The following is a 70759-nucleotide window of genomic DNA, read 5'->3' as shown; positions in this document are numbered from 1 at the left end:
CCCCCATATATATAACATATGAAAAGTTTCATTCCTAAGTTAGGCACAGTGACATTAACAAAAGTAACTAATAAAATAGGATAATTGTTACTATATCCTATAATAAAAGTTGCGTGGATGTGGTCTCAGCTCCCATAGGCATATACTTTGTGGAAACTCTGGACAGTGGCTTGTGTCTCAGGTGAGATGGGGCAGGGTAACACAGACTTCTTCACATTCACCAGAAAAGCAGGCAAAACTCTTTTATGAATTGTCTGCTTCTAGAATTTTCCATTCATGTTTTTGAATTGTGGGTGACTGTGGGTAACAAGCGACAGAAAGTGAAACTGGGAAGAAGGGGAACCATTGTACTGTGGGAGTGATAAGTGGTTACACATTTTTGAGAATCTGTGGCTTTTGTTTTTGTGTACTATAGTTAGAACTGCTTATTTTAGAAGTACTTATGAGTTATATAACTAATGTTTTACTGAAACTACCATATGTATTTCTTAATATAAAAAGCTTCCCCCCCCCAAAAAAAAAAGTAACACCATCTTTTGTTGGGTGGAGCACTCGGGAGATCAGAGGCAGGTGGATCTCTGTGAGTTTGAGGTCAGCCTGGTTTACAGAGTGAGTTCCAGGACAGTCAGGGCTACACAGTGAGAAACCTCATCTTGGGGAAAAAAAAGGAGTAAAAAAAGAAAGAAATTAAAAGTTGTGAAGAGTAATAGAAAGAAATCATGGGATATGGGCAGGGGCTGGGAGAAGCCAGCCAGGTAACAGATCTAGTCTTGACTTTGTATCCAGAGTCCCAGGAACCTGTTTGCAGCCAAGATCATCACCTGCCTCTAAGAATGTGCTGGTGAGTTGTGGGGGGTGGGGGTGACTCGGTGGGTAAATGTGGTGACCTGAGTGTGAATTCCAGGCACCTATGTAAAAGCCAGGTGTGGCTGCACATGCCTGTGACTCCAGCACTGGGAGGCACAGAGGCAGATTACAAGCACTTGCTGGCCTAGCCTAAATGGTGAGCTTCAGGTTCAGTGATAGACCCTGTCTCAAAGCAACATGCGGAGAGCATAACTGATGTCCTCCTTTGGCCTCTGACTGAGCACACAGGGGCATAGGTGCCCATATCCACAGGCTCACTTGTCTGCACCATATGCACCCCACACACAACACACACACACACACACACACACACACACACACACACACACACACAGAGAGAGAGAGAGAGAGAGAGAGAGAGAGAGAGAGAGAGAGAGAGAATGAGAAAATATGTGTCTGGAGTACTCAGACATTTGGTCAAAAAATATCCTCAGTGTTTCAGTGAGCGTGTTTTGGGTGAGACTAGCATCCGTCTATCCAGCATTAAGTACAGCAGATGGCCCTTCTTCAAGTGAGTGAGTCTCAGCTTCCCCTAAACACAAATGAACTCATCCTGCCTGGCTGCCTTTAACCAATGTCTTGCATCTTGAGCTGCGGGACGTCACTGGGACTACACCACTGGTCTCCTGAGCCTCCACCTTTGGAAAAATGCAGATTTGAGGATTTGGAAGCCTCCATAATTTTGTAATCTGATCTCTCTCTCTGTCCATGTGTTTGTTTGTATTATGTATCCATGTGTGTGAAATGGACAGAGGTCAGTACAAATATCTTCCCCATCATCTATTGCTCTCCATCTTAATTTTGTTTTTTAAGACAGCGTCTTTCATTGAACCTGGAATTCTTCGGTTTGGCTGGACTAGATGGCCATTGAGCTCCAGGGATCTGCCTGTCTACCCAGTGCTGGAATTAGAGATGTCCACTGCTACACCCTAATTTTATCTGCTGCGAAGTATCCGAACTCAGGTCTTAATAATTGCACAGAAGGCATTTCAACAACCAAACCATCTTCCCAGATTCCTAATGATCCAATTCCTTCAATTAAAAAAATGTTTATTTGTATTTTATGTGTTTGAGTGTTTTGCCTGCATGAATGTGTACTACATTCATGCAGTGCCAAATGATGGCCAGAAGAGGTCACTAGATTCATTGGAACTGAAGTTATGGTTGGGTGTGGCTGCTTTTTGGATAATGGCAACTAAATCTGGGTCTCCTGAAAGAGCAGCAAAGGCTCTTAACCCCTGAGCCGTCTCTCCACCTCCCGGATTCTTTATTGTAAATTTCCTTCCTCCCTCTTTCCCTCTCTTCCTTCTTTTTGGTGTTTTGAAACATTGTTTCATTGTGTAGCCATTGGGCCTGGAAATTGCAGTGATCCCCTTCCCTGCCTCTTACCTGCTGAAGAATGACCGACATGTGCCACCACAACCAGCATCTATACAACACACACACACACACACACACACACACACACACACACACACACACACACACACACACACACACACACACACACACACACACACACACACACACACACACACACACACACTTTGAATGCCAAGATTCCTGGGAAAATAATGGAAACTTAACTGGATGAAATGTCTCCTCCTCAGATTTTTATTTTCAGTTCTGAGCACTGAACTCCAAACCTCACACATGCCAGACAAATTCTCTCTCATTGAGCCGCACCTCCAGTCATGAAGAGCCACATTGGTGAGGGAAAGCACATGGGTCGGGGGAGACCACATGCTAGACTCTGTCTTCTCAGACATCTGTGCAGTGGGTTTCAGAAGGTGCACAAGCAGACTCCACATAGCATCGGCTTCCTCAAAAAGGAGGGAATGAAGCTCCTGAGAAAGCAAGTGGCTAGGGAGGAGCAGAGCAAACCTCACCCCAGTCTCTGTGGGGCTCTGGATCATATTCCTGCAGTCCCTGGGAAATTAACTGTACACATCTCGGGGAGTGAATGACTACAGCTGGCTCCCAGCTTAATTCAGAAAATTTCTGAAAATAGACTTTTTGCATTAGCATCTGCCTCCTTTTAAAAATAATGTTTTGGGAGTTGGGGACAGCATAGTTGGTAGAGTTTGAAGGACTAGGAAGCTGCTGTAGGAGAAGTTACTATCACTTGTGCCTGTTTTTGTTGTTGTTTCTGTTTGCTTTTAAATTAGGCAGAAGCCATGTGTGATGGTACACCAGAAACAGAGGTAGGTGGTGTCTGTGAATTTGAGGCCAGCCTGGTCTACATAGTAAGTTCCAGGACACCCAGGGCAACACAGTGAGACTCTGTTTAAAAAACAAATTATACAGAGCTGGCTGAGCCTGGGAGCTTGAGCCTGTAATCCTCTAGAAGAGAAGCAGCTGCTCTTACTGCTGAGCAGTCTCTCCATGCCCTTAAATCAATTCTAATCCAAGAAGAAAAACTTTACACTCAATGCTTCTAAGACATACAGGATGGAAGCTGGAGAGCTGGCTCAGTGGTTAAGAGCATTGGCTGTTCTTTTTTTGTTTGTTTTGTTTTTGAGTCAGGGTTTCTCTGTGCGGCCCTAGCTGTCGTGGAACTAGCTCTTGTAGACCGGCTGGCCTCTAACTCACAGAGATTCACCTGCCTTTGCCTCCCAGGTGCTAGGATTAAAGACGTGCGCCCGCCTGATGCATTGGCTGTTCTTACAGAGCACCTGGGTTCAATTCCTAGTACTCCCATGGGGGCTCTTCCCAGAGCATCCAGTGCCCTCTTTTGGCTTCGTCGGGTGCCAGTCATTGCACATGGTGCATAGAAATACATGCTGGCAAAACACTCATACACACAAATAAATCTTTTAAAAAGATTCACAGAGGAGAAACCCTTTTAGCTTAACATTCGGAGGAATATGAACCCTGCAAGGAGTTGCACATTTCAGTCAGGATCTTCCACTGTGACCAAAGATTGGAATTCAAGAGTTTTTTATCAATTAAGGCGTATTTTTCCAAAGTACAATTAGAAACAGAGAAGTCCCCTTTATCACTTCAGTTTTTTATAAGCCCAGAAAAGTGCAGTTATCAGACTAATAAAATTATTTTTCATCAAAAGTATTAGTAGAAAAAGAAGCAAGCAGACTGGGTGTAGAGACCAAAATTCAAATCATATGCTGTTCTATTCCTGACTGTGTTTGTGAAGCAATTAGTCTTAGGTCATGGCTATGCCCCAGGCATGTAACTGTGGTAACTCATGTCTTGTCAAGTCCTCTGCAAATGATGCATACTGTGGGCTGGAAGATGGTGTCTGAGCTTACCTCATAGTCTAGAGGCCATAATACCTTGTTAAAGGACCTTTCTATGGGAGTTTTCTCTGAGCACTGAATACTTTCTGAATTATCTCAACAAGGAGGAAACTTCTTTGCCCAGAGTAATATTGTTGGTGAAAGATATCTCTAAACATCATTTTATTGGTTTTACTTGGCAAAGCTTTGCACCTGGCTGTGGAATTTACAGCTGCCACCCACCAGGTTCAATTTACAACCACTCACTCCTCGTTTATTTTCAATAATAACTTTTCTTCAAAGATTTTAATTCATATACATACTGTACCTATAAGGTCATTTAATAAGGGCTCAAAGAAGTTTGATTAACTAATTTTTCCTTTTAGTCTGTCACAACCAAGAAGGGAAAGATGTAAGCCTCTCCCTCTCCCTTTTTTAGGATCTCATGATGTCCAGACTGGCCACAAACTCACTGAGGCTGAGGCTGGCCTTGAACTTCTGATCCTCTTGCCTCTACCTCCCTAGTTCTGGCATTACAGTTGTGAACCACCACACTCAGTTCTGAGTCTCTTATTTTTAAAGAGCTAGAAAGTGATATCCAAGAGGATCAAGCTCTGAGTTTAGGGAGCCCCAGAGACAGGGACCTGCAATTTCTGGTCTTTATTTTTGTTTATATGGCTCATGGCAAAATTAATTTGCTTTGAACTTCTTCTCCTGCTGGTGTTGGCACCTCCTCTGATTTAAAGACCTTGCAGGTCACTAGATGGCTGTTTTTTTTTTTTTTTTTTTTTTTTTTGACAGGGCCTCACTGTGTAGCCCTGGCTGGCTCAGAGCTCTTTGTTACCCAGGCTGCCCCTGAACTGGAAAAGGTCCACCCACTTCTGCCTCCTGAGTGCTGGGATTAAAGGATTGTGCCACCACACCCAGCCTCCCTGTTTACTTTTGCCACCCTGCAGCAAGGAGACATTGCTTTAGAAAAGAAGGAAACTAACTGGGGGTAATGACAGGGCAGAGAAATAGAAATGAAAGAAGGGACACTATCTTGAGAAGCATGATCCTGACCAGGCGTTTCTGGGATAGGAAAAGGGAAGTCAAGTGGTGGTCCCTGGGCTGAGGTGAGTGCAATGGCAAGCGACTGAGGGATGGGGCAAACACTTTATGTTCTAATAGTATCTATTCATTTGAACTGAGGTGGCCCTGAGAAGCTAAAACTAAGACTGGACATACATCTATAGTGGAAAATGACCAAACAGATAACAAGAGAGCAGCGCTTTTGGCTGACCAATCACCATGAGGTTTAGCAAAAAGCAGAGCCTTGTGCTGTGTAAGGAACTGTGGAGAGTCTCTACTTGCAGACTCCTGACGGGGAAACCAGGCACATTACAGAATCCCCCAACGTCTAGTTCTCTAATTGGAAATTCACTTTCCCCCAGATTCTGTCAACATGTACAGCATTAAAAAAAAAAAAGTCAATTTAAAAGCAGACAGGCTTGCTATGACTAATGTCAGAACTCCCAGAGCAGGCTTTTTCCAAAAATACATTGTAATTGATAGCACTATAAGCTCAGTATAAAGGGCTGTGACACAACTTCTGGCCCCAGGCTGAACCAGATGTTTCCTGTTGGTTCAGGAGCAGCAGCAACATCTGCAGGTCTCCATACTCCTCCACTGCTCTTGCGACGGTGCTTTAAATATCTTAAACTTCTCTGGATGTTTCCAATGGGTCTATTCAAACCATCTACCTTCATAATTTGTATTGTTCCTTCTAGTTTCCAAGAAGTTGTTGAAAGGTTCAGGCATTATGCTGGCCTGCCTCTGTTACCTGGCAGAATCCACTCAGGCAGTACCCTGGTCAGCCCAGGGTTCCATGGGAACTAAGTCTGCATGCAGGTGCAGAGACCCCTTTAAAAGACAGACCCCTGCCCACTTATGTGCTCTCTCTCTCTCTCTCTCTCTCTCTCTCTCTCTCTCTCTCTCTCTGCCTCTCTATGGCTACCGGCCATGTCGGTCAGCCATTAACCCTGTTCCTCTTCTCTTTTAGTCTCCCTACTCTGCTGGGCCTACAATAAACTGGTTAATATGATATCTCTTAGTCTCATGTCTCATCTTGCATCCCTTTTTTTTCATTTCTAATTTAAGCAAAAGAATAACAGTTGTTACAGGAAAAAATTTAGAATAGAGGTCAAGACGGCTACTGGTTTGCAGATATTGCATGTTACACATACACTCAATACCAGGGGAAGGAACTCAGGGCCTCCTTCACATCAAACACATGCTCTATTCCCTTTGGGGGAAATTTGAGACAGTCTCAACTAAATCTCCTAGGCAAGACTCTAACTTGTCATCCTCCTGCCTCAGGTTCCCAAGTAGTTGACCTTACAACTGTGTACCATAATAGACTGAAAAAATGTATTTCTGAATTGAAGTATCTTTACATCCTTTGGGAAAATGATCTTTTTTTTTTCATTTTTAGGTGTGTTTAGACAAGTCTTTCTGTATCCCAGAGTGGCCTAGAACTCTCTCTGGCCCAGGGTTGACCCAGCCTTGCAGTCCTTCTCCTGTGCCTCTGGGGTTACAGGCATGCACCATGATGCCTAGCTTACTCAAATTAGGCTTTGGGTTTGTTTAGAGACAGGGATTCCCTCTGTGGCCCTGGCTGGTCTGGAACTCATTATGCAGAACAGGCAGGCCTCCAATTTGGGGTTCTCCTGCCTCTGCCTCCTTAGTGCTGGGATTACAAGCATGTGCCGCCACATTCAGCTCCAAAACAAGTTCTGAAAAGCTAACAGCTTTTGGTCAAGTTGGTCTTGCAGGCTTAGTTACCTCTGTGTATTTTAGTCAACAGGTGTTATGGAGAAGGTTGGAGACACAGGAAGTAATGCTCATGCAGAGTGCTGTTAGTTTTACCCTGAGCACAACCATGGGAGACAAGTGATAGGTAAAAAGAAATGACATCACCATTTACGGAGTGTCTACTTTGTACCAGCCAGAGATCATGTCCTTTAGTCCTCTCCGTAATGTGGCACATTATCATCTTTTGGTAATATGCAAAAAAAATCAGAGAAGTTAAGCAGCGTATTGAAGGCAACACAACTAACAAACAGCCAGGAAAAACAGTAACTCAGACACTGACCTGTCTGGCAACATGTTAAATATAAGATCACAATCTATTTCTTCAGAGTTTTTTTTTTTCTTCCGGCAGTCACAGTTTATTAATGGCCCTACAATCCTTTGGCTGCTATTTCAAGTGGTTTCCTGCACCAAGTGTGACTTGGTTCCTTAAGAATTATAGCTATGGGTTGCTGGAGAGATGGCTCAGTGGTTAAGTGCACCCATGTGTGTGGCTCACAACTGCCTGTAACTCCAGCTCCAGGGGATCTGGGATCTGGGATCTGACGCCCTCTTTTGGCTTCCTTGGGCAGGTACTGATCAGGATGTTTCCTCCTTGTTGATTAGCTTTCATAATACGGGAAGGTGCTATGCAGGTTTCTGAGGAAGAAAAGTAATTAGCAGTCTTACCTAGTGGTGAACCCTGTGAACTACACTAACATACCAATGGGTGCAGTAGTGTCATGAATATAATGGAAGCAACTAACTACTTTCTTGTTGGGTTTAAGTTCTACTCTATAGGAGGTAACTGGGAGGTCTGGTAGTGTATATTTGGCTAAGATCCTGCTGCTGGGGAACTCATAGGCTTAGAAGTCAATCTGCTTCTAAGAGGATTTTGCTAAATGGACATAGTATCAAACTGCCTTGTAAATACTTATTAAACCAAATAGATCAGTGCATCTCTCAGCCCTCATCAGAGAAGCTTCTTTTTGCCATGCATATCAGATTATAGAGTCACAACTGGCCAAAGTGAAAAGAACTAATGTCTGTGGAGTGCTCAGACATAAATGGGACACTTATACCAGGTCATCTCCACCCAAGGCTCAGAGAACATTAAGAAGAGGAGGTGGAATGGTTTTAAGAGTCAGATGATGACTGTACTCTTCCGGACAAGACCATTGGATGTATGAATTCACAGCAGCCATGGCTGCTTGTTAAAGATCTGTAGAGGAGCAAGCAGTCAGCATTCGAGTATGAAAAGCAGAGAAGCCCCACTCGTAGCTGAACAGCCTTTGGCTCTTGATGGCTGCTAGGAGAATGAGTCAGCTTTCTTTCTCTCTTTTTAAAAAAGATTTATTTATTGTATATAGTGTTCTGTCTGCATGTTTGGCTGCACACCACAAGAGGGCATTGGATCTCATTATAGATAATTGTGAGCCACCAGGCAGTTGCTGGGAATTGAACTCAGGACCTTTGGAAGAGCAGTCAATGCTCTTAACTTCTAAACCATCTCTCCAGCCCCAAGTCAGTTTTCTTTAGGGTTGGTTGGAACTCTCAACCGCCTCAGCCTTTAGAATTTCAACAGAACCATACTGCAAACCTGTGAATTTGGCAGTGATTTTTGCACCCCTTCTTTAGTAGTTACAACTTTAAGATTAGGTTCTCTCAGTCACTTTACAGACAATTAACTTGTGTTTTGGATTCCTCTTCTTTTTTTTTTTTTTTTTTTTTTTTCCAGACAGGGTTTCTCTATATGGCCTTGGCAGTCCTGGAACTCGCTCTGTAGACCAGGCTGGCTTCCAACTCAGAGATTCACCTGTTCCTGCCTACGATTAAAGGCATGCCAACACCACCAACACCCACCGCCCGGCCTTTGCGTGGTTCACATTTGTAATCCTAGCACTGGGAGGTAGAGGCAGGCGGATTTCTTGTGAGTTCAGGCCAGCAAGAGCTACGTGTTGAAACGCTGTCTCAAAAACAACAACAAATATATATAAAAAATGAAGTCACTTAAAGTACTGGAACTAGCAAAGCTGGTCAACCGGAAAGCTTTTCCCACACCACCAGAGAGGGTGTTTGTCAACGATAATGATCAAGCGCTGGTGGAGACTCCCCGGAGGGTGTCGCCCTCACACCTCAGCTCCCCTGCCACCCCGCTCGCCCCAAGGTGCGACCCCGGAGCCCCGGGCCTGGTTTTGGGCCTGCGGGGAAGGGCGAATGCATGTCCGGCGGAGCTGGAGGCCCGGGAGACAGTGCACCGGACCGCCTAATAGGGTACAAACGCGAGCGTGGGGCCAGAAACAAAACATAGGCTTCGGGGCTCGGCCCCGCCCCCGGAAGTGACGCGAGGCTACGGCGTCTAGGAAGGGCCCCGGCAGTGCCGGGGGGGTTTGAGAGTGGCGGCGGCCGCAGAGTGACGGGAGAGCGGGGCTGTGGTGGAGAACGCAGGGCGCGCGTCTGGCGAGTGGCAGTCCAACTAGCCACATCGCCGCCCCAGCCGCGTGCGCGGAGGCGGAGGGCGGGGCTCGAGACCTGCGGCGGCAGGAGATGCGGGCGGCTGCAGGCGCGCGGCTGGCTCGGCTCGGCCGCCGCCGCCTTCTCGGGCCCCGGCGCGGGGGTCGCCGCGGCTGCCGCGCCGTCCTTGAGTTCCTAGCGTGAGGAGCGGTCCGAGTCGAGCACCGCGTTCAAGGCCGCGAAGGATTCCCGCGTCCGGCCTGGTGAGCGGGACATCCACGCCCCGTCGGGGTCTGGCACCACCGCCCCTCAGCCTGGTTTAGCGCGGGTCGGGCGGGGGCTGCGGGCGCGGCAGGAAGTGCGCCGGCGGCGGCGGCGGCGAGGGCGGGGCCCGGCGGTGGGGGGCGGGGCCTGGCGGCGGGTGGGCGGGGTCCTGTGGCGCGCTCTCCTAGGTAGCTGATCCACGGCGCCCAGGTGCTCGCAGGAGCGCCCCCTCCGCCTTCCCGCACGACGGTGGGTCGTGAGAAGTCCCTTAGGCGGAAGGTGGCAGCGGATTTTTGTTGCCTGGGTGGGGCGGAGGGGAACAGTTTTAACTTGTTGCATTGGCAGGAAGTTGGAAAGTGAAAGTGCTTTCATGGCTCGCCCACGGGCCGGAGGTTTGCGTCTCCCCGCACTTTGATCTCGGGATGTGCGGCCTCACGCCGTATTCTTCCCTTCCCCATGCTCGCTGTCTATCCGGCCACGGGTTTATCTTTTCTTTTCAGCAGTTCCCCCCACCCCCCTCGCTTACTGTACAGAGGTCGCAAGCTCTTCCTCCGAAAAGCATTGGAAACATCTTTTGGGCGAGGAATCTTAACAGGCATCTGCAGTAGTAAATAAGGGGAATTTGTTGGGTGAAGTCAGAAGACACAGTAGACTTTTTCTCAAGCCGTTGCAATTTGAAGGTTAGGTCATTTAAGTAAGATTCTCTCAGCAGAACGCTGCCTGTGTGTTGTTCTAGGGGGGCAGACCTTCTGCCTTCTCCCCGCGCACAGAACTTGAAGCTCTATTTCCGGCTGGCAGTGGTGTTTTTGTTAAAACAGTATGATTCAATCCCCCACCCCCACCCCCGTAGAAACTCTTTGTTCTTTGGTCCTTGGTTTTATTTAAAAATGGGAATTGCTTACGTGGAGTTCATTGTATTTTTTGGGAAATACTTATTTAAGTTTTGGGATACCATTATGTATTGGAGGCTGGGGATGTGGATCACTGAGTGGTGATCCTCTGTCACCAGCACAACAAAAGGAAAAGAAGTATACGTTTAATATCCTCTTTGTGTAGGATTCTGTGGCTATCGTCTTTGCGCTCCCCTTTCCTCCCTTCTTCTTGTGCTTGGTATCAAAACCAGGGTCTGCAGCAGGTGTTTATCAGCTGATCTGCACCCCAGACTCCCCCTGTTCTTTTTTCCTTGCACTCCTTGGCGAAGGTAGCAGCAGTTTTCATTGCCTAGGTGGTGCTAGCCATCTAACTCAGTTCTCAAGCATGCCAGCACTCCACCGCTGAGCTGCTCTCTAGCCCATACAGCCCTTTCTTTCAGTGTAGATTAGAGACTGGTCTTTAAGTGTTAAACCTTTTCCAGCATTTAACCTGTCAATGATCAGATTCCTTCATTTGGATTCCTTTAAGTCTGCCTTTGTTATAGTTCTAAAAAAGCCTTGGTGGTGGTAATGGTGGTGGTGGTGGTGGTGGTGGTGCACGCCTCTGTTGGCATAGATGTCTGAGTTCCAGGCCAGCGTGGTCTACAAATAGAGTTTCAGTACAGCCGGGACTGCTACACAGAGAAACCCTGTCTTGAAAAATTAAAACAAACAAACAAAACCTTTGAAGCTGTAACTGTTGTTAGACTATGTCTCTGTCTTTGTGCATGTATTGGGTATGTTTCTGTTCCTGTCTGTTGCTATGTAGCCTAGACTGGCTTCATACTCAGCCCTCAATACTTCATCCTCAGGTGAGCTAGGATTATAGGCATGTACCTCCCCTGTTTCCCCACTACTTGTTTTCTGGTGTTTTGTTTTGAGACAGTATCTCATGTAGTCCTAGCTGGCCTGGAACTCACAGAGGCCCGACTGCCTTTGCCTCAGAGTGCTGGGATTAAAGGTGTGTGCCACCAGGCCAAGCCCAGTTCTCTATTATAGTTGAAATTATTGAAGTTCATAATTAATATCACACTTGTAGGAGCTAAAGTGAAGAATTTCTACTGTGTATCTAGGAGTTCATTGAAAGAATAACCTGACAGTGAAATTGAATCTTAGGTTGAGGGTTGTAGCTCAGTAGTAGAACCCATGTTTACTGTATGAAACCTTGGCTTTGGTCCCCAGGACTACATGTTTTTGGTGTTGTGTTTTTGCTTTGAGGCAGGCATACAGGTCAGGGAGACCTTGATCTCTTGCTTCTCTGCTTCCCAAGTGCTGAAGTGTCCAAGTTTATTGTAACAGACCAGCTGTCCTGGAATGGGCTGGCTTTGAACTCATGGAGACCCACCTGCCTCTGCCTCCTGAGTGCTGGAATTAAAGGTGTATGCTACCAGGCAAGACTCCTGCAGACATTCTAGATGTGACGGTGACATCTGAAATGTGTTCTTCCCTTAGACTCCTACTTATTGGATTAGTTTTAACAGGTTGGACCAGGATATAATTGCCAAAATTGGAAAACTAATAATAAAAAGAATAAGAATAGACATAAGAATTGCCATCAGAGTAGACATCACCAGAAAAAAGGTCTGTTTGGAAAACTGAAAACAATGACAAGGGTCACCCCTCCCCTGCCGCACTTAATGGAAATGAAATCACTATTTTAACTCTGCTTAAGTGGGGAAGATGTCTACTGGGCTGGTTACTTAGCACGAAAGGGGCTCTTTGGGGATTGGTATCACAGTCTCTGGTGTTTAATGCTGGCAATGCTCTTGCTGGATGGAGAAGAGGCCTCTCTCAGAAGTAGAGGAGTGCATGGCCGATGGAGGAGCCTGGGATTCCTGTCTCACTTTCCCATCAACTCTGACTGTGGGAGGCAACCCTTCTTATTTTACTGTCTCTGCTTTTGGATCACAGTATCTGCATAGGCAGTGTCAAAACTGGTAACTAAAGATGAAGGGAGGGCATTTTCATGCTGCAGAGCAATTCTAGAAACCCAGACATGTTCCTGGCTGATGCTCACTAATCTGTCCTCTGAGTCATATGTTGTTAGACTTAGTCTTCTCATGCCTGCGTTTTGTAATGCTGGTTACGTTAGGTTTGTTTGTTTGTTTTAAACGTCTTCATTGAGAGTAACATCACCTGCCAAGAGCATGCGGTTGAGTGCTCTTTAATGCACAAGAATGGCATCACTACACTCTTAGTTGAGAACCTTTTCAGCCACCCTAAAAGAAGCTTGTGGCCATCAGTGTTCATTCTCCAGTTTTCTCCCCACAGCTCCTTCCACCCGACGCTCTCCATCTACCTCAGCCAGCTCAGCCTCATTGGTCTCCCTTCTGTCGGTAGAATGCTCTGGTTTGAACATTTCATATCCCTGGAGCCACCCACTGGCCCTTGTAGATGGTGCTTGTCACTTTTGTCATGTTTTCAAGGGTCTCCATGCTGTATCAGTACTCGGTTGGTTTCTCTCTCTCTCTCTCTCTCTCCCTCTCTCTCTCTCCTCTCTCTCTCTCCCTCTCTCTCTCTCTCTCTCTCCCTTCCTTCCTTCCTTCCTTCCTTCCTTCCTTCCTTCTTTCCTTTCTGAAAAATGTGTGTGTGTGTGTGTACAACTGTGAGGAATCAGTTCCTTTCTTCCATTGTGGGTTCTTGACAGCTAACTCAGGTTGTCGGGTGTGGTAGTTGGAATGTAATTGGCCCTCATAGGGAGTGGGACTATTAGGAGGTGTGACTTTGTTGAAGTGGGTATGGCTTTGTTGGAGGAGGTGTGTCACTGTGGGAGTGGGCTTTGGGGTTTTCTATGCTCAGGATACTGCCCAGTAAGTCAGTCAACTTCCTGCTGCCTGCAAGATTTAAGACTCTCAGCCACTAGCATCACGTTTGCCTGCACACCGTCATGCTCCCTGTGTTGATGACGATGAACTAAAACTCTGAAACTTAAGCCAGCCAGCCCCAATTAAATGTTTTCTTTGGTCATGGTGTCTCTTCACAGGGATAGAAACCCTAACTAAGACATCGCATATGCACAGCAAATGCTTTTACCCAGTGACTCCTCTACTCCTTCTGCCTTTAAACTTAATGTTATTTTTAATCTTTGTGTGAGTTCATGTTTTTTGTGTGTATGTGTGTAGCTTAAGGTACCAGGACAGCCTAAGGTGTAGCTCTCCCCTTCTGCCTTGTTTGAGATACGGTCTCATCATTCTGCCACCATGTACTTCAGCCAGCTGGCTCCCTGAGCTTGTAGGGATTCTCCTGCCCACTCACATTCCCTTGGAGCATTGGAGTTACAGATGTTGACTACTGCTTTATGTAGATTCTGGGGATTTGAGCTAGGCCTTCATGCTTGTACAGCAAGTGTTTTAATAACAGCCATCTTTCCACCCCTCTTGATTCCTTTTAGTGGCTGAATAATATTCCAGCATATGAATGTACTGTATTTTATTATTCCATTCATAAGTTGGGTGGACTTTTGAATTGATGCACTGTTAGGATTTTTGAATAATTCTGCTATGAACATTTCTGGTTTTTTGTTTGCTTGTTTTTTCTTTGAGATAGGGTTTCTCTGTGTAGCTTTGTAGACCAGGCTGGGCTTGAACTCACAGAGATCCGCCTGCCTCTGCCTCCCGAGTGCTAAGATCAAAGGCATGTGCCACCACTGCCCGGCCTTTGCTTTGTTGTTGTTGTTGTTTTGTTTTTGGTTTTTTGGTTTGTTTTGAGACAGAGTTTTGCAGTTCATTTCTGACTGGCATGGAACTTGATATGTTGACCAGGCTGGCACTGAACTCATAGAAATCTGCCCACCTCTGCCTCCTAGTGTTGGAATTAAAGGCATGTGGTACCGTACAGTTCTTCTGTGGACATATGTTTCCATTATCCAGGTGTGTGCCTGGTCACGTGGTAAACTTGGCTGTAGAGGCAATACATTTAACATTTCTACCAGCAATGTGTGAGTTTCAGTTTCTGTCGTTGTCAGCTTATTGTTGCACACTTGTGGTTTTGGCTTGTTTTTGAGTTCCAGTCTCTATTAATGATGGGGGGGATCTTTCTCGATGCTCGTTGGCCATTTCCAGCTTTTCTCTGGATAGACTCCTGGGCCTGGCTTTTCTTTTTATGCCATAAGTGTTGTTTACCTACTGGGGATGCAAGTTCCTTTATGACACATGATTTGTGAGCCAGTTTAGGGTTTAGAACATACAGGAGGGATTGTTTTCTGGCTTGCTGGTATTCACAGCACTGTTTACAATTTTGATGTAGTCCAATTTGCCTGTCTTGGTAGTGTTTCACTAGAATCAGCTTGTCTTCAGACCCTCTTCTGACCCACTGAGATTTCATTCCTAGAGAATGGAGAGTTTTTATGATTTTAGTTTTTGTGGGATTTGTTCAGTCACTTTGTCACATATGAATAAACTTAAATGTTGATCCGGTCAGAGATGCCATGTAAGGAATTCTTCCCATGAAGTTCTATGAGGAAAATGCCCCTGTAAGAGCACTACCTTGCTGCTTGCTATCTGGGAGAGTGGTTGTCAGCAGGGTGATTTGGCTGCAGAGGCAGTCTCAGTGGCAAGGGTACTAATATCTAGTGGGCAGAAGTCGGGGTGCTGGTGAAGCAACTGCAGTGTGCAAGATAATCCTACAGCACAGGATTGGCCAGCTCCAGTGGAAGGCTTGCTAGAACTGAGACCTGGCCTGAACAGGAAGACCCCAATAGTGAAGGCTTTTTCTTCTGTTCTTGTCCTGATCACTAATTAAATACAAGAAACTCTGCAGGCTGTGAACAGTAACAGAACTTGCAGATTGAATTGGGGAACATTTTGTTGAATTCTCAGTATTGCCAATTTGTATGGCAATACAAATACTACCCTGCCATGATGCTTACTATTTGGAGGAGAAAGACCAGTTGGACTAGGAACAAATTGTTCCCTCCACCTCAGCCTCCTAGCCATCCTGAGACACACATCTTGTCAGATAAGCACAGTGGGCTCATTTAGCTAGACACTGAAATGGTGGTCTTCTGAGAGAATGTGACAGTAGGACTTTAAAGGTAAAAGTTAACAACTGACCTCTGTTGACTTCCAGTCTTTAGCTTGTTGCTATCATTTATGGAACTAGATTTATTTTCCTTGGAGGCTGCTTGTTTTTTTTTTTTTTTCAGTTCTTTTTTTTTTAAGATTTATTTATTTACTTATTTATTTATCATGTATACAGTGCGTGCCAGAAGAGGGCACCGGATCTCATTACAGATGGTTGTGAGCCACCATGTGGTTGCTGGGAATTGAACTCAGAACCTCTGGAAGAACAGTCAATGCTCTTAACCCCTGAGCCATATCTCCAGCCCTGGCTGCTTGTCTTTAAGGTAACATTTTTTTTCCCCTATCATGCTGGAGCTGGAACCCAAGGCCTCCTGCTCGCACAGGTGCTTTGCTGTTGAGCCATACCCAGTCATGCTTAAGACTTCTGAAGCTGGGGACTGGAGAGATGGCTCAGCTGCTACGAGTATATACTGCTTGTGGGGACCTGAGTTTGGTTCCCAACACTCATGTTAAGCACTCAGCTCCAGGAGATCTAACACCCTCTTTTGGCCTCTATGGCACCACTGTCATGTCCACAAATGTACACACACACACACACACACACACACACACACACAAATATACACATAATTCAAAATACAATACTAAAATAAGATTTTCTTAAGGGAGCTGGCCATAGTGGTACATAGTTTAATCCTTGTGCTTGGCTGGCTGAGCCAGGAGAACTGTGAGTTCAAGGCCAGCTGAGGCCACACAGGAGACACTGTCAAAACAAAACCTAAGTCACATAGCTTATGTAAGAAGGTGGACTCTGGATTCAGATTGCTTAGACTAATTCTAGTGTTAGTATTTGCAGTGTCCTTGGACAATTAGCCCTGTATTAATCTCCCTTTTGACATGTGAAATGATGGTTGAGTGTTGTGCAGGACACTTAGAACACATGACACCAGTGCCTCTCATTAAATGACTGTCTCACTTATCTGTGTGCTCTTTCAGCCCATTGCTATGGACAGTGCCATCACTCTGTGGCAGTTCCTTCTTCAGCTCCTGCAGGAGCCTCAGAACGAGCACATGATCTGCTGGACATCTAACAATGGGGAGTTCAAGCTTCTGCAAGCTGAGGAGGTGGCTCGTCTCTGGGGGATTCGAAAGAACAAGCCTAATATGAATTACGATAAGCTCAGCAGAGCCCTGAGATACTACTACGTAAAGGTAAATAAATACCCTGCCCTGACCCTGCTGCTATACAGAGAACCTCAAGACAAGAATTAGTCCTTTGTTTCTGTTGAGATGTTGAGTACTAATGTGGTTTATTTAGTCCAGTTTATTTAGCAGTTTCAGTGGTTCTGGTTGTATTTCTACAAACTCCTTTAAAGTTTTTAAATGTTATATTCATTCGTACACATGTGCACATATGACAACCAGAGGACAACTTGTAAGAGTTAGTTCTGTCCTCCCATCAGATGGGTTCAGGGATCAAACTCAGGTAATCAGACTTGGTGGCAAGTACGTTTACCTGCTGAGTCACCTCGCTGGATGTACTTGTTTTCATTTTACGTGTATGGGTGTTTGGCCTGAGTGGATGTCTGTGTATGGTGTGCATGCAGTGCCCTCTTAGAACTGGAGTTACATACAGTTGCTAGCCATCTGACATGGGTGCTGGGAACTGAGCTCAGGTTCATGCTCTTAACCACTGAACCGTCTCTCTAGCCCCTGAGGTGATCTTGAAAAGAAAAAGTACAAAATTGGAATACAAAAAAAAGGAAATTGGAGATGCTTGAGAATAAATACTCCTATATACGTCATAATTTACTTTAAATATTATCTTTTAGGGCTAAGGATGTAATTTAGTTGTAGACTACTTGCTTGGCATGCATGAAGTTGAATCTTTAGCACCACAGAAACAGCTGTTGTGGCACAAGCCTGTAATCCTAACACTGAGGAGGTAAAGGCAGGAGGATCTGAAATTGATGACTTACCAAACGTGAAGCCAATCTGAGACCCAGGAGGCCCTGCTCCACGAAAAGAAGAAAACAGGAGCTAGGGAGATGGCTCAGTTAGCAAAGTGCTTGTAGAGCAAGCGTGATGACCAGAGCCTGCTGCCAGCACCCATGGGAAAGACCCAGATAGGGTGTGCCTGTGTCCCAGTGCTGGGAGGCAGAGATGGGAGTGTCCAGCAACTCTAGACAAATTGGCAAGCTCCAGGTTCATTGAGAGACCTCGTCTCAAAAAACACCACCAACACAAAAAACCAGAGCAATTGAGGCCGACGCCTGTTGTTGGCTTTTGGCTCTCATGCACATGGACATATATGCACACACAGGTTTACACATACCTCCACACATGGGAATACCCATGTATGTTCATGCACACACAAAAATTTCATCATATATACCCGTATATTGAATTTTTAGTTTTAATTTAGTCTTGGGAACACAAATTAGTGCTTTAAAAAAATAGCTATTGCCAGCCTGGTATGGTGGTGCATACCTTTAATGACAGCACTCAGGAGGGAGGGGCAGGCGGATCTCTGTGGATTCAAGGCCAGCCCGGTCTACAGATTGAGTTCCAGGACAGCCAGGGATGTTACATAGGGAAACCCTGTCTTGCAAAAAAACCCCAAAGAATAGCTATTGCCCCAGGTATGGTGGCTCACCTGTAACTCCTCAGCACTCAAGAGGCTGAGGCAAGAGGATTGCCATGGACTCTAGATTAACAAGAGTAGCTATTTAAAATAGAGTTGATTTCTTAGTTTAAATTACACTTAAAATTTTAAAATTTATTTTATGTTTGTGTGAGGGAGAAGGGGGGCACACTTGTGCCCTGGCATGTCTGTGGAGGTCAGGAACAAGTTGTTTGTTTTTTCTTTTCAATGATTTATTTATTTTATGTGTATGAGCTTGCTGCCTGTATGCATGTATGTTTACCACCTGTGTGCCTAGTATACGAGGAGGCCAGAAGAAAGTGTCAGATCTCCTGGAACTGGAGTTAGCAGTGGTTGTAAGCTACCATGTGGGTTCTGGAAATCAAATCTACATCCTCTGGAAGATCAGCCAGTACTTGCTTGCTTGCTCTATCTACTATCTATTTATCTTGAGGCAGGGTCTCTCTAGCCCAGGCTGCCCTGGATATCCCTGGGTAGACAGGCTAGCCTCAAACTAAGAGATCCACTTGCCTCTGCCTCCCGAGATTAATCCCAAGATAGCAGCTGGTGCTTTTAACTGCTGAGCTGACTCCAGTCTTCCCAGAGGATAACTTTTGAGGGTCTGTTCTCACTTTGTGTCGTACTTGCTGGAGCAGGGTCTCTTGTTTCTGCTGCTGAGCTACATATCCCAGGCTAGCTGGCCTGCAGGTTTCCTGGCAGTTCTCCTGTCTTTGTTCCCCGTCTCTGTAGGAATGCTGGGATTACATGGCCATAATACCACATCCAGATTTTTACATTCTGGGGGTCAAACTTGGATCTTCAGGCTTGCATAGATAAATACCCTTGCCTGCCAAACCATCTCCTCAACCCAGAATTATATCTTTTTTTTAAGAAATTATTTATTTATATTTTATGTGTGAGTGCTCTGCATATATACCTGCATGCCCAAAGAGGGCATCAGATCCCACTAGAGATGGTTGTGAGCCACCATGTGGGTATTGGGAATTGAACTCATGACCTCTGGAAGAGCAGACGGTGTTGCTCTTAACCACTGAGCCTTCTCTCCAGCCCAAAATTATATCTTTTAATGTCTTGTGACTTTTATATATTTTCTTGGGCACTGGAGAAAAATGCACATTTCCAAAGAATAGACTTAGACTAAGTGTCTGAACTGTTGCTTCCTCCACCTCTCAGTGGTTGATCTTCCCAGCCCTCCTGAGGTAAGAGTCAATTGATGTAGGAAGCTCAAGGTGCCATGTTCTGAGACTCCTTAGCTTCCTCAGAATGCTTATGGCTTGCACCGTGGACGTTTGGAGATTGTAGTTCAGTGAGTTCTGACTCACTGTAATATCAGACTATATGGAGTGATTTTATTCAAGAGAGTCAAACAGTCACAGCCTCAGCAACTATGTGCTGGCTTAGTCCAGTTGCTGAGGGGTGTTGAGCTGCTTTAATTTCTCTAAACAGGCACTGTGTTTGACCTGGATAGATGAGTGTAGATGCTTTCAAAGCTTTTATTTATTTATTTTTTTAAAGCTATGCCTAGTTCTCAAACAGAGCACTTCACTAGGTTCTCTTTTGCAGGAACTGTAAGATGTAAATTTATAAGAAAGTTTAAGACTGTTATATCTTCTTTGCCTACAGAACATCATTAAAAAAGTGAATGGTCAGAAGTTTGTGTACAAGTTTGTCTCTTATCCAGAGATTTTGAAAATGGATCCACTGACAGTAGGCAGGATAGAGGGAGACTGTGAAACTTTAAATTCCCTTGACGCCAGCAGTTCCAAAGATGCTGAGAGTGGGGCAAAGGAACGGGCACCTCAGCCTGCAGCCAGGACATCTAGTCGCAATGACTACATACATTCTGGTTTGTACTCTTCATTTACTCTCAACTCTTTGAACACCTCCAATAAGAAGCTTTTCAAGTCAATCAAGATAGAGAATCCAGCTGAAAAACTGGCAGAGAAAAAAACTCAGGAGCCAACACCATCTGTCATCAAATTTGTAACAACACCTGCCAAAAAGCCACCCATCGAACCTGTTGCTGTTACCTTTTCAACAAGCCCAAGTATTTCTCCCTCTTCTGAAGAAACTATCCAAGCTTTGGAGACACTGGTTTCTCCCACACTGCCTTCTCTGGAAGCCCCAGCCTCTGCATCCATTCTGGCTACCACCTTTAACCCCACTCCTCCAGTTCCATCCGTACCCCTTCCCCCAAAGGAGCCTCCTAGGACGCCTTCTCCACCACTGAGTTCTAACCCAGACATTGACACAGACATTGACTCAGTGGCGTCTCAGCCAATGGAACTTCCAGAGAACTTGTCATTGGAGCCTAAAAATGAGGATTCAGCTGTGCCAGAAAAGGACAAAACAAATAACTCTTCGAGATCCAAGAAGCCCAAAGGGTTAGAACTGACACCCGCCCTTGTGGTCACAGGCAGTGACCCCAGCCCCCTGGGGATCTTAAGTCCATCTCTCCCAACAGCGTCTCTCACACCAGCACTTTTTTCACAGGTAGCTTGCTCTTCCTCTTAAGTGTAACTACATTTATTCCCCTTTCCAGCTGTACCTAGAGTTTACAAAAATTCAATTTCTGCTAATTAAGGCTCTCTTAGAAAGGTTATATTTAAACCTGGGAAACTCCCAATTCCTTACCGTAACTAGGATCTGCAAAACAAAAGAGATTTAACATTGCATCTTTTTTTTTTTAAAGATTTTATTTATTATGTATATAACATTCTGCTTCCATGTATATCTGCACATCAGAAGAGGGCACCAGATCTCAAATTGGTTGGTTGTGAGCCACCATGTGGTTGCTGGGAATTGAACTCAGGACCTTTGGAAGAGCAGTCAGTGCTCTTAACCTCCGAGCCATCTCTCCAGCCCCCTTAACCTTGCATCTTTTAAAATTCATTATTCTTAGGCTGAGGATGCAGCTCAGATGATAGAATGCTTGCCTAGGAGTAAACAGAAGTGAGTGAGAGCCTTGAGAGAAGGATTGGTGTGGGCTTTGTAGTCAGCTTACTGAGTTACATTAGGCATTAACCTGCTCACCTTGGAGAGCTCTTGAATAAAATCACCCCATATAGTCTGATATTACAGGTACTCAGCTGTTGCTCTTTTGTACCCAAATTTAGGTTTGCTTTCTAGTTTGGAAAGACTCTATAAAAGATAGGTTCTAAAGTGATTACTGTGACCTTTATCTTTTCTAGATGATAAAGTGATTTCTGAGCTTTTCATCATGATAAAATTTCAGGCTTAGAGATGTTTGGGGAGGAGAAGAGCATAGTGTGTGGATTCTGTCTGTCTTTGGGACGATAGACCATAACCCTGGTGAGTCCTTGAGCAATCTATCTTCTTGTGTATTGCAGACACCCATCTTGCTGACTCCAAGCCCCTTGCTCTCCAGTATCCACTTTTGGAGCACTCTCAGCCCATTCGCTCCCCTGAGCCCAGCCAGACTGCAAGGTGCTAATACGCTTTTCCAGGTAAGTTACAGTGTGCCTCCTGTAATTGGGGAATGTTAACTGCAGAAATGGGCAGAGTTGATACTCAGTGTCATGGTCACACACACTGCAGAGTAATGGTTGCTTTTCCTTGTGATTCATTGTGTGATTGGGGACTGCCCAGTGTAGTAAGAAACTTTTCATACTGCATTTTACTAGTCCAGGAAAATACTGATGTTCAAGGCATAGTTTCTGTTGAATGAATGTGGCATTTTTTTGTGCTGTGTTAAGTTAAACCACTGTAAGTCAGACAGTCTGTGTACATATACTAATGCCACAATGAGGATATATTTAATGCATTTTGATCAGAATTACATACCTATACATACAACCTAGTCCCCTTGTTTATCCCCATTCTGTTCTCTTTGGAATCCTTCTTCCTCTTCACAACACTTCCTCCTAAATTTATGTCTTTTTGTTTTTGTTTGGTTAGGGTTACTTGCCTGTGTATAAGTGGGCATGGGCTTATTTACTGTATCTGGGGCTATGCCCCTGAAGAAAAGTGAATCCTCCTCAGTCAACAGTCCTAACTATCACAGCTCCTCAGCTAAGATGGGCCTCATATGCTCCTCCCTTACCCATGCTGGAATGTTGACTTGCTTGATTTTGCTTGATAGCGTGAGTAACCACAGCTGCTATGAGTTTATGAGTGCAGCACCATGTCATATTGAGAAGACAATATTTCACAGCACTGTTCTCCATCCTCTGGCTCCTAAATTCTTTCTGTCCCTCTTCCACAATGTTCCTTGAGTCTTGGGGTCTGTGTGTGTATGCAAGCTTGCATGTTCTATAGATACCCCATTAATGACTGAGCACACCACAGACACTTGTTCGCTGTACTTTGACCAGTGTGAGTCTCAATATTGAACATTCACTACAAAAGAAAGCCTCCCTGGGGCTGGAGAAGAGTGTGTACTGCTCTTGCAGAGGACCAGAGTTCAGTTCCTAGCACCCTTTTTGGGCACCTGCACTCACATGTACACACTACACACATAGACACATAATTAGTTTTTAAAAATACTTCTCTTATGAGGGTTGAGAGCTGCATTTATCACTTGGTATAAAGATAAATCTTTAGAAGGCTATTTGACAACATGTCCATTTAGCAAAGCAATAATAGTAGGTCCCCTTAAGGTCTATGAGCACCCCATTGTCATTTAACAAATTTCTTAACCCTTTGAGGTTAGATAAGGGTGTATACCAGGATATCATTAGGGTAAAGGTCGCTATTTCTTTGAGGTAGATTAGAGTTAGTATATACATTATTAGGACAATTTTTAAAAAAAAATTTATTAAAAACATGTTTTATACAATATAGTTTGATCATATTCTTTCTCTTCCCCCAGCTCCTCCTAGGTCCTTCTCACTTCCTTACCCACCCAACTTCATGCTCGCTCTTGCGCTCTCTCTCTCTCTCTCTCTCTCTCTCTCTCTCTCTCTCTTATAAATACATGGTTTGCTTGTCCCTTAAAACCAACAGAAAGCTGGGCGGTAGTGGCTTACACTTTTAATCCCAGCACTGGGGAGGCAGAGGCAGGTGGAACTCTTGAGTTCAAGGCCAGCTTGGTCAACAGAGTGAGTTCCAGGACAGCCAGAGCTGTTACACAGAGCAACCCTGTCTTGAGGGGGCTGGAGAGATGGCTCAGCAGTTAAGAGCACTGGCTGCTCTTCCAGAGGACCCAGGTTCAATTCCCAGTATCCACATGGCAACTCACAACTGTCTGTAACTCCAGTTCGAGGGGATCTGACACCCTCACACAGGCATATGTGCACATAAAATAAAATAAAAAAATTTCAAAACTAAAAACAAAAACAGCAACAAAAAACCAGAAACACTGTCTTGAAAAACAAGCTAACCCAAGAAGATGAAAGAAAGAAAGAAAATCAAATAGACAAACTAAAAACAAAGTCAATAAGAATAAAAAAGCACAACAACAAAAAAACAGGGAGTCTGTTTTGTATTGGCCAACTGCTCCTTGACCTGGACTGATATACTCAGGGATAGTTCATGGGGAAAACTGATTTTCTGTTTGCCAGCGGGGCTATCTATTGCAAATAGCTTCTTGGAGGACAAAGACATTTTTATTTGTATGTTTTTCCTATAATATTTTGGGCCTAGAGATGTCACAGTGAGTAAAGCACTTGTTGTGCAAGCCTGACAGCCTGTTTGATCCTGGAACCCACATAGAAGTGGAGAGAGAATGGCCTTCAAAAAGTTCTTTGACCTCACACGCACGGTAGCCATGGCCCCTGTGTGTGTGTGTACCACCCCTCCCTACCCCACATGTGATTAAATTTAAACAAAACACGGAAATACACTGTAGTCTTCTGTGATGTAGTCACTTCCTTTATCTTGAGGACGTGCCTTGTGTTCTGCCCTGGGGAGTAGGAGGGATGGAAAGTAGAAGTAGAGGTTCTAATAGGATGCTGCCCTGCTTTTGTCTCCTCAGTTTCCTTCTGTGCTCAACAGTCATGGACCATTCACTCTGTCTAGCCTGGATGGACCTTCCACTCCCGGCCCGTTTTCTCCAGACCTACAGAAGACATAACCCTTGCATTTGTGGACTAAGACCAAGGAACTAAGAAACAGAGACGTCCAACAGGATTGGTTTGAAATGAGGGATAGTTCTGCAGTGCTCTTTTAGACTGTTGTAATTTCCCCATTGCCTGTTGAAAGCCTTTTCAGGATTCTCAAAAGTTGGACTGTATAAAAATGCCTTAATTGGAGTTCAAACTCCACCTCACTTCTTTTTTAAAAAGGTTTTGTGTGTGTGTGTGTGTGTGTGTGTGTGTGTGTGTGTTGTTGCTGTTTTTGTTTGTTTGTTTTGTTTTGTTTGTTTTTTTAAGCTTTGTGCAAAAAACATTGGTCTGTTGGGGTTCAGCAGCTGTGTTTTGCAAGAAAGTCGCAGAACAAATTTACTAGTCCTGGATGTAAGGACTCTTTGGCCAGGGGAAAAAGTATGCTTAGTATCTGTTATTTAAAGAAATACTTGTTAGTTATGAATGATGGCCCACTTCTGTGATCCTAGCACTTGGTAAACTGAGACAGAAGGAGAACACCCAGAGTTGAGGGCCAGCCTGGGCTATGTATATAGTGAGACTGTCTCAAAGGGATAAAAATACGACTTAAAGGAAATTGTAGTATGTTTAGTAGTATGTATGCTCTATTGAAAGACTAAAAGGGAGCCACTTGTTAACAGTGGGAGGAAGAATCATTCCTGTTCTTAGAAGAATTAGGGTATTATGAGGCGGGAGGTTCTGACGTGATAGTCAGCACCACAGAAAGGCATCTTGTTTGCCCTCATCCTGGGTGGATCTCTGTGCTATACCTGTGATCTCATCTGAAGCTATCAATGGGCCCTGCCCTGAGCTTTGGTAACACAAGGCTTTGAAAACTCAGTTTTAATGTGGGTTTGGGGCATTCATTGAGAACACAGGAGCCCACTTTGAGCACAGATCTCTTGTCTGCTCTCTGAGTGGTGTGGTTCTGTATCCGTACAGCACATCTTGGAAAAAGATAATTTTTAGGAAAATGGAGTTGGGGCTTGAAAATTAAATATTGGAAGCAAGCAAAAGGTTCAGTTGAATACCCTAAGACACAGGTGGGGGCATTTTCCAGCCAGAAGACACCCAGAGTGACAGGCCCTGCTTTCTTCTTGCTAATTTTATCCACTCCTGCTCTGCATTTTTTTTTAAAAGTGCTTCTTTTTAAATCGAAGGTCAGAGGATGAAGCAGTGTTCAGGTGTAATCAAGAAGGTGGACGTCACAGTGAAACTTTCCAGTCAGTCATGAGATAAAGGTGTGCTTGTTTCTTTCCAAAAATGCTTTAGATTATGGGATCAGATTGCATTTGGCCACTCTCATACATAGAACTATGATTGTTAAATTAGTAATGAGAACTACTTCTTATTGCTATGGCCCTTCACCTGCATATTGTCACATTTATAAAATACCGTGTGGTAAGTCAGAGCCAGATGCACACAGGGACATTGGTCTCTCAGACTGAATTGAGAGCAGTATCACAGTGGAATCTTGAAAAATTTTAACTCTAAAGTCCAGATAATAAATTAGATTGCATGCCCCACCCCTCACCCATTAAACCCTAGAACTGACCGAGAAGTATGAAGTGGGGGCTTGCAGGCTCAGGATGACACTGATACAGTGTGGCATCTTTCAGAACATCACTGGCTGTCCGGTGCAGAGGTGCTTAGGTATGGACGTGTGTGTGGCTGAGTAGAGAAGGGCAACAGTGAGCTGTCTTTTCGAGGGGCAGTTGGAGACTTGTTACTGGTTCATTTGTGGTTCTAAATGTTCTGTTCCCACGATGTGCAATAGTAGGGTTCAAAGGTAGTGTTCAGAGTGATGGGAACAGGCGCTGCAATGGGCTTCCTTCCCAGAGTGGAGTATTTAGTTTGCTTGCATATTTGGAATTACCCTCAGCAGCACTTTGTAGTAATTTAGTGGGTTAACAATGTGTGTACTAAGTAAATATTGAGAATTGATCTAACTAGGTGTTTGAAATTCTGAAAACATAAGACTTCTATCTTCTTGAGTTAAAGGAGAAAAGCCATTGGTAGTTTTCACAGATGATATATTTGATAATTTACTGTTTTAGCATAGAGGTGCCATGGGTCCAAGGGCACCATTTAAACTCAGGCTGGGTGTGGTAGCACAGGTCTGTGATCCTAGCACTTGGGAAGTGAAAGCTGGAGGATCAAGAATCAGGGATAGCCTCAGCTACATAGTAAGTTTGAAACTAGCTTGGACTACATGAGACCCTGTCTCAAAAAAAACAAAAAACTCAGAGCAACTTTATAAGAAACCATGAGGCCTTGGGGGGGGAGGGTGTTGATGGACCTGCTTTCTTCTTGAAATGAATGAATTCGAGGAAGCATGTGCTTGCTCTGTGAGTGTGTGTGTGCGTGCGTGCGTGCATGCGAGAGAGAGAGAGAGAGAGAGACAGAGAGAGAGAGAGAGAGAGAGAGAGAGAGAGAGAGTGCGCGTGCGCGCGCGCGTTTCCTTTTTAAGGTCAGTTTATAACCTTGCTGTGTGTATGTAAGGCAGACATTTCTTGCTGTAGACTACCTCCTTCCTGAAAAAGCCTGAGCGTTGTATGGTCTGCCAGGGTGACTGGTGCTGGGCAACAGTAGCCTGAGGCTGGGGAGATGAGCAGGTTGTCAGGGTTTGAGACACCTGAGGCCTTTTAGCTTTTTTTCTGTTCTGGACCATCTCTACTCAGCTCAGTGACTGAAGGTTTTAGAAGGTCTTGGGGTCCTGGGAATGCCTGGGTTGGAGGGTCTGCTGGTTTCCTTGGTTTTCTGTGGCTCAGTGCAGTGCCACACACCCCTGTGTATACTTCCCTGGCCATGTTTTCACTTGAAGTGTACTTTTCTCTAACTCATGCTGATTTTTGAAAAAATACAAAATTAAAATGTCAGGTCTAACTTAAGTAATCTTTTAATGATTTCTCATAGTATTATTGTGATGCTATAGTCCTTGTGGCATAATCTGTGTGTTTGAATAAGGGTAGAAATTTCCACTAATTAGAAAAAGTATATATTATATAATTGAATGTTGGCCCTTAAAAGGCCAACATTAAGCTTCATCAAGTTAAAATATAAGTTTATTTTCCCTCATATTTTAACAGTTAAAATATAAGCATAAATTTTTTTCACTGTGTTTTTTGTTTTTAAGATAGGATCTTACTATGTCACTCAGGCTGGCTGTGAACCGCATCCCAAATGCTGACATTTTACAAGTGTACACCACCATGTCTGACTGTTTTCTCAAATTTTGGTGAAGAAAGTAAAGCCATGAACTTACGTAGAGTACTGGATTTTTCTTCTTAAACTGGAAAATTCCTTTCAGATTGGTATACTGTACTAGAGATCACAAAAGGCAGGAGTGGTTGGCAGGTATACCAGTGGTTTGGCATTCATGGCTAAATGCCAGCGATTGATATTGCCACTCTCGTTTTGTTCACCTTGGTCTTATGCCGTGTGAGGTCTAGTACTGTTTACTGTGGCCTTTGATTTTAACATTCTGAAAGGCAGCTTTATGTGGTAATGTCTTAAGCACCATTGAGGCCCTTAGTGGAATTATAGAAGAGCAGTTGGCAGTGTTCTGGAACACACACCTTGATTAGGAAAAGGTTTTCTGTTTGTTTTATTTTCTCTTTTGATTTTTGAGACTGGGTCTTAGTCTTTAGTCTAGGCTGGCCTCAAACTCTTGGCAATCCTCCTGCCTTGGCCATCCCAAGTACTGAGATTATAAATGTGAGTTACTCAAAAATTCATACATATGTATCCCTCTATTAAAGTAATATTCACACTCTACCATAACATACAAAATGGGGGTTTAGCATAAGAATAAATGCTGTATAGCAGCCAGTCCTAGCAGATGACTCTGAACCTAGAATCACTGTCCTTCATTGACACAACATGAAGTTGCTTGTTTGATTCTCAAGTACAGAATTTTTTTTTAATAACATGGGAAAATTCTAGCTTGAGATTTTCTGGAGCTTTGTCATAGGTTTTCAGATTTCCTATTAATTCTTTCTCATTAGGGATTCATTCCCAAATGCTTTCTGGATTCCCTGCGCATCCTGAGCTGTTCCTTTTCATCTCCATATTACGAACAGCCGACATTTTTACTTTAGAGTCTTCTTACAAACATCTTTGGCCTTATATTTTTACCAACAGCTTCACAATTATGTCAGGTTGCTTTATGCTAAAGTATATGCCAGCTTTAGTTTTCTTGCAGGATTATGAAGTGCTGTTTTTATTGTGTTTTTTCATTTGGGACATTTAAGCATCTGAAAGGCTAGTTTACTCAATGACTTGTTCTGTTTATCACTTATTTACTACATATGTGCCATTTGCCTGTGCCAAAAACCAGGAGTTGTCATGCCATGGTGCCGTTCTTTGGCTTGGAAAAGTGTGGAGACAAGTGCAGGCCTGAGCAGAAACCCAGGGCTCGGAATGAATTTCCAGACCAGCAAGATTCAGAGTGTTGATGCTGTCTGTGGCCTGCTGTCGGGAACAGGGTGGGGTCTCAAGTGGATTTGAGCAGCTGAGTGCTTGACACACAGTGCAGGGAAGGGACAGACACACAGTCCGTCTCCAGCAGACTCCCAGACGCTGGCTTCTGTGGCTTCTGTGGAAAGCGCTTTGTTGGGTTTCTTCTAGGCCTGCTGTTCTCAGTGCTGGCACTGCCCCATTATTCTCTGACATTATCAGAGCTACTTACTGAAGGTGAGATCTCCATCTTTGAGCGGGATTCTACAGGTGATGGCGCGTCTTGTGCCCCGTGGGACTTGTTACTATCAGAGTCATGTCTTCACCTATAAACAGCAGACAGGAGAGGTCAGTTGTCATCGTAGTGAAGTGTCCAGCAGGTGCTCCATCTGAAGCCGACAGTCCTTCAAGCTGCTCCGCTGTTACTGAGACATAATGTAACATGCGGCTAGCTTGCCAAAAGGCAGCCATTTGTTTCTTCAGTGCTGCTGTTTGTAGTTTAGCACTTGTTAAAGGTGGAAATGCAGAGTGGCTTGTGGGAGAGGAACTGTCTGCTGACATGATTGGACTCGATTCTGTGGTGCTGGGTACAGAACCAGGCCCTCACATGCTAAATAAGTGACTGATACTGAGCTACTCCTCCCCCACAACTAAATGACAGCTTTTACCAGGAAATTCCTGGGGCTTACAGTCTCTTGAAGGCTAAGTGTAATGCACACTGGGAAGTTTCATAAAGTTAACTTGTCTTTGAAATACTTAATTGGGGATTGAGCACATAGTGGTGGAGTACATCCCTATGCATGCACTGCCATGTTGACCCAGGGTATGCAATTCTTCTTCCCCTAAGATGGCTCTAGTCTATTTGTTCTAAACATAATATAGGAAACCCCCTCATTGCTGCAACTACAGGTATCACCTTTAAAGACAGTACCTTGTTCGGTTCAGTTTTAAATGCCTGGAATCATAGGCCTTACAGACCAGTTGTCAATCAATGTGTTAGGACCTGATGCTTAGACTACCCCCACAGTGGTGTTACCCTGCACTCTTATATTCATGCATTAAGTGTAAGGACATTTTCCTAAAGCTCTTTGCATTTCTGTTTGCTTTCGTGTAAAATTGCTCCTGGGTTGGTTGGGAAGTTTCTCAGAAGGTGTCTATAGGGTGTAAGTGGAGGGAGGACTCCTGGCTTGGTGGCATAATGTACCCTTTAAACCCTTTATTAGTAGCATTAGCAGAAACCTCAAGGGGGGAGGGTCAGGCTGAATGGTCTCAGCTTTGCCTTCTTCCCATCTTAAGGTCCACCAATTCTCATCCCTCCAGGGATTATGAGCTGTGCTCATACAGCCTAGAATCTTCTTGATAAGGTGAGAGGGAGATGGTGCCTGGCAGCTGGCCCATAGGTCCTGCCAATAGAGTCATTCACTCTGCCCCCTCTCAGGAGCGGGAATTCTGTGGACTGCCATTAAATCACTTGGCACTTTCTTGGGATCTATTATTAGCACTGTTTGCTTGTTTTGTTGTTTTTTTGTTGTTTGGTTTTTGAAACAATGTCTCACCTTGTAGCTCTGAGAAACTCACTATGTGGACCAGGCTGGCCTTGAACTCACATAGATCCTCCTGCCTCTGTCCCTAAGTGCTGGGATTAAAGGCATGTAGCACCATGCCCAGCTGTTTTTGATTTTAATAACTGGAAGCAGTTAATGGTTCTTTGCTTGATTTCAGCTTCAGGATATTGAGGGTCAAGGAAATACGGTTATTTCTCATTTCTAGTTTGGGGAACTTAGAGCATTTAGAGAAGGGAGAAATGGATCACCTGATGAGTCTTCCTTCCAGGCTCAGTAAGGCAGCCTCTTTCAGCTAGCATGTAAATGACTCACAAGCTTTTATATTGTTCTTTGTAGAAATTTATGATTTTAAAAGATGATTTGCATTGGTAGATTGCACTGTAAATTTGACACACAAAAGACAATTTTAGTTGTCGCTTTCCTCATTTATTTCTGTTACATAGGGGACACAGTCCCTTCTGAGACATTTCATTGTTTGCTTGAGTACAGTATTACCAGTGGCCTCTGTTTGACAGCATTTGCTGCTGCCATTGCTGGCATATGTGATAGAAAGCATGTTCCCTGTTGAATATTACGGGAATCAGCTAAAGTGAACACTTAGGGGAAAACTTACATAGGATCTTTGAGTTCCTGGAGTCCAGCTTACAATGTGGCCCTGAGGTTCTTCCCTTTGCTTCTAGCAGTTTCATTTATCTTTGTGGGTTGGAAAGACTAACTATAAAGCTCTATCTGGACTGTTAGCACATGCCCATAATCCTAATGCTTGGGAGATGCAGGTAGGAGGATTATAGATGAGTTCAGGGTCATCCTTGGCTACATAGGGAGTTAAAGGCCAGCCTGAGCCTCATGAGAACCTGCCTGAAAGTACATTTAAAAAGAAGAGGTGGAGGTTCAGTGCTGCTCAGAGCACTTGGTGCTTGTCCAGGGGGACAGAGTGTGGTTCTCAGCACCCATGCCAGGTGGCTCACAACTGCCTATAGCTCCAGTGTTAGAGGATCTGACTCCCCCTTGTGGCTTTTGTGGGCATCTGCACACATGCTGAACACACACACACACACACACACACACACACACACACACACACACACACACACACACGCACGCACCTTTTTTTTTTTTTAAGAAGCTTTAGCTCATTTTGATATTGATTAGTTTGGTTCTAAACATAAAATTTTGGGTTAAAATAAGTTTCTTAGAATTATGTCTTTTATTCACCAAATAATTAAATTGGCTTTTTTAAAAGTAGGTTTTGCATTAAACTGCTGGTTACAACAGTCTCTTCAGGTATCTGCCTCCTGAGTAGCTAGGACTACAGGAAGTGCTACCACATCTGGCCTAAGTCTGCACTCAAGAACAACCTAGTAATTTCCCATGATTCCTACCAGAACTTCTTTTTTAAAAGAGCCTCCTAAGCTGGAGCTTCAGCTCGGCTGCTAGAATGCCTGCCTAGCATACTAGCCCAAGGCTTGATCCCCATTCCATCAAAAACTGGGAGTGGAGGCTCAAGCCTTTAATCCTAGCACTAGGAATGCAGAAGGCAGGGTGATCAAGAAGTTCAGGGTCATCTTTGGCAAGTTCAGGACCAACCTGAGGCACAAGATCTGTGTGATTAATGAGAAATAACCATGGGTTATTTTAACTTATGTGTGCTAGGTGGTTGAGTCACAGTGAACCTGGCAGTTGGTGCACTCTAAGGTGTGAACGTGATTTAAAAGGTAAATGACATTAATAACAAACTCTTACTTTTCATTCAGTTAATCTAGAATTTAGTAAAAAGCATGTGTTCTGCCATGGAGTGGTTGCAATGTATATACACTGGTGTTTACACAGGATGGGTGGGGGACAGGTTTCCTGTGTATGTGAGTTTGGGATGGGTGGTAAAAAGGACTTCACAGGGTACTCGACTCCTTAGAGGAATGGTGCCTGTGTGGCCACCCCTCCTTGCTTATTTTATTGAAATCTGTATCTCATATTACTCAGTGTTACCACTTTGTATGAGTAGACCTTTAGATGGGTGCAAGCAACACCTGCCCAAAAGAAGAACTGTCGAGGCGACACTAATGACATGTCTTTAGTTTAGTTTAGTTTATAGTAAGGAGGGCTGCAAAGCATTACAATCACTTTTGTTCCTTTCTGAAAAAGTAGTTGAAATGGTAACTGCTAACAGTCCTTAAAATTAACATTGGTTGTTCTTACAGCTGGACAGAATGCATCATGTCATCTCATCCAGCTACACAGTAGCACTTAACTGTAGAGACAAAGGGGTGTTGTTTTAAGGCTGGTGAAGCCAGTGTGGAGTCTTGAATTCTGCCTTAGGGTGACAGAAGTGTCATAGAGTTTAGGGAGGGGGCAAAGGACGCATGCGCACTTTGAGGGCTTTCTAATGCACTGCTGTTCAAAAAAAAAAAAAAAAAGATGGGGGTCCACTGGGTGCTGTCTCCAGGCATTGCAAGGGACTGCCCTGAGTAACCAACCAGGGGTCCTTCCTTCTGTTGCTTCTAAGCTTTATGCAAAAACTTTGTTAACTTCTATAAAGATCATGTGTATTTTAAGAAAATGACACATTTTAAAAAAAACTTTCTGTAAGAACTGACAGAGGGGTTTGCTTATATGTGGGAAGCTGGCTTTGAGAAAGCGCTCTGGCATGTTCACGACATGTCCAGAGCTGTAGAGATTTGTTTATAGATACATGTGCAACTAGATGTGGACAACAATTGTATTTTTTTAAAATAAATATTTTTAACAAAATGACTTGAAATGATTATTTCCTCCTCCTCCTCCCTCACATCCGTCACAGAAGTTGCTGATATTCTCATCCACACTAATTGGGTAAGGAATTAATTCAGTGGGTGTTGTTGAAACCCAGGCTTCACTGCTTAATATGTCTCTGTGAAAACATCTAAAGCCCAGGTCAGAAGAGGAAGTGAAGATGGGACACGGTCAGATGATTGTTGGCATGGAAGAAATTAAGAGAGAACACATTTTTTTTTTATTGCATTTGCTTTTCAAGACAGGGTTTTCTGTGTAACAGCCCAAACTGTTGTGGAACTCACTTTGTAGACCAGGCTGTCCTTGAACCGGGAGATCCGCTTGCCTCTGCCTCCCCAGTGCACCACCATGCCTGGCTTGTCATGGGAAACCTTTAATAATTTTACTGCATTTATTTATTTTGTGTCTGGGTATGTATGTGCCTGGGTACAAGTGTGCTATGGTGTACACGTGGCAACCAGAGGACAGCTTTGGGGAATTAGTTTTTGTCTTCTGTCATGTGTGTCCTGGGGATCAGACTCAAGTCAAAGGCTTGGTAGTACCACCTTGTTCTTTGAGTGTACGTTTTTTATTTTATTTATTTATTTATTTTTCTCGAGACAGGGTTTCTCTATATTGGTTTGGAGGCTATCCTGGAACTCGATCTGTAGGCAGGCTGGCCTCGAACTCACAGTGATCCACCTGCCTCTGCCTCCAGAGTGCTGGGATTAAGGGCCTGCACCACCAACGCCCTGGCCCGAGTTTTACAATTGTAGCTTTTTAGAAATGTAGGGTTCTAATGAGATGCATTTACATTGGTCCTTTGGAATGAGTAGTCTGCTTATTTCCGTTCTAGCACTTTTTTTTTTTTTTTTTTTTTTTTTTTTTATTGAGACAGGGTCATTTAGCTTTGGCTGGTCTGGAACTCCCCATGTAGAACTTGTTAGCCTTGAGCTGTGGTCCTCTTGCCTAAGTGCCAGAGTGCTAGGGTTCCAGACATGTGCTACAATGCTTGGCCTCCCTGGTCCCCTTTCTTTGTGTGGCTTGTGAGAAGGAAACTGGAGAAAGTGGGCCTACAGGTGGCAAGATCACATCAGAGAGAGAGAGAGAGTGTGTGTGTATGTGTGTCCAGGTGAAAGTAATAAGAGCATAGCAGCTGGCTGGCCGGCAGGTCACAGGCCCTCGGGGGATGTCTCTTTAGGCGGGACTTGGCCACACAGGTAACGTACTGAAGGGCTCTCCTCTCCTGCGTACCTTTCTCAAATGTGCTACCTAGAGTGGTCTGTGGTCCCATGAACTCAGATGATCTGAGAAACTCCTTGCTTCTTGGAGATCCAGGATGCTCCAAGTCCTCAGCTGAAAGCCTGAGTAAGCCACCATTTCTGATCTGGCCTTTCCTACCGTTGATGCTAATTTGGAGACTCATGCTAACTGTAAGCAATATCTGTGTTTTTACGGGGGAACAAACACTTCACACTGGGGCTCTTTGGGACTGGCCTTATCAGGTAGGAAACTGTCTTTGTTAGGGTTTCTCTTGCTATGAAGAGACACCATGACCATGCCAACTCTTACAAAGGAAAACATTTAATTGGGGTGGCTTACAGTTCAGAGGTTTAGTTCATTATCATGGTGCTGGAGAAGGAGCAGTGTGTCCTACATCTTGACTTGCAGGCCACAGGAAATGGTCTGCCTCACTGGGCATGTCTTGGGCATATGTGAGACCTCAAAGCCCACCTCCACAGTGACACACTTCCTCCAACAAGACCACACCTACTCCAACAAGGCCACACCTCTGGGGACCATTTTCTTTCAAACCACCATAGATCATTGATTATTACTCCCAAGTGATTCACAGACCACGGTACACTTGCCACGGAAGGGATCATGACTTCATTGGGAGTGTCTCAGAAGTATAGTGGTATGTTACAGAGAAAGACCACCACAGGAGTGAAAATTTCAACAGCAGTGTAGTCTCTTGGCAGATGCTGGTCATGCTACTGAATTTTAAGTGTGTTGATCCCATGTGTCATTAATCAAAGCACCTCTCTTGTCTGGCCCAGTGGTGGGGTTCGGTCCTGTTAATGACCTCTCCTTGAGATGCTCTGCACATACCTTCCAGGAAACCACTGTGACCCTGAATTTGTTCCTACCTCTGGCTTCCCATTTTTACTCTGCTCACCAGTTCCTTTCCTAAACCTCTAATTTTGGAAGGACTCCCAGGGTTCAAACTCTCCCAGTCCCTACAATCACTAACTAGGTGATTTCATCTGGTCCCTTGGCTTTCAAAACTGTAAATTACTTATACAAAGTGTATACTTATATAAAGCATCATAAACTGATGTGTGAACTTTAAATTTTTTTAATCTATTTTGCTTTCATGTGCATTGTTGTTTAACTGCATATATGTCTGTATGAGGGTGACCAGATCCCCTGGAACTAGAGTTAAGAGTTGCGAGCTGCCATGTGGGTGCTGGGGATTGAACCTGGCTCCTCTGGAAGAGCAGCCAGTACCCTTAACCACTGAGCCATCTCCCCAACCCTGTGCAAACTGTTTTTTAAAAAGACATGGTCTCACTATGTAGCTCTGGGTGGTCTGACTCTCTGTGTAAACCAGGCTGGCTTCAAACTCAGATCTGCCTACCTCTGCCTCCTGAGTGTTGGTATTAAAGGTGTGCCCCAACACATCAGCCAATCTTATTTTTGGCAGCTATTTTTTTTAAAGATGTGTGTTTTCATTTTTTTATGTGTATGAGTGCTTTGCCTGCATATGTATGAGTGTAGCACATAGGTGCCTGGTGCCTGCAGAGAATGGTAGAAATGATCAGATCCCCTGGAACTGGAGTTAGAGATGAGGTACTAGGAACTGAACCTGAATCTTCTGGAAGAGTAAGCGTTCCTAATTGCTGTGTCATCTCTCTGGCCCTAAAACAGCTCTTGAGTATTCCTAGGCTTCCAGTGTTGAAACTGTTACCAGCAGTCTCTGCCTGGACTGAGTGTTTCTAGGTTCATGGCATCTGTCAGAGACTTTGAGAAGCATTAGTAAAGCAGTGAGTGTTTGTTAAGGAGCCAAGAGAGCACAGAGTAGACACACCGTGCCAGGAGATCCTCAACAGGTAAAGGTGCTTCCTGCACAAGCCTGACAACTTGAGTTCAGATCCCCAGAATACAAGGAAAAGAAAAACCAAAATATATAAACCTAGCTTCCTCTACCCCAGTGGTTCTCAACCTTCCTGTGGCTTTGACCCTTGAATACGTTTCCAGGTACTCACATGTGGGCATGTCTGCATGAGGGTGGACCTGCCCGGAGAGAGGAGTGGTTCCTGAGGTCATCAGAAATGTGTGTTTTCCAGTGGTCGTAGGCGACCCCAAAGGGGTTGTGACTCCCAGTTTGAGAACCCAGAGATGAGAGGCTAAGGCCAGAGAATCCACTAGAAGCTTTCTTTGGGCCAGTTAGCTTGGCTCATGCAGTGGCAAAGAGTCCTCCCTTCTCAGACAAAATGGAAAGGCAGGGGCCAGCACCTGAAGGTTGTCTTCTGACCTGTACAGGCATGGTATGGATGTGTTCCTTGCACAGGTCCTTTCCCACAGTGCATCTTATTTTAATCTTATGCACAGGCATGATGGTAAATAGGGATTTTTCCTAAAAGTTCATTTTTGGGCATAGTTTGCCTTATTGTAGATGCAACCCAAACCAGTGCAGGCTTACATTCCCAGGTATGTTTCAGGATGTGCTTAGCCACAGAAGGGAATTACTAAGGATTTCTAGGAGGCGCCAGGTCAGTGTGACCAGTTTCTTTATTTAGGGAGAAGTGTGTAGCTCCATGTTGGCAAGGTCTCACTGGTTAAGTGCCGTGTGTATAGCTCAAGCTAAGTGGAGTCTTGCCGATGCATGCATGCCTGCCTCAAAATGGCCTCATACCCGGGCACAGGTCAGATGCCTTGGGCTTACCTGGGACAGCCACCTTTCTCTCATGCACACTCAGTCCATCAGCAAATCCCACCAGTTTGACCTTCAGATTAATCCACTTTCACCACTCCCTCTGTACCCACATGGCCCAGGTCACTGTCACTTCTCTAGCCTTACAGTTGTGCCTAAGCTAATCTTGTCAGCTTAGCTGCACAGTCTTCAAACAACCAGAGCCACCATTTTTAAACATGGAAACCATGCTATGCCACATTCTGCCGATCACCTCATGCCCCCTAGAAAAACCTACATTCTTATCCTGGTATGTGTGATGTGGGCCCCAGCTAGCATGCCACCCTGTTTCTTGCTGCTGTCTGTCTGCCTTGCAGTTGGTCCACACCAGCCTGCCAGTTGCTTCTCAGATTCTATGAAACACATTCCAATTCAAAGCCCTTCCCCTTGCTGTGGCCCCTGCCTGGCAGGATTATCCCAGGTACCCAGCTGGCTTGCTCCGGTGTAGCACAGATGCTGTCCTCTCGGTAAGAAAGCCCAAGCATCTCTAGGCATTCCCATGCCTACCCCTTCCGCCTTTTCTTTACAGTACTACACTGTCCACCACATGTTACATATTTATTTACTGTTTCTATAGCTTTGGCCTTGTAGTTAGTCCTTGTGAGGCAGGGACTTCTCGTCCACTGCTGAAACTCCACCTCAGCTTCTGCTTAGAACATGGTGGGTGCTTAGTCTTTTTTTCTGAATGAGTAAATGCAATCTCTAAGAAACCTCTGTGGAAGGAGGTTATTGCTCAGTGGGAAGACTGTCTGTCTCCCACGTGCACTCTGAGTTTGATCCCCAGACTCACATAAACTGGCTATGGTGAGACATGCCTACAATCTTAGCACTTGGGATGTAGAAGTTGGAAAATCACAAGTTCAAGACAATTTGAACTACGTAAAGATCTAAGTCTCTCTCGGGCTGTGTAAGATCTGCTTTAAAAAGAAAGGCCCTTTCTAGTGGAGACAACCTCCCTATGAGAACATGCCTCTTGAAAAACATCTCCTTCATCCCTCTCCAGAAGAGGAGAGGAGGAAACACAAGAAAAAGTGCCTGGTGCAGAGCCCCAGTTCCTTGTCTATGGATGTGAAATGCCCAGGATGCTGTGAAATCACCAGGGTTTAGCCATGCACAAATGGTAGTCTGTGTTTTGGCTGCTCCACTGTCCTCTGTCAGTCTACGGGCAGGAAAGCAAGGTTGACAGAAGGATGCTCTTTACGAGCACGCAGCACTGAAAACACCTGATTCAACATGAATCAGAACCATCCCAATAAACACGTTATGAATATATATATATGTATATATATGAAAGAAAAAAGACACATACATATGAAGGAAAAAAAAGAAACTCCTTTGTGTTTCTGTGCCTTTCTTTAGGGAACAAGGTGTGCTGATGGGTTAGATTCCCATGACTGCAGAAGGAATCTGGGGACAGAGAGACTTCACAACACTCTGAAATGACAGGAGTTTTGAGAGCTAGAAGTGTGGCCCAGTAGTGAGTGCTTGTCTAGAATGCGTATGTGTACTTGTCGTGTACATATCACAGATATGAGGAGTGTCTGTGCCCGTGTGCCTGTGTGTGTGCACTATCTGAAACTATAAGAGAGACCTGTCTCTGGGGAGGATTAGATCATTTGAGCTGTATAAAAGGGTCAACTGTCCTTCATGATGGATAACACACTTACAAGTTTAAAATATTTTATTTTAGGAAAGTATTAGATTTGTTTTAATTTATTTCCTATATTAATACATCAATCATTACCAATGTAGATATAACCAGTGATTCTTTCTAAATCTGTATAAAAATGATTTTTTTTCTTGAAAAACTACAAGAAAAATACAACTGCTTTTTCTCTTTGCCCAGGTCAGTTACTACAGTTAGACTACACATTTCAATTTGGCTAGCATCAGGTGCTTTTGACAGTATTTATAAATAGAGTTAAAAGGATTTGCTTAGGCCATCAGTGTTTCAAAGTGGAGTTTGTTTGAGCTACAGTTTGTACCAAATGTGAATGGCTTCTAAACTGCTTATGAGGCTTTAAAAATAATAAATGTTAAAACTTGAGCATTCAGAAGGCAGTTCCCATGTTGGGCATGTAGCAAATACTCCATACACATATAATTCTCTCAGAATTCCTGTGAGGTAGGGTGCTTTTAGAAATGCCACCATACTGGTAAAGACAAGCGAGGCTGGAAATACCTGGGGCGGGGAGGGGTGAGGAAGGGACAGGGTTAGGGTCACTGCTAGAAGGTGAGGCTGGTACTTGATCCCAGTCTCTGCTCTGTTGGCATCTGGTGTGTGAATTACAGCCCTTGGGACTACGATTTCACTCAACTTTTACATGAACATATGTGTACTCACAGAGAATGCACAGATAAACCCATGACTATAATGGGCTATTTCATTCCTTCTAAAAATCACTGTAACAGCCATACCGGTGATTCCAGAAACCTTGCACTCAGCCTTGTCCGGGCGGGTGAGCCTGAATGCTTGCATTGTCTGCATTGCTAACCCTCTGTGTTCTGTATAGAACTGGGGACTCCTGACAGGACAGACACTGCTTTCTGCACACTGACACTGCTCGATGTATACTGCATGTCTTGAATTATTCAGTAGTCCTAGATTTCTATGAAAAAAAAAAAAAAAGACCTTGACACAGTATAAAATTTTCCTCTATAAAAGGTACAAAACTTCAATGAGCTATTTTTTTTTTAATTCTCAGTGCTGCTTCTTCTGCACCTTGCAGATGCAGTAAAGAAAAAATAGGATGTCTATTGTATTCTCCTTGTGCTGTCTGAACCAATTAACATTGCTTATTAGCAGTGAGGTGCTGGTAAAAACACCTGTTCTGGGGTAGGGGGCACAGCCGTGCTGTGTAGCTTTTGCCATTTCTCTGCCATGGCTGATCTCAGGCTACCAATGGGCTGTCACCGAGCAGCTGAGAGGGGCCCGGCAGCATTCTGTCACATAGAAATGCCACCGCCTTTGTGCCACAGACACAGAGACCTCAGGAGCATCAGTCATATAAAATTAAAAAGTGGTGTTTTGAGTATGACCTTTGTTTAGTTATAAATTAATTTAATTTGAAATCATGGCTGCACGACTAGCTCTCAAAGTGAAAATTTAATAGCTTCTCTAAAGCTGCTCCAAGTTAGCCCAGTGTGCCACTGACCTAGGGCCCCAAAACACAATTCAGCATTTCCTTTGCTGTCTTAGGACACAAGTGGACTCCCTGATTTCCTCAAGAGGAATGTAAGGGACTTTGGACCATGGGTAAGGGAAGAACACATAAATCCCTTTCAACATGCCAGAGGGTTTTGATTAATTTAAAATATATCTAAATAGAGCTACATCTATTGGTGATTAAGCTTTATGATTTCAGCATTTTTTCCAAACCTCAACTAAAAGTGATCTCAAACCCAGGGTTTAGCCCATGCATGGGGTGATGAATGGAGAGATGTGAGCACTCTTGTGTCCTCCCATCTGGTTACTACAGACTACACATCTGAACCAGAGAAGAAAATACTAAAGTGCCAGGCAGGTGCTTGATTTGTCCAGGGAACACTCAGGGACCAGGACTCAACTTCTTGGCTAAGTGTGAAAGGAAAAGATATAAGCAAGGTGGCAGGAGAAACCTCCTCTGCGACCATTGGCCTCCTGTCAGGTTGGTTACCCTGTGGCTCAGGAGGCTGAGGTCTTCACCTCTGGTAGCTCTCAGAGTTCTCCACACCCAGGGGTTTGTCTTGGATAAGAACTACGAAAGAAAACATAAACAGCATAGGTAGCAGATGTGGGCAGCCCCAGCTTGCACCTTCACTCTTAGAGAGTGAGCAAGCCTTTTGTTTCTCAGTTGTTCTGGGGCTCATTAGCACACACACACACACACACACACACACACACACACACACACACACACACACGGTGGGAAGTCAAATCAGGTTCTGGTGAAAGTGCTGATAGAGACAGTTAGCTGAGACTAGTGTCTAGGACTGGGGAAAACCCGCAGGGACCGTCAGTCATTTGGTAATCGACATAATGGCATGCATGCGTCTCCTCTTCCTCTTTTTCTTCTTCTTTTCCTTCCCCTTCCCCTTTTCCTCCTCCTCCTCCTTCTCCTCTTCCTCCTCCTCCTTTCCTCCCCCCTCTCTTCCTCCTCCTCCCTCTCCTCCTCCTCCTCCATCTTCAGCACACTCTTTATTGGGATATTTAGTGGGGTATGTGTGTGTTGGGGGTACGTGCGCCACAGTATTTGTGTGGAGGTCATAGGCCTGCTTACAGGAGTCAGTTCTTCTACCATGTGGGTCCCAGGAATAAACTCAAAAGTATCAGTCCTGGTGGCAGGCACCCTTACCTTGCTGAGCCATCTTGATTACATATGTTAAGTGAAGCTCTATACAGAAGGCTGGGCTAGATAGTCTCTACCCCTCAGAGGCTGTTCTGGGGGTGGGATGTCCTCTCTCCTGCTGGGTCTCTATAGTTAATTTTTTTGTTTGTTTTGTTTTGTAGTCCTATGTGACCTGGAACTTACAATGTAGACCAGGCTGGCCTTGAACCCACAGATCTATCTGTCTCTGCCTCCAGAGTGCTGGAATTAAAGGTGTGAGCCACCAAGCCCAGCTCTGTAGTTAGTATTTAGAGAGGACATGGCTAATTAGTGAGAGAGGGCAGTAGTTATTCAGGTGTGTGTGTGTGTGTGTGTGTGTGTGTGTGATTTTGTTTTCACAGAGAGAACACTGTCTCTGCTTGGACACCTTCTGCTGAGAGCACCCCAATGCATGGCTGTAGTCACTGGGCAAGGGATATGCAGAGTTACAAAAATAGCCTTGCTACTACCCTGGCCTGGGGTCTCCAGGAGGGAAACTATTCATAGGAGTGTCTCTGTCCCGAAGGACACTCTTTCCTGCCATTTGGCCAAAAAGATTTCTTTAGAAGAAGCAATTTGGACAAGAGTCAAAACCCCAAACTTCAGGAAAATGGCCAGTTAGGCCACCAGGCCAAGCTCCAGCCATCGAGGCAAGCTCTATCCTCTCATGCTCTCTACTTTTGGCCCTAGGATCCTGTAAAAGGAGTTGCAGGAAGACAGGTTCACAGCCTGTGCCCCTCTACTAATGGAGAAGCCATGAGTCAGCCTGTTCTACTCTCTGCTGCCTTCAGACTCCAGTGTGGACAATCAAGGAAAGCAGGAAGCGGGAAAGGAAAGTGGTAGAAAAACAAACACTTCCTTGCATTTCACCTGGAACAGAGCAGCTCTTCTGATTGTTGAAATCACATTCTTTCCCCTCCCCCGCTGTTTCCCGCCTCTGCGCAGAAACACATTTTCTCCTTACCTGATGAGAGTTCAGGGTGTATCCTGTGGAAAAACAGGAGCAAGATGTAGAAGATAAAAGCCAGGCAGCCAAAGATCACACCACAGACCAGGAAACTGTAACTTCCCTGGGCCTGGAAGATCTGCCAGAGAGGAACGTAAAGAGTGGCCATTAAATTCCCACGTGATGGTGCACCAGAAAAATGGCTGCCTTGGGCCCTTCTCAGTCAAGTTGGGGCCATCCTACGAGACACAGGAATGTAGGAGAGGTCTTCCCAAGGTTACAGCTCTGGTGAAGACGTAAGTCCTACTCTAAAGCCAGGGTTGGACCTGTCTATCCACCAAAAAGTCCTTCACTTCCATGGTCTAGAACTTTCTGAAAAACTCCATGAGATTATTGAAATTCCAAACACATGAGATGTTTCTATACCCATAGGCCTAAGTAAAACTTTGCAGGTGTGTGTGTGTTGTGTGTGACATTTGGACGTTTTTTAATAAAAATTTAGAGCATGCCAAAGTAGCAAATAGAACTTTGATAGACCACTAACTTAAGATGAAGGGACCAGCTTCCCTTTTGGCAGCCATAACGGCCGAACATGTGCTTCTATGACCTTGTCCTAGACACTAGAAAGTCAGATGCCTGCCTCGTGACAAGGAACCAATCAGAAGTTAGCTGGTGGCACTATGCTTTATGACCCTGGGTGTGCTTTACGGACAAGCGCACAGCAATGATGTAGAGAGCATAGCAACCACCCTGGGCGGGCCTATGGGCCATAACAACCAGTTGACCAATCAACACAGGGCAAGCCCTCCAAGCCTGGAGGCACACCAATCCTGAGCCTGTACCCCTAGACACTCCCCTTACGCTATCCTATAAGATCTCTCGGGAGCCCCTAGGAGCCGTCTTTTGCCAGCCATCCGCCATGGCGGATGGGTGAAAGACCCGAGCTAACATGGGGTTAGCTCCTTAAATTACAATAAAGCCTCGTGCAGTTTGCAGCAAGCTCTTGAATCCACCTGGTGATTGGGGTGACCGAGAACGTGGCCTTGGACCCCGGATACTTGATTTTTTGGGGGTCTAACAAAGAAACCACATTATGTCCAGTATGCTGGCTCATGACTTTAATCCCAGCACTTGGGAGGCAGAGACAGGCGGATCTCTGTTAGTTCGAGGCCAGCCTGATCAATATAGCAAGTTCCAGGACTACATAGAGAAACTGTCTAAAATAAAATCAAAAAAAAAAAAAAAGGGAAAAAGAAGAAACCATGCCAAATCAACCCCCCAGACATGGCATTTCAATGCGGAGGGCATCCAAAATGTAGCTCTACCCACTTGTCAGGTTGACAGGAAGAGAAAGGTGGCTCCAATGGCTTGAGGGGATTTTGAAGGGTGTACAACCTAGGCTCGGCAGCATCACTGGCTGTTACTAAAAGCCAACCGACCTAGGGCAAGCTACTTGGTTTATTTATGTCTCAGGCTCCTGTGCTGTAAAAAGCCTGGCATCTCTGTATGGTCGTCAAGGAAAGTAATGTTGATGTTAATTTTTGATTTCCTGGGAAATAAATATAACATGGGCGAGTTGAAGGAAAGCCAGGGAGTGGTCAGGGCAGGTGCTGGACATGAGCGGGGTCCTGCTTGGCATGGCCACAGACTGGGAGACATGGACCTGGGCAGGATGCATAGAGGACACTACCAGATGCAGGGCACACCATCTGTGCTCTGAAGGCCAACAGCATTCTCATGGGGTTCCCTGGCCCCAGGCCCAGACAGCCGTGTTTGCTTTGGATTCATGCATTTAGTCATTAAGGTCTCCACATCCAACATTCAGAGGCCTGGCTTTTGAGTCTGGCTGGCTTGGAAACGGAAACAACTAGGTCCAGCCTGGTGGGTTCCTGCAGGCCATGAGGGATTCAGGAAATGATAGCTTATACTCAAAAGTGGCTGGCTGAAGCTTCTCACCTGCTTGGAGGAGTGTTCTCCAACCACCACGACCCCAACCCCATCCCCAGAGGACTCTACCTACCAAACCAACCAGCATCTGCAGGACCATCTCGCCAATTCCTGCCCCAGTCACCAGCACTGTAGTTGCACAGCCTAGCCAAACGAGAAGGAAAGGTTAGGTGAGAGAAAGCTGAGGATGCAGCAATGAGCCATCAGAAGCCAGAACATTCTGGGATGCCTGGAAGATGTGAGAGACTGCTATGCATTCCTAAGCTGTCTAGGACTTTGAGCTGTGACTACTTTGAGAATGTTTCTCTCCTACTATTCATCTCTCTCTCTTTCTCTCTTGGTTTTTTGAGACAGGGTTTCCCTATGTAGTTTTGGAGCCTGTCCTGGAACTAGCTCTTGTAGATCAGGTTGGTCTCAAACTCACAGAGATCCGCCTGCTTCTGCCTCCCAAGTGATGGGATTAAAGGCATGCACCACCAACGCCTGGCTCATGTCTCTTTCTTGTTCTCAAACCTTCAGTTGTTCACAGTTGTGAAGCCTGGCATTCAGGACTCTTCTCAACCTGACCATCGCCTGCTTTTCCAGAGAGATCTGAGACCTTCAGAGCTTACCTTAGTGCCAGACCTAGAGTCTAAGGCTACTTATAACACCCCTTGTCATGTGCCCTTCAACAAGTTGTATGGCTTCTCTAGAGGGCTGGCCCAGGACAGACACTTGAAGCCAGGTCCTTTCACCTTCAGGACAAGTCTAAATGCGTTATGTGGTTTGCAAGGCCATTTCTCACACCGTTGGTTCCCAAGCCACCTTCAGCCAGGATAACCTGATGTCATGACCTGTGTTGCTGCCTGTCTCAGATGCAGTCCTTTACTGGCCCGCTGAAGACTTCTCTCCCTCTGCCAGTTCACAGATTGTGCCTGAGTTTAGATTTCCTTTGCGAACATCCTCCACAGTCCCGATGCCCAGAATGGCAGCTTCTTCTCTAGCCCTGACTGCCCCTGTTCCCAGCACAATTGACCCTACTAGCTGATGCCCTTCCCTCCCCAACAGACACTACCCCAGAAGGGTGCCTGGGTCCCTGACACATCAGAGCCTATCAGCAGCACTGTGGCCAATGTTGGCACATCTCCTGACGGCTCTACCGCCTTCCAGCCCTGTCTCCCTCAAGCCAATCCCTGTCCTGCGTGTGCTCACACGTCCTTCCTTCACATCTTGGTTTCCCTTCCCCACCCTTTTCTCCGTGAGGGCAGCTGACACCCCATCAGATTTCTAAACTGAACACTGCTCACCCCCGTCTCTGAATTCCAAGGGCTCCCAGCTGCTCTGTGCCTTCTTCTGAAACAGCATGAGACCCTTGTGCATATCAGCAATAGTGTCACAAACGTGCAGGTAGGGAGCCCTGTGAGCTGCCAGCAATGCCAACCAATCAAGAGCTTTACATTTCTTCCCATGCAGAGAGCATTCCTGTGGGATCAGCATTTGTCTTTGGGTTGTTTTTGTGGTGCTGGGGAGCAAACCCAGAGCCTTCCACATGCAAGGCAAGTGCCTTGCCATTGAGGTACAACCCTACCCAGCAGAGGCAGGCTGCTGGGCCGCTGCCTCTTCCTCCCTCCTCTTCCTCCTTTTTTTGAGATGGGGTCTCACTATGTAGCCCTGGCTGGCCTAGCACTTATGGAGATCTGCCTGCTTCTGCTTCCCGAGTGTTAGGCTTACAGGTGTGAGCCACCATATGACCGACAAGAAAACCGAGGCTCAGGGAGATGAAAAGAAATGAGGTCATTTGAGGTCACAGGCCTGCAAATATAGAGGCGGGACTGATGCTTGTGTCTGCAATGTCCTCAAAGCCTACACTCTCTCTTGTCCCTTTCTGGAACTGTGTTGGAGAGGACACAGCATAGGTATAGAAGCTGTGAGATGGGTCACATAGCAGGGACAGGCCTGAGTCAGTGGACCACAAAAGGGAGGGGCACTCCTTTCCATGGAGGTCAGAGATACTTCCTGGAAGGGCACAGGGTGGGAGTGGGGGTGTTGATGGAGGCAGGTCCACACCAAGAGTGGTTATGGCCAAAGCATGGTGGCTCAGAGTAATTGCTGTGTCATCAAGGAACTCTCAAGAGTTAGTGTGGCTAGACTGCAGGCCTGTCACACAGAAGACCCTCTGCAGCAGCACAGAGAGTGGCCTTGTGACACCTAGATGCCATCAGAACAGGCCACCTCTCCATTCTGTGACATCCCACTCAGAGGAGCCTGGTTGTAGTATAGAACTCCAGGGGATCCCGGTGCTGAGCCAGTGGGTGCGAGGTAGGCAAGACGGAAGGACAACGAGACAAGTCCAGACCTGCGGAGGCAGAGGAGGTGACGGCAGACCGCAGGCAGCACTGTTAAATATGCCAAGCAAGTAAATGAGGAAAAGGGCTGAATTTGAGCCTGGACCATGGGGAGTGACAGGAAGATGGAGCTGCGTGGTCACTCATCCGAACTTGTTATTGCTGTGCTGGAACATCGGCTCATCTCTTAAAACTGACATGAGGACATCGTTTCATCACTTAATTGACTCTCTTGAGTTTAGAGTCTGAGTACTTTGGTCCCCCAGGGAGTTGCCTCCCCTGCTGCTGGGATGAGCTGGGGAAATGGACTGTTTCTCCTGGGCATGTCCCCTGTTCTTTGTGAAGTCTTTAGTATCACACTGGCCTGTTCCCAGGATGGCTGCTGACACTGGCTCAGGCCGTTTCTGCTCTCAGTCCCATCAAGACTGGGGCTGCTTCTAAATCACAGTTCAAAAGAATTTTCCCTGATTTGAGATGTGTCTCAGCCATGTGTTGGACTCTACTTAGAGGATCCAGAAGCCAGAAACTCAAACACAGGTGATTCTTTGACTCATCCAATCACATTAAATTTTTTTTCTTCTAAGTTAAACACATACAGGATGCTATGACAGCCAACAAGTCAGGTGTAGATTCATAAACAGTACCATGCCATTATGACCAAGCAGAAGGAAACTGTGGCCTGCAAGGACACATACAGGATACACAGAAAGCCATGGACAGGACTCCCATGACCAAACATGCCTGCTCTCACATGGAAGGGGGTGTTTTGATTTTCCTGGTGAAAGAAAGTCCAGGCCTAGAATACCACAGCAAGCTGGGAGCAGGAGAGGAGGTGGCTACCAGTGGCAGAGAGCGTGCTTCTGTGTCCCTCTGCCACTTACCTTTGTACTGGAGGATGTCTTCAGTGTAGGCCAGCATACTGGGGAAGGTGCTGCTCAGGAACAGCCCCAGGCTTGCGGTCCCCACAAACAGGAAGATGACATTGTAGGAGAAAATAAGCAGCAACAGGAATGTCACCACCACTCCCACCTGTCACAGAAGAGGCAGATGCAATTAGAGAGGGCACAAGACTGGGCATCTTGGAGAAAGGGCAAGATCGCTCAGGCAGGAGCAGCCTTGCTGACCTCTGGAGAATGGTGTGGCCCATGCGCCACCCTGTGGTCTCACTGATACCTGCAACATTCCAGGGGATCCAGGGAATACCGCACAGTGAGGTGAGCCCAACTGCAATCCCTGCAACCATGCCCTTCCACCCCGAGCTAGAAGTGATCAAGGGGAATAAGCATCGCTGGATCCCAGGGTCTTCTCTGAAACCAGGTCATCAACTTTCCCCCTCCTGCTGCTGGAGGTGGGCTATCACCCCCCTCTTCTATGAAGTGTCAGTCTTTGACTCTGGCACCTGAGTTCCAGGGTCCAGAGTGAGGAAGTCATGAGTCAGCAGGATGGGTGGTGGATATTCAGTCCCCACCCTCTGGGAATCTAACACAAGCACCCAGGAGGATCAATAATTATGGCAGCCATCTTGGTGCCTCCTAGATTTCACTTAAATCTCATGGCTGGAACTAACAAATTGCTTGCTCAGACATCCTTGTGGCTCAGCCAAGTCTCTGTTCCAGAGGCAGAGTTTTGCTAAAATAACCCAGTTTCTATGTTCTTTAAAATTTTTTTTATATAAGTGTTGAGTGATTTCTATGCAAAGCCTATCTGGGAAGAAAGCTGAGCAGCACAAAGCCAGGAGTCTGAAGGCCCAGGTGCAGGTCCACGTTGAGTGCCTCCCAGATATGGAGCCCTGAACTCTATAGTCTTCATCTTTATACCAGGAGTTAGCAAGGGGATTCCAAGGCTGGTGGTGAAATGATACAAGGCTTGAAGTGTTGAGCTTCCAGCAAATGTTCTCTTACTCTAGTATTTCTGAGTGGTTTCCCCACCCCAAATGCCGGAGGACAAACCCAGGACTTGGTGCACACTTCACAAGTATTCCACCATTGACCTATACCCCCAGCTCTGTGCTCAAAAGAAACTTCATATGCTTTACCAAGTCCTAGCTTTGATGGGAAAATGTTCCTGGGTTTGGGCTTTGCATGTTAGAGCACTTAGCCTGGGTGCCCAAGGCCCTGGGTTTGATCCTCAGCACTACAAAATAAATGGTATCCTAGGAAGTGTTTGCATATCTGTTTCTAGGAAAATAAATACACAGACCTAAAAGTCATGCAAAAAAAAAAAACCCAAAAAACAACAACAAAAAAAAAACCACAGCTAGTCCTGAACCCACTCCTCCATTCGAAGATGAAGGACCTTTGGAGAATCACAGCAGACCTTGGGAGATCTTGCTCCCCCTTGGAAGGAGGAGGCTAGTGACCTCAGCACATAAATACACCCCATTAGCACTACCTCAAGTTCCCTCAAAAGTGACGTGTTCACCCTTCCTGCCAACAAGAAGTCAACAAGAAACAGTGGCTGAAAACGAGCATGTCCCTTCTCCATGGAGAAGCAACTCAGAGGAGGCTTTCTTTCATGTGGTAAAAATACAAAAGCCATGGCTATGATGGTGCACACCTGTAATCCAGGGTTTTAGGAGTCTGAGGCAGGAGGATTATGAGTTAGAAGCAGCCTGAGCTACACAGTAAGACCTTGTCTTAAACAAAACCAAACAAAACCTGAAATGGAGGAGCTGGAGGGACGACTCAACAGTTAAAGAGCACTGCTGCTCTTTCCAAGGACCTGGGTTTGATTCCCAGCACCTCTACAATGACTCACAGTCATCTATAACTCCAGTTCCAGGGAATCTGATGCCCTCTTATGGCCTTTGTGGGCGTCAGACATACACAACTCATACACAGCCCCCTGGAACCCTCATTAAGGTGGAAAGAGAAAAACAACTCTTCAGAGATGTCTTATGACCTCCACAAACATACCATGATCCAGGTACAACCCTGACATCACACACACACACACACACACACACACACACACACACATACACACACACACCACCACCACCACCACCACCACCACCACCACCACCACCACCACCACCACCGCTAAATCAAGTTAAAAGTGCAGAAGTCACAGATAAATCTATGGTTCCAAATATAGCAATTTCTTTAGCACAGATGACCCCACAGCTCTGTTTATTCTTTCTTTCTCTCTGCTCAGTTCCTGAGCATGGCCAGGATTCTATTGTGGGATCTCCGTCCACATCCCATTTGCCGCAGTCATAGATTCAAATGTCTCCATGCTAGGGGCACTTACGATCCTTACAACCATGATGTTGGTCCAGAAGTCTAGACACGCATATGAAACAGCTCCACGGACATAGCCATCCCCCGGACACTGGCAGTGTGACTCCGACTGAACATGGTTTCCTCTACCTGTCTTTCTCTGCCCTGCAACTAATTGAACAGCCTATTTTTTTCTCTGCTGTCTATGAGTTTTGTTTAGGAGTTAGTTGGCTCCAGGGGCTGGTATAGCTCAGCAGTATAGCACATCCTTAGCCCCCATCTCCAACCACCCAAGGCTCCTCATCACCTGTAACTCAGGAACAAAGCAGGCATTGATGCTGGAATCTGCTGGACATTTAAGGTGCTTAACAAGAGGTGCTGGAAACCATCCTGACCCCTGGTGACCCAACACTGGGAACTCATGAAGCTGTGAACACTTTGTCTAGTGTCAAGAGCCTTTTTGTGTGCTTATACTTAACTGTGAGGAGCTGTGTGTGTCAAGGTGGTGGAGCCCTTGGGGCTGAGCACATCAACTTGATGATTAGGAGAAAGGAGAGGACTGGTGGGCTGGGGGAAACTCCAGGGTGGCCAGCTGCTGCTGTGTACTGGTTAAAGACTAGCTCAGAGTCTTAGGCTCAGGATTTCATGACTTTATGCATAGGAAATGAACCAATAGGTAAAGGCTGGGTCTTTAGGGTATTTTTGTAGCTTGAACCTATAGGTGGTAGGACCCTGGTCCTATGGGAAATCCCTAGGTCACATGTTATTGAAGGGGACTGTGGCTCTCCTATTCCTTCCCTTCTGCCCCTTTCCCCAGCTCATGACATGAACAATATGCCAAGCCCTACTCCAGCCTGTGCTATCCAGCATCCCACAGACGAGGTCATAGACTAGAACACCCCAAAGCAAGAGCTAACTTTTCTCTTTATAGTTACTTTAGCATGCCACTGTAGTGATGGAAGGGCCCCAGCCGTACATGTGGTCACTCTAGCACCCTCCTTGAATCCTGTCCCCTTCCTCCCCACTCAGAAAAGTCCTGTTCACTCTGCCCCATGAAACATCGGGGAGCCTTTCTGCCTAGTCCTGCCCTCACCCAAACCCCTCCCTCTCTCAACTATTCTGCAAAAGCAAACATCTTCCTGACTACAGCCAGAAGCAGTGTTTACTGCTTATTTATTCATAGACAAGTTCTCTCTGTGTAGCCCAGGCTGACCTTGAACTCAGTCCTTCTGTCTCCACTCCCAAGTGCTGGGACTGTAGGGTGCACCACCACACCTACCTGGGAAGTCTTTCTTTCTAAGTTTTTTTTTTTTTTTTTTTTTTTTTTTAATGTCATGTGTAAGGTTGTTTTGCCTGCATATATGTCTATGCGCCAAATGTGTGGATGCCTGAGGAGAACAGAAGAGGGTGTCAGATCCCCTGGAACTGGGTTTACAGACAGCTGTGAGCCGCCATATGGGTACTAGAATCGAACCTGGGTCCTCTGGAAGAGCAGCTAGTACTTGTAACCACTGAGCCATCTTTCCCGCTTGGGAAGTGCTTTCTTACAGTGGATTTCCTAGAAAAGTAGTGAGTTGCCAACCCCTGGAGGTATTTAAACAGAGACTGGTGGGGATGTCACAGAAGCGATCTACACCTCAGTGGAAGACTGACCTAGATGTACCCTACAGGTTCTGTAGTCTGGAGTCCTTTGTCATAGATGGTGACATGGACATACATCAGGACATGAATCTTTCTTTATCTATTGCTTGGCCCAGACCCTGTTCCTTTGCCTGGCTACATGCTAGTCTGGCCATCTAAGACTCTCCTGGAGAGAGTTGCCAAAGGCAAATCCCAAGTTAGGCCAGAAGCATCGACTCCCGGCTCTACTCCCAAGAGGGCTCCAAATAGCAGGGTGAGATGTGCATGAGGACCAAGGCTGAAACCTATATCCCTCAGGCAGATGTCAGTGAGGGTCTTCCTTCCACTCCATAGTAATCACCCATTGTCTCTTCCATTGATGCTTTCAAGGTTACAAAATCAGAGGCCCAAACAGGGGAAGGGACTTTCCCAAGGCTAAACTGCAGGCCCCTCTTCCTTATCTCTATCCTGCTTGTCAGCATCCCTCCTCCTCTGTTTCCACTTCCTTACTATTCTGGCAGAATACAGTACTGAATAGTCTTGGGCAGTGGTAACACCAGGAATAAACAAATTCTGTGTTTTTAAGAAGAGAAAGGAGGCCACTTGGCCACTTACCACATTGATGAACACCATGGTGGCTGGCCTCATTCTTGAGGAGACAGGGATGGAGATGAGCCGGCCCAGGGTGATGAAGCCCCAGAAGAGGCTGGGGAGGTAACCAGCCATCTTGTGTCCAACAGACAATGGCTTCTCCACAGCATAGCTGTACACAAAGGCAGAATAAGCACCCTGTGGAGAATGGAGAGAGCAAGCCTCACTCAGCATGCCAATGCTTCAGCTGGGACAGGCTGAGGAGGGCAGCGAAGCCCGATTTGTCCTGTCCCTAGTGGCTCAGCCCAAGATGCTCTGGGAGCTAAGATCACATGGTACATTCACACCCAAGCTGAGGACAGAATAGGTACCATAGTGGCACCTGAGATGTCACTAGGTCCCCATGGGGCATCACCACAGGGCTTGGGCAGACAGACATGGCTAGAAGGAAAAGAGCTTAATCTCTTACTTTACAAATGAAGGAAAGTGGGGAGATGGGTCCACATTCGCCCTAGAGTGGTACATGTCAGATCAGGTCTGCTGTGGGCTGGGGCCTTCTCTTAGGAGTGTCTCTCCTACAGTAGTCAATCACTCAGTCATTCAAGACTTCCCTAACTTAGAAGACTTCTAGAAAGGGCACTAAATAGGGTAAAAGAGGTCACCCATTGAATGGACAGCTGGGCTGGAGTGTGGCTTGTTTATGAGATTAGCTTGGGAAGCCCCATTTGTAGAGCATGTCAAGAAGCCGAGTGCACCAGAGTTCATATAGGGTGGCCTCTCACATGGCAACAGGGCTGTGAGCTTTCAAAAATGTGGGTCACAGCTGGGTATGGTGCATTTGGGAGAAGGATAAAGAGTTCAAAGCCAGCCGAGGCTACATTTGATCTTGGTCAGAACAGAGCAAAGCAACTAAAACTGAAAAAAAAAAACTCAGGCCACACAGAACTGGAAATGAAACACACAAAACACCAGACAGGCAGACCCCTTTCTGGAATTCACACAATGAAGGCAATTGGTGAGAGCAGAACAAAGTCCTGATTTGGATGGGCTGTGGGCACTGTGGGAGACGGGCAGGACACCGGTTCATTGCACTGAAGGGGAAGTCCTGCCGACCTCCATGTGCCTCTCTCTTCTTGCCAGTCCAGGCTTGGGTATCAGAGTAGAGGCCTCTCAGTAGAGCATGCCTTCGGAGGAAGGCTCACCATCATCCCGTCTGTCATGAACAGGACCAGAGCGGCTGTGATGTGGATGGCAAAGAAGGAGCATGGGGCTCCCTGGAAGTTCTTCCTCTGACAGCAGCTGAACAGGTCCTCCTGCCCTGAAGGAGGCACAGAAGGGTGGGGCTGATCAACTGCTCCCTCCCCTCTGCTCACCCAGTCAGGAGAATGGCAGGGGCTGCTTGCTGCCTCCCCCTCCTCTAGCTTTCAGGCACCTGCGATGAGAGGCCACTGTAACCCAGGAGATAGTAGGGAACATGGAGACATTCTGCCTTTCTCCTTCTTCTGGCCAGGTGGCTCCATCACTTACCTTATGAGCCCGCCAGGACCAAAGATTGTTCCTGACCACTAGCTAGGTTCATCTTCTGGGTGTGGAGTTATGAGAGCAGCCAGAATAGATTACAAGCGCCCGCACCTGGGTGTGGCTGAAACTTGGGGGCCAGTGAGGAGCCATCTTCCTTCTCAGCAGGCCGGGTCTCCAGTGCAAGCTCGTCTGCAGACAGGAGCAGTGGCTTCCGCTGGGCGCAGGTCAGCAGCCGCTCCTTGGACAGCAGGAACAGAACAGCCAGGGGCACTGGGAGCTGAGGGCGGTAGAGGGTCAAGAGGGCCTGGCTGGCTACATTTGGCCCATGTGGCAGGCTCACAGTCCAAGGTGTACACCTCACCAAAGAGTCTTTGCCAGCCCATGAGCCTCAAATACCTCAAAGGTTTGGTGTGAGCACTGCTGGCCTTGGCCGCACCCATTTCTCACAGGAAAGAGGGATGTTTCTCAAAGCCTGGACTTACAAGGGTCCTCTGCTACTTAGGCCAGCTTCCGGGTGACTGTCTACTAATACCCTTGCTCCCAATGCTGCGACAGCACAGTGTCTCTTGTTTCTGTGTGTCACAGCTCTATAAAATGTGATTGGGGGTGGGAGTCTGGAAAGATGGCTCAGCAGTTAAGAATGAGCACTTGCTGCTTTTGCAGAGGACCTAGACTTAGTTCCCAGTACCCACATGGTACTTCACGACTGTCTGTAACTCTAATTCCTGGGGATCCCACACCCTTCCCTGGCTTTTGCAGTCACCAGACACACACAGGGAACACTGAGATGCAGGCAAAATATTCATACACATCATGTAATTTTTGAAAATGCAATTAGGGGGCAGAGGATATGGTTCAGTGAGCAGTGCCTGTCTACCAAGAACAAGGCCTCTGGGTTCTATCCCTGGTATTATCAAGAGGTGGGGAAAATGTGCTGAGAAGATTTTTATCACATTTTTCAGACGGGGCAAATGGGGCTCAAAGTTATTCTACAGCCACATACTGTTAAGACTGGAAGAACCCTGGGAAGTCAACTAGACACAGTCAGTGTAGAGTTCCCACCACAGAGCTAGCACTGGCGTTTGATTCTGGCCTGCATGTTCCTACCTCTGGGCTGCTGGAGTGATGGTATGTCCTTAGAGGGTACTGAGCTCTGTTAGGAGCTTGATGCCTAAGCTAGAAAACACAGGCATGGACAAGTGCCGATCTCCCCTCCCCCGCCCAGCTCGCTGCTCTTCACACCGAGCCACTTGGTCCCAAGGGTGCTCCCTAGCCCAATAGGAAACTCCTCCTACTTCTGATGTTGCCTGGAGAAGCAGCCACTGCCTCCCAGGTGTCCCTGCCCAGGTCCAATCACCTTCACTACCAGGAAGCTCTTTATCAAGTCTAACTGCTGTCCTTCCGGCTGTGGCTGTAGCCTGGGTTCTTTGCTGAGGAAGGAGACACTGCAAAGTTCCAGAAGTGTTTAGATGTAGCCAGCAATGGGCCAGGCATGAGTGGAAGCCAAGCAGACATCCAACCTGGCAGGGAACTTCTCTTAGGGAGCCCCTTGCACTCTCTAAGAAAAATGCTCACACCAGTCTGGAGACAAAAAGCCACCCAACCCCATGCTAACACCTCTCTATGGTGATCTTGGGAGCCTATTTCAACACTCAAAGGCCACACACCTGTCAAGATCACAGTTAGGTGTGGTGCCACACACCTGGAGTCTCAGCTACTCAAAAGGCAGGAGTTTAAGATCAGCATGGGCAACACAAGTGTGACCCCTATTCACAATATTCAACAACAAGGTCAAGTTCAAATAGCCCTTGGAGGCTGTAAAGCCACACATGGAGGCCTTCATGGCAAGAGACCTATGTCTCTGTGCTGGGGAGACCCAGCCCTCCCTCCAGTACCTAGGGAAACAGGAAGCCCATATAGAGGCTTCAGCAGCAGAAAACCTTAGAGAAAGTCAAGGGGAAGCAGCTGGACTCAAAGTCTGGCACTCAGAAGGCCTTTCTAGAGAGATAGGTGAAGGAAAAGGCTTCACAACAGATTGGCTGGCATGTTGTCAGGAACATAGCTCAATTTTATAGGAATCCCATTCAGGGACACCAGTGCTACCCTGGAAACTGACCAGTGCCAGGCAGGTGTGTATGTGTGTGAGCATAAGGAAGCCAGTCCATTCATTTCTGTGGTGGCCTTATGTTCAGACATAAACAAATTGGGAAATTCCCAGCCTCTCCAGTCTTCGCCTTCTTGGGGAGAACAGACCCTGGTCCTGTGCAGGACTTCCTGCATGCGGAGTCCTAGCAGGGATCCTTCCCTAAGCAGGGACCCCTTGGAGGACGAAGGTTCAAAGATGCCTTGATCCAAAATGGTGGCCATGGGCATAAAAGGGACAGAACAGAGGGAAAGTGGTGTCTTTCTGAAGGGCCTTACTGACTTCCCAGGCCTGGGAAAGGAAGACTATTTAGGCTGAGACTAGGTTGCTCTCTAGCTCCCTATCAGGACCTCAGGCCCACGAGGTGTGGCACCTCCGTGCTTGTCTAGTATGGTGGGGGCTTAGGGCCTTTTCAGTGCTATATGAAGACATTCCCCTGAAACAGTGCAGCAACCAGCTGCCTCAGCAGGACTAGGGAGAGGCAGACCTACTGCAGAGAGGCATGGGCCCAAGAGAAAAGCCCCACACAGGAACTCTCCTACGGCCAGACTATCGGCCACCTGGAATATCCTCACTTCCAGGCCATGATAGGTCAGAATCAGGAGGTAATTAAGAGGGCCTGAGTGCTTACTCCCAAGCCTGGTGTGTGTGTGGTGGGGGGAGGGGGAAATCTCCCCTGGGTTAACAGGGGATCGATCCTCTTGAGTTGTAGAGCGCTGCAGGTTTCTAGGTAAAGCCTAGGCGGAAGTCAATGCTGACTGGGCCAGGTGCACAAAGGGGCCTAAGTAGCAAAGCTGGTCCGGTCAGTGGTCTCTGTGCTGTTTAGTCTTATTAACTTGACCTACATGGAAACAAGGAACTCAAATTGAGTAAATGCCCAAATCAGATTGGCCTGAGGTCATGTCTGTGAGGCAGTTTCTTGATGTATGCTTTGGGTATGGGTGGTATTGCCCCAAAACAGAAAGCAAGGTGAGGAGACTGGAGAGACGATGGCTCAGTTAAGAGCACTGGCTGCTCTTCTAGAGGACCCAGGTTCAATTCCCAGCACCCACATGGCTGCTTGCACCTGTTTGCAACTCCAGTTCCAGGGGATCAGATATATTCACATAGATGTACATGCAGATAAAACACCAAGGAACATAAAATAATAAACTATTTTTAAAAAGCAAGCTGAATAAGCCACGGGGAGCAAGGCAGCAAGCAGTGTCCCTCCATGGCTTCCATTTCAGTTCCTGCCTGCTGGTTCCTGCCCGGGCTTCTTTCCATGATGAATTATAAAGACAAAATAAACCCTGTCTTCCCATGAGCTGTTGTTGGTGAGTGTTTTTATCACAGTTACAGAACCAAACTAGGACAGTCTCTCTGCTGTTTCTACGGTAGCTAACAGGCCTGTCACTCTAAGGAAACAGGAACCCAAGGAGCAGGGTCCAAGGGATCCCCATCACTGATGAAGGACCCCAGAGAGGAAGCCACTATGTGCCATGGCCTCTTGGTCATGGAGGAACAGATATGATTTTCACAAGGCCTCAGAGAACTTGGAAGTTGACCTTGATTTTCACTGTGCAAACATACCCACTACCTTCCTTTCTTGGGAACTGCCAACACAGTCACAGTGAGGGACCTTGGACATGTTTCCTATGGGTCACTTCTCCCTCCTGGCTGCACACTGTGGGCCCTGGCATGTTTCATGGGTCTGAAGATTCTGCGCTGGGAAGCTGGCCCCAAGCTCCCTACCCCACCTGCACCAGATACACTCACATTAATGAGAGCCATGATCCAGAAGGCATAGGATACGTGGTTCTCTGTCGAATCCTTAGGGGACGGCCTGGGCATCGTCTGGTTTGACCAAGGCTGGGTTGCTGCATGGTGTTGGCCCAGGACCCGGGATGCATGGAACAGGTGGCTTCTGGAGGCATTGGCTGTGCTATTAGCAGGAAAGCAGTTGGCCTCTGACAGGAAGGGATCGGCAATCAGGGGGCTCAGCAGAGCACCAAAGCCCACGAAGAAATGGAGGACCTGGGTGGGGGTGGGCACCACTCAGCCTGGTTCAGGACCTGTATCCAGAGGTGCAACCTCCCCTCCCCTTTACCTTTTGCCCCAGCCAGGGTCCCCCTGCCTGGCCCTAGAGTTGGGAGAAAGACTCAGGAAGTAGGAGAGGTTAGGAAAAATGTCGAGAACAGCCCCCTTGCACCATACTTGATGCCTGGAGTGTGATAGATGCCAATCCCTCCTCCCCCTCTTACTTCCCCGGCCTTGTTCCTGTTGGTGCTGTGCCTGTTAGAGTGGTCAATTTCATCAACTTGATTGGATTAAGATACACCCAGGGCACTAGGAAAGCACCCCCCTCTGGAGATGTCTGTGAAGGCATTTCCAGGACGACTTAACTAATGAGGAAAGACCCACCCCAAATACGGGTGACACCATCCTGTCAGCTGGGGTCTGAGACTGAGTAAAAAAGGAAAAGGAAACAGTGAAGCCCTGGTGTTCCCCTCTCTGTTTCCTAGTTGGTGCCAAGGACTGAGCCACTCCTGACCCTGTTTCTTCTCCACCATCATGGACTGCATCCCCCTGAGCTGTGAGTCAAAATGAACTCTCTTCCCTTAACTTGCTTTGTTGGGGACTGGTAACAGCCACATACACTGGGAGATTAGAAGGAAAGAGGAGGGGAAGAGACATGGAAGAACAGACAGCGAGCCCTCAGTAACACTGCCTTTCCTCTTTAGAGAACTTTTGTTAACACTGGGGTTCTTGGAGAGGCCAACAAGGCAGGCAGAGATCACCCTGGAGAGATGAAGAAACCCAAACCCAGGTATTAGGTTACTGATGGTGTGTGGGTGAGTCACCACCATCCCAGGGGAGGGTCTGGGGAGCTCCCTGCACTCTGCCCACTACCCAGCCTCCCTCTGTGCAGCTCACCTGAAGGAAGAAGGCTGAGTCCTTCTGGTATATCCTCACCAGCTGCATGTTGGCCACGGTGTCGATGCAGCCCATGGCTAGGCCCGCCAGCGCTATGACCGAGGCCAATACTTTCACATCATGGCAGAAGGGGATGACAGCAAATACCAGGGAGATGGCCAGGGTAGAAGTGAAGAGGGCCCATAACGACTGGGCTAGGCTGGGCAGGGGAGAGCTGGAGTCAGCAGAGGAGCCCAGAGCCTTCCTGGAAGGCCCTTCCTCCTTGCCATTGCTCTGCTACCAGCAGGAAGGGAACTGCTCACAAGCTGTGAGTTGCAGGCAGGTGGGTGAGTAAGTTCATGTCCTATGGCTTCTCATGGCTGCCATGAGCACACCAGGTGTCACACTGGTATTCGCAAAGCTCAGCTATCATTTTGTGTTGCTAAAACCTTTAATTACTCATTTTAAGCAGTTCTGTGAACTCTCAGGGAGGCTACTTTGAGCATCTTCAAGGGACCAGTGCCATATATCTAAAGATAAGGGTGGGGACCCAGGATGAGCCCGAGTCTGGTAATCCTCCACTGGGCAAGAGTAGGGCCAGGTAAGCTGCATGTGCCCTTCACACAGGAATTGACAAGAGCTGTCTTTCCAGGCAGAACCAAGCTGCCAGGAGCAAAGCCACAACAGAATTTGGTTAATTTAGTGACCCCTCTTCAAGGATGGAGGTCAGGGGTTATCCCCACTGAGACCAGTCTGAGCAGTTCCCTGTTCAGACAGACATCAGAACAGCCCTCGGAGGACTGTCCCCATGAGAGAGCGATGTCAAGGTCCTTTTGACATCCGATGACTTCTGCCTGATAACCAACTGCCCAGAGAAAGGACTAAAGGCTTGCGTGTTTAGGACCACTCTACAGGCTAACGTGCTGTGTTGCGGGGAAGAGCTGGGGCAGCAAGAAGATTTTGGAGGTTGTGGAAGAATGCCTTCAGATTATTAGAAGGGAGAGGCGGGGCAAGAGCACTGGAAGGGCAGAGGGGATCCCCAGAGGTGGAGCAGATTGTCTTTTGCCAGCACTTGTCTCTGATCCCCTCGGCACTCAGCCATCTCATCTGGTATCCGATTAAAGCCTTTATCAGAAGAGCTCTGTTGATAGCAGTAGTTCATTATTTTGTTATTTTCTCATTTCCAGGCTGATCTGTTGAGGAGATTACTGTTCATGACCCCTGTCTGTTCTCACTCAGAACCTGGGGGTACAGTTGCTTCAGGCCAAGCTTAAGATGACGAGGGAAGGTGGCTGCAATGCAGGTGGTCCATCAGGCCACGGTCTTGCAGCTCTCCCTTGATCCCTGCTCTGACAGTCCCCAGCCCTGACCAGCCAGCTGCCCTACCTCAGTGCTTGCTTGCGTTTCTGCTTCCTGCTCTGTGACAGCACACGACATCTGCCTCTTATTCTGGACCCAGCACAGCGGCTTGATGAAGACGGCACTTTTTTCCTTAACGCTGTCTCTCCCCCAACACTCCCTTTCCTTGTATAAGGCAGGCAGGCAGCCTCAGGGATAGCAAGAGTCACTTCTATGTGTACTTCACCAACCCATTACCATTACCTCACTCACCAGGTCAAGTACAGATACTCTCTGAAGAATTAACACATTGCAAGTAGATGCCTGCTATCCTAGCACTCTGGGGCAGGAGGAAGATGGAGAGCTCAGCACAGCTTGGGCTACATAGCAAGAGCATTTGTCAAAAATACAAAAGAAACCAAACAATTGGGTGAGAGCTGGGAGAACCGCTCAGTTGTAGACTGTGTGCCTACTGTGTGTCTAGCAGGTATCCTGGGGGTGTGGCTGGTGTGGAGTGGTTCAATACAGCACTTAGGCTTGTAGCAAAATCCTGAGGGGATGGGACCTAAGACCAATAAGCTGTGACAGAAGAAACCTCAGGGAGGTAGGAAGGGAAAGGACAGGTAATGCCTGGAGTTACTGTGTGCATGAAAGCCACTGACACTCCTCACAGTGGTACAGACTTTTAGTATACATGAGAATACAGAGAGGTGGACTTCAGGCTTGTGCCCATTTGACCCATGAGTGAACCTAGGAGGAAGCAGACATGGAAAATCCCTTCCCTGGTTCTCTTGCCAGGACTCTGGTTGTGGTTGGAGTCTAGGCTTGCCGTTGGAGTCTGGAAGGCTAACCCCACATTTGTTCTGGGTTTGTGGACCAAAGAGTAGGTCAGAAGCTCACTCTTATAGATGCTATAGGGCTGTGTGTAGACATTCCAGAAATCCTTTTGGAATGATACATTGTTCTCGGGGCCAGGCTAAAGTATATGCATTGCCTGTTTTAAATGGCTGAAGTAATTGGCTCTTCCAGGGTAACCATATTCCTGGAAGAGTACCCACCCAGTAAGACTGAAGAGTAATAATGTTAAAAAGATTTTGAGTCCAGGCGGTGTTGGCCCATGCCTTTAATCCCAGCACTCGAGAGGCAGAGGCAGGTGGATCTCTGTGAGTTCAAGGCCACCCTGGTCTACATGTCTAGCTCCAGGATAGCTAGGACTGTTACACTGAGAAACCCTGTCTCAAAAAACCAAAAAGATTTTGAAATCAAAGATGCAGTGGACTATGTGGTGGAAACACTTGGTTTGAGGCTCACCTCTGATACTGCCCAATGTGTGACCTGGGCCAAGCCACTGCTACTTAGCCCCTCTTGAGCCTCGGTTTCCTCCACTCTAATTGGGGATAGCAATTGCTCCATCTCAAGGCCTCATGCATCTCCCTCGCCCAGTGCTCATCCCTCCTTGCAGCCCTGGGCTTCCTCAACGTCACTGCAGGGCCCAGGATATGTGCCAGCAAGAAGAAGTCAGGGACCAGTGCCAACTCTAGGCTTCTTCCCACCTTTCTCGTGAGTGATCCTTGTAGGCTGATCCAGGAATGTCCCAGGAGTCCCCCACACTAGCCCCACCCAATATACCAGCTAGAGTGGCTCAGCTAGAACCTGAGAGACCCTCTCACTTTAACGATCAGGGAGCTGAGGTCTAGATGGGAAGAGAGTAGTGCGGAACTGAGCCCAGGGTCTTGACTCCCACCTGAGGCAAACATCCCACAGAGTGCCATTGACTTGCCCTCTACTGGAACTCAGAGGTAAATTTGGACCAGTTAAAGAATCTCTTTCCTCCAAGGCCTAAGAAACCCATGCCAGGAAGCCTGATAAATGGTCAAGTTACTCATTAATGGCTCTACACCAAGCTGTAAATGGAAGTGGAGAGAAGGAGGGGCCAGCGTCCTCCCTCGGGTTGGCTGTGACTATGGTGGCATTGCCTGCTGGGCCACTTTGGCTATGTGACCTTGAGTAGGCTGCTAACCCCTTCTCAGCACTGGTTGCCAGGTACACATGTGACCGCCTTGATGTGTCTCTGCCTTGGGCACCTGTTCTTGGTTTCCTGGTGCTGTGAAAAGAGGTGGGACTGCAGGACTATACAGGCAGGGCCCACTCCTGCTCTGTCCCCAGCTGGGGAAGAATTCTGTTGAGGCCTAATTCCATGCTGCCTGGAGTCACCCCAGGGTCTGGGATCCTGCCGTTCTCCTCAGGAGCTTCCTCTCCATGGCAAGGATGCTCAGGACCTCACCTTTCCCTGCCCCAGTCTCTTTCCATTGAAGACCCATAGAAAGGGACGAAGGATAGAATGGTGGCAGTCACAGCACTTATCAACCTCATGGGGCAGAAAGCCCATCCTTCTAGGAACTAGGATCAGTTAGCAATTTTCTTCAAGCCAGGCTGATGGGGGCAAGAAGGGCTCCCTGTACCTCAGTCACCCCAAGCCTCCATACTGTTTCAAATGGTTTCTAAACTATAAAATTCAACTACTTAAGTGTATAACTCAATGTTTGTCTTTTTCATATTGTGAGTATGAACCCATTACCATAGTTTAAATTTTGAGGTTTGTTTATTGTCTTTGCGTGACAGAGTCTCACTATATAGCCAAGGTTTTCCTAAAACTCACAATCTTCCTGTGTCAGCATCCCCACCCTAGGTAGCCACCCCTCCCCCAAGTGCTGGGATTATGGACATGCATTACTGTGTCTAGCTTAAGTTTAAAGTATTTCTGTCATTTCAGAGAGAAATCCTGTACCTATCAGCAGTCACCCCATGCTTCTCCACACCCATCTGCAGCCTCAGGCAACTTCCTACCTTTCTGTCACTCCAGATCCTCTGTGCTGGACAGCCCACATAAATGGTCCCAGACCCTGTGTGGTCTTCATGACTGGCCATTTCATGAGACACCCTTGTAAGGGTGGCTCCACAGGCTTGCCTGCCCCTTTATTTGTGCCACGTTTTATTTACCTGACAGTCTACTTCTGAAAACTAGATTGTTTCTACTTATTATAAACAGCAAATAACGTTGCTGTGCACATCCATGTACACATTTTGGTGTGGACAAATGCTTTCATTTCTCTTGGGTATACACTGGGGAGTAGAACTTCTGGGTTCATGGTAACTCTGTGTTGAATTTTTGTTGTTGTTTTGTTTTGACTGAGACAAGTCAAAACTGGCCTGAGGGTAGTCCAGGCTAGCCTCCAACGCCTTACGTAGTGAAGAATAACAGTGAACCCTGACCCTTCTGTCTCTTATCTCCCAAGGACTGGAACTACAGGCCTACACCCCAATGCTTGATTTTCAGATGTTTTTAAACAAGGACCTCTCTGGTGCTGAACTCCCAGTAGGACTCTGGCACAGGTCTGTGACATGCAGAAAGGTGGACAAGCTGCTGAAGAGACAGAGGCATTCTGGAAGTGAGGCTAATCAGAGGCCAGCCCAGAGAGGGGAACTGACGATAATTGTTCCAGGGCCTGCAAGGGGCCAGTGACTAGAGATGCAAGTGGACTTCAAGCTGGTTATGAGGAAGGTGTGAAGGAGGGCTTCTTGGTTGGATCTAGGCAGCATGGGACTTGAGATAAGAGGTAATTAGACTTAAAAAGATAGATAAGCAAGGTGTCAATTGGCATATGTAGATATCAAGCCCTCAACCACTTAGTGCAGGGGAATAGCCATGAGGAGACTGGGAGATGCTGGAGATCTCAAATCATCAATCTACTGATGTCCTGAGATAAAGGGTTTTCCCAACTGCCCGGAGTGGTTATACAGGTCCCACAAAACCAGGAAGAAGAAAAAGAAAAAGAAAAAGAAAACAAAACCCTAACCTTTTGTCTAAATATCCCTTACCTGTCCTGTCAAATCACAAGTCTAGTCACCCTGTCAGCCAGGCGGCTTTCTGTATCTCTAGATTTCCTCTTTGTGCTGAACAAGATTTTCCTACGGAGGCTCCGGCCCAGGTTCTGGTGGCTGCTCTTCCTCTGCTGACCCTGCAGATGGCCTCATTTAAAGGTCAAGCTCTTTGTCCCTGCTAAGGGCAAGGGAGGAAGGCTGCTGTTGCCCTGAGAACCTACTCCAATGCCTGCCCTATGGATGCATCTAGAAGGCTCCCTGTGGCCCAGAGCCTTCAGGGTAGGCCGTAGATAGGACCTAAGCAGAATCCTAAAACAAAGCATCTGGGGTGTCACTCTCCCCCACACCCTTTCTACAGCTGGCCCTTGGGATTTGTTAAGGCAATCCCCCATTCCCAGTGCCAGCCTGGCACACTGGCTGGTAATCACTTAAGCTGAGAAGCACTTCCTTGCAGGGACATTAGCATTTCAACAGACAGGCTGTGCTCCACTTGAGGACTGGCAGGGCTTCCGTTCAGCTCACTTGGAGGTGTGAATGGGGAGACTGCTCAGAGTTAGCCAGGTGGGGGGACATCATTGCTGACACTCAGGATCCCCCCTCTTTCCCACCAGAGACCAGCTTTGTTCTATATCAAAGAAAACGGTTCTTCGTGACATTTTATCTTGAAGCCATGAGGGCTGAAACTCAGAATTTAAAGCAGAACCTCAAGAGCCCTACCTGGCTTGGGAAGATCCCAGCAGGAAGCCCAGAGACACACATTGACTTCCCAGGACCTGTCAGGGCTCAGGAGAACTCGCCCATGACCCATGAAGAACAATAGGATATCCATCTCCCGCCCAAACCTCAGCTATAGAGCAACTATGAACAGGCATAAGGCAGGAGCTACTTCCAAGGCTCCTAAGATTACAGACAAATGCCCACGTTCAAACCCTGGAACTGTGTGATGTCGGACAAAGTTGTCCCCGTTTCCTTCCTTCCTTCCTTCTTTCTTTCTCATTTTTTTCAAGACAGAGTTTCTCTGTGTAACCAGCTCTGGCTGTCCTGGAACTCACTCTGTGGACCAGGCTGCCCTCGAACTCATAGACATTCACCTGCCTCTGCATCCCAATTGCTGGGATCAAAGGTGTGTGCCACCACTGCCTGGCCTCTTTGTTTTCTTCTATTTATTTTATTTTGGCTGCTTGAGACAGGGTCTTGCTATGTAGCCCAGATGGCCTCCAACTCGATTTTCCTGACTCAGCCTCCAGAGAGCTGGGATTAGTACACCTAGGGAATTTCTTAACCCCTCTGTGTCTCCACTTCCTCACGTATAAAATGGAGATAATAGTATTACTTCGCAGGGTTGTGGTGAAAATTAAATGGGTTGATAAAAGAACTAAGAATAGCCCTGGCACAGGCCTTTTGCACAATAGTTTAGTAGCTACTGTTGACATTACTGTGGTTTCCTGCTGCAGGAGTCTCTCTGTTGCCTATTCAGAGCCCTGGTGGATAAGGAACCTAGAGAGAGGAACAATGCCAGGGAGAGATGGCCCAGTTGGGCATGTGTTTCTGCCAACCTGTCAGGTAGAATGATCCTCAGTCCTCTACCTGTGAACACTACATATGTTCCTAAAGAGCTCCAGGAAGGAGAGCTTCTCCAAATCAGCATAACACAACAGAACATCTGTGAGGGTTAGGACTGCGGCCCGCTATGGGCAGCTTGCCTGACACACATGCATCCCTGGGTTCCATATCCAACACCCCCAAACAACAACAGACCCCCTCCTCTGACAGTCAGAGACATTCCCTCTTCCTTCTCATTAATTTTCTAGCCTGAACAGATCTTTGGAATTTCTGTATATCCGATCCTATCCTAAACCCACAAAAAAACACTGATAGTCGTAAGACTCGCTTCTGAGAATCCTTGCAAGAGAACGTGGGGGAAATGAAAATTGTCACTCTCCAATTGCTGAGGTGTGGCAGGCTCTGGGTTGTTTAGACTGGGGTCCACTTTATGTTGCCATCTATACTGCATCTTCCCACAGCTGCACACCTGGAGGACTGAGCCCTAGAGCCTTATGGCCTACGGTTTTTTAATTATTTATTTATTTTGCGATAGACCTCCCAACCTTGGTTTTGCAGAGCAGGTGGAAGACCACACAGCAGCCTCTGGTGTTCATACCTCCGCTCTAGGTCTCTGCTCCTGGCTGAATAGAGAGCAGAGGCAGCTGCCTTTCTAGAAAGAGGGCTCCTATACAATTAGCCAGGAGAATAGGACTTTACGTGGCACCCAAAGGGTGTCATTCTGAGTGCCAGAGAGAGATCAGAGCTCTTTCCTGTCAGAGGCCCAGGGAAGAGTAACAAGGTGGAGGGGTACAGAGGGGACCCTGGGTACCAGAGATTAGAGAGTGGATGGGAGGCTCTATACTTCTCTAGCCAGCCCTCGCTATGCGAGTCTCAGAGGCTCAAGGGCTCAGCCTCTGCACGCCAGCGCTGCAGCGGGTGTTCTGGCTCCCACTCCAGGGGCCTCACCACCTAGGTAAAGGGACCACCTGTGTCAATCGATGTGGAGCTACTATTAGTAGAGGCAACAATTGGGTTCCTGTTCAAACCACAGGCCAACCCTGTCACCGAGAACTGCCCCCTGAGCTGGCACCACCAACTGTCTGCCCACCTCAGTGCCAATTCCACCTCCGGTGCTGGGGCTACAAAATCTCACGAGCGGGTCCTACGCATCTCTGCACATTCCATCACTCCTTGGCTGGTGGGCTTGGTGAGCGAGGGTGGAAAGGTTTTAAGCTCTCTCAGGGGTGAGTGAAGACAAATACATAGCCCAGAAGTCACCTTCAGTCCCGGGAGAGTTTTCCGGGAGAGCTTGTGGTGGGGGAGGGAGGCACCCCTGGGGCTAAAACCCGGCGCAGCCGGGCAGGTGGTCGCAGCTGCGGGGATGTGGAGGGGCGAGCGGGCGCAACACTCACGTCCTCTTGAAGACGCCCCCGAGGGCGCTGCCCAGCAGGAGGCAGAGCTGCTGTGAGAAGAAGACCCAGGAGATCTGGGGCAGCGAGCTGTGCGTTTGGCAGCGCAGGTCCAGCAACGTGGGCCCCAGGAAGGCGATGCACAGGCCGAAGCTGAAGAAGACGCTCCAGTAGGTGAGCGTGGGCTGCAGGTTGCGGCGGAGCAGCCCCGACACCCGGCCGTCGCAGCCCATGGCTCGGCCGACTGCTCGCAGCGAGCCCAAGGCCGAGTGCGGCGGTCGACCGGAGGCCGGGCGGGAGGAGGAGAGGAGAGGAGGGGAGCGCCGCGCGGCTGCCCCGCCCTCGGCCAGCGCGGGGGACGCCTGGCGGTCGGGGGCGCCGTGGACGCACGTGTCCCGCCGCGGGGAGCGCCCCGCCTCGCCTTGGGTCCCCCGGGCCTATGGCTGGAACCCACCAGCGAGCACGACCCTCCGGCTCGCGCCAAACCCTCCGCGAGACCCACACGACAGCCTTTCCTCTTGACGATCAGAATCCTCATCACTTGATGCTGGGGATGCTGCAGGTGGACTTCGAGGGTCTGCCAGTGCCGCCCTCTACCCCCATCCCTACCCCCACGAGAGAAAAAAGTAGTCTCATGTGAACATTGTTTTCTTGTGGCTTTCATTTGGAACCCCAAAGGGCTCAGCATATTGTCCTTTGGAAACAGCCACCCCACCCCACCCCCGCCCCCAACGAAACAAAACAAAACAAAACCTTGGGCCTTCATTTTGCTGCTTTTAGGTTCTGGGATTGATCCCAAGCCTACGGCATGGTAGGCAACTGTCCTCAGTCCTAGAAGCTTAAGTCTTCTCCACTCTAAGCTTGGGGATAGGAGGGTGACATCCGTACCTGTGGAATCACAGGTGTGGCATGTTCAAAACTGTTTATTCCCAGTGAAGTGAGAGAGGGCAGAAACCTTGCGACTCCTAGAGTTATTCTGAGATAAACCTCCACACAGAGTTCTCTTTCCACTTGAAAAGTTCTGCAATGGGGTTGGGGCTTGTTTAGAGCCCGGGACCCCACTGCGGACCCCAGTGGCCCTGGATGGTTATATGTGGCCCTGCTCCTGAGGGAGCTAGGATGTGGGGCCTGTACCATTTGTAGGAGCAGAGCAGTAAAGCCCTTCAGTGTCTCCCTGGCCACGTGTTCTAATAGCAGTGGAGGCTGTGACAAGGTCGTGCCTACTTGTATCCAGGGGTACCAGGACTGAAAGTTCCCAGAAAGTGTTTGGCTGAGTGGCCCCCATGACAACTTGGCATGAAATGGAGACAATCAGCTTGTCTTGCAGGCACACCACCTCAAAATGCTACCCCTAAGCGGGAGGAGAGAGCTCTGTGGAAATCCCGTATCAGCAATGAGGCCAGATTACAAAGGAAGCCTATCATCCATCTCAAAAAGGAAGACTGGGGACCAGAACACACACAGACAGGATAGCAACTGTCCCTGTGCCAGATGCTTCCTGATAATCACTTAAAAGCTCTTAAAATGTCCTCTCGGTAGACAGAGGCAGTTGGATCTCTGTGAGTTCGAGGCTAGCCTGGTCCACAGAACTAGTTCCAGGACAGCCAGGGATGTTACACAGAGAAACCCTGTCTCGAAAAACCAAAAACAAACAAACAAACAAACAAACAAACAAAAAGCTCTTAAAATGGTGTAAACCCTTCTATTCTGCCATCCCCTATAGAGACACCTAAGCTTCCAAGTGATGGTTGGGTAGATAATTTACCCCCACACCACCCAGTTAGAAACACCTGTAAAAGCTTACTGAGCTGCACGCTTAACAAGTGGGCATCTTATCATATGTGGTTTATACTACAGTAAAATAATAATAGAAGAAAGTAAGCAGGAACAGGGTGAACACCCCTGCACTGTGAGTCTGTACTCAGCCTCCTTACAGTCGAAAGGCTGTTGAATGCTCTACTGTATGAGGATTTGGGTGGAGACAGAGGTGAGGAGAGAAGGGCAGCTATGAGGTGGACTCTACAAAGGGATAACTGAGAGGCCAGATGAGCTCCCGCCTGGGAGATTACATGGACAAGGTGATGGAAAGGATCTAGAAGGTGAGCCGGGGATAGCAAGGTCAGACCCATGATTTTCCTTTCATATCTGTTTTCAGGCTTCACACATGCTCTACTTCCTTCTGAAGAATCCAAGCGCAGACACTGTAACGGCCAGACGACTTTATTTGGGGTCTAGGAACTATATCTGGGGAAAACAAAGATCGGACAGCTGAGTCAATGCTCAAAAGCAATTCATCATACAGACTTTAAGGACAGAGGGAGTGACACAGTTACATGGGAGGATGGCACCATGCCTCTCACCCGCCTTTCTGTTGTTTCTGGGCTGCACCTGATTGGTTGAGCTGTCTGCACAGGTATAAAGTTCGTTAGTCATTTGTGAGCCTGTTACAGTTGCTGTATCCAATAAAAGACATTAATACCTTCCAAGACCTTGCCCTGCTCAAAGTTCTCCTTCCCATGTCATTTTCATGGCCAGTTTACAAATTCTGTTTCCCTTGCCAGGAGGCTCCATGTCTGTAGTCCTAGCACTTGAAAGGCAGGGGAAGGGGTTCCAGGTCACTCTAGCTATATAGAAAAAAGTTGGCTAGGCCAAATGAAACCCTACCTCAAAAAATAAACAATAAATCACTATGCAGCAGCCCAATGTTTGCATAGATCAGTAGTTCCTTAAAGTCCCCACAACTCCATTTTGTTTTTTATTTATTTTTGGCTTTTTGAGACCAGTTTTTCTTTTCTTTTTTCTTTTTTTTTTTTTTTTCTGTGTAGACCTGGCTGTCTTGGAACTCACTCTGTAGACCAGGCTGGCCTCGCACTCAGAGATCCTCCTGCCTCTGCCTCCCAAGTGCTGGGATTAAAGATGTGTGCCACCACATCCAGCTGACAGCTCCAATTTTATTTCAAAATCTCCTCAAAGGTTAGTTTTATGTGGAAGACAGGCTCACAAGGCCCCGTCCTTCCTTGAGGATCTTTAGGTAGTTAGTGGTTGCTGGAGGTAGAAGAGACATTTTCTTCAGTGAAGTCGCCTCTGGTAAGTCACTCATGTTCCTATAAATAACCCCCACTTGGGGCCCTGTGAGTAACCCTAAGGTAATATAGTGGATCAACACACACACACACTACACACACACACACACACACACACACACACACACACACACACACACATTCACATATACACACACATACACACAGACCATATAAATACACACACCACATAAACACACACATCACATACATACTCACACCATATACACACACCACACACACACACACACACCACACATCATACACACATACACACACACACACACACACATACACACACACCATATACACACCCACACCACATAAACACACACTACACACACCATACACACACACAGTACCAGGAGGACCAGTTGGGAAGAGGAAAAGGGACTGTGGGGTTAGAGGGAAAGGAGCTGGTAATAGGGAGGATCTAAGTGCATTACACACACACATGAAAATGTCATCATGGAGCCCATTGTTGTGTACAATCATCTAATGTACGATGATTTTTTTTTTCAAAAAGAAAATAGTGTTTTACTCTGTGATGTTTATTTGGAATACCAAGGTATGCCCTCCTCCTGCATTTAAAGTGAAACTGAACTGGGGACTGGAGAGATGGCTCAGTGGTTAGGAGCACACTGGCTGCTCTTCCAGAGGACCGGGGGTTTGTTTTCCAGCACTGCATAGTAGTTCACAACTGTCTGTGACTCCAGTCCCCGTTCTGGCCTCAGTAGGCAATGGGCACACAAGTGCTACACAGATGTATATACAGGCAAAACATCCAATCACATAAAATAAAAATGAAAAACTTTTAAAAAGGAAACAAGCTGAGGGGCTGGAGAAATGGCTCAGTGGGTAAAGGCACTTGCTGCCAAGCCTGATGACCTGGGTTTGATCCCTAGGGCCC

The 70759-nt window shown here is 46.8% G+C and overlaps 2 protein-coding genes across 6 annotated transcripts; one reads left to right on the top strand and one right to left on the bottom strand.

Annotated features, from left to right (window-relative positions):
- Nucleotides 1–9314: 9314 nt before the first annotated feature.
- Nucleotides 9315–33062, top strand: Elk4 (ETS transcription factor ELK4). 5 transcript variants are annotated; one of them, XR_003485740.2, is made up of 7 exons: nucleotides 9315–9649; nucleotides 16579–16794; nucleotides 19871–20740; nucleotides 21598–21714; nucleotides 24183–25532; nucleotides 31968–32029; nucleotides 32513–33062. XR_003485740.2 is itself a non-coding variant. In XM_027417648.2 (5 exons), the coding sequence occupies exons 2-5, from the start codon at nucleotides 16588–16590 to the stop codon at nucleotides 24279–24281; spliced, it is 1293 nt and encodes a 430-aa protein (XP_027273449.1). In that variant the 5' UTR covers nucleotides 9315–9649; nucleotides 16579–16587; the 3' UTR covers nucleotides 24282–33062. The 5 variants fall into 5 exon arrangements, 2 of the variants coding, with proteins under 2 accessions (XP_027273449.1, XP_027273450.1); XR_003485739.2 differs by having other exon boundaries at nucleotides 31968–33062; XR_003485738.2 differs by having other exon boundaries at nucleotides 24183–32029.
- A 5714-nt stretch (nucleotides 33063–38776) lies between these two features.
- Mfsd4a (major facilitator superfamily domain containing 4A) lies at nucleotides 38777–66999 on the bottom strand. The gene is made up of 10 exons (XM_027417647.2): nucleotides 66770–66999; nucleotides 58614–58812; nucleotides 57456–57713; nucleotides 53666–53831; nucleotides 53236–53351; nucleotides 52058–52231; nucleotides 47483–47630; nucleotides 44351–44421; nucleotides 42349–42469; nucleotides 38777–40775 (listed from the first exon to the last, which is right to left on the bottom strand). Exons 1-10 carry the CDS (start codon nucleotides 66997–66999, stop codon nucleotides 40720–40722), a joined length of 1539 nt encoding a protein of 512 aa, XP_027273448.1. The 3' UTR covers nucleotides 38777–40719.
- Between the last annotated feature and the right edge of the window lie 3760 nt (nucleotides 67000–70759).

Source organism: Cricetulus griseus, chromosome 5, assembly GCF_003668045.3.
Source record: "Cricetulus griseus strain 17A/GY chromosome 5, alternate assembly CriGri-PICRH-1.0, whole genome shotgun sequence".
In the NCBI taxonomy this organism is placed as follows: Eukaryota; Metazoa; Chordata; class Mammalia; order Rodentia; family Cricetidae; genus Cricetulus; species Cricetulus griseus.
This window is presented reverse-complemented; position numbering and strand designations above follow the sequence as displayed.

Coding starts and splice junctions, on each gene's coding strand:
- Elk4 (XM_027417648.2), top strand. CDS start 16,588: ATGGACAGTGCCATCACTCTGTGGCAGTTCCTTCTTCAGCTCCTGCAG. Junction 16,795..19,870: donor TGAGATACTACTACGTAAAG/GTAAATAAATAC, acceptor CTTTGCCTACAG/AACATCATTAAAAAAGTGAA. Junction 21,715..24,182: donor GTGCTAATACGCTTTTCCAG/GTAAGTTACAGT, acceptor TTGTCTCCTCAG/TTTCCTTCTGTGCTCAACAG.
- Mfsd4a (XM_027417647.2), bottom strand. CDS start 66,999: ATGGGCTGCGACGGCCGGGTGTCGGGGCTGCTCCGCCGCAACCTGCAG. Junction 58,813..66,769: donor GGGGGCGTCTTCAAGAGGAC/GTGAGTGTTGCG, acceptor TCCCCTGCCCAG/CCTAGCCCAGTCGTTATGGG. Junction 53,832..57,455: donor GGATCATGGCTCTCATTAAT/GTGAGTGTATCT, acceptor TACCGCCCTCAG/CTCCCAGTGCCCCTGGCTGT.